The 68,396-nt window shown below is 34.6% G+C and overlaps 1 protein-coding gene across 1 annotated transcript; it reads right to left on the reverse strand.

The window, feature by feature from the left end:
* Positions 1 to 445: 445 nt before the first annotated feature.
* LOC149084221 (uncharacterized) lies at positions 446 to 32,819 on the reverse strand. Its single transcript, XM_089235459.1, has 2 exons — positions 32,617 to 32,819; positions 446 to 1,397 (listed from the first exon to the last, which is right to left on the reverse strand). Exons 1-2 carry the CDS (start codon positions 32,663 to 32,665, stop codon positions 685 to 687), a joined length of 762 nt encoding a protein of 253 aa, XP_089091585.1. The 5' UTR covers positions 32,666 to 32,819; the 3' UTR covers positions 446 to 684.
* Positions 32,820 to 68,396: the final 35,577 nt, after the last annotated feature.

The following is a 68,396-nucleotide window of genomic DNA, read 5'->3' on the forward strand; positions in this document are numbered from 1 at the left end:
TGTATAGATAGATTGTCTTTAATTTTTTCTTAATCTCCTTCTATTTTTCCCTATTTGCCCCTTCTTTCTTTTTCTAAGTGCGCTTACGTTAAGACAAGGTTACCAAATTTATCACCGATTCGTCAAATTTAGATCATCTAAATTTGTTGCCAAAAGCACCGACAAAGGAAACGTTTCGATATCTCTCTGAGATGGGAAGAGGGGTTTGTCCTGTCCTTCAATGTTCAATACCAAATGCTTGTACGTGAGGGGGGGGGGGAAAGCAATGAAGATCCAAACAGACGCATATACAACCATTGACACCTCACCGTGACGCCACAGACAAAGGTTGGCAACACCCTCTGGATCCACGACGCACACTTTGAGAACCAGTGGTGTGCATGATTATGTATAGCATGTGTGTTAAGAACTAATTAAATGAACAAGAAAAACGATGGCTGATTTTGGGCAAATTTCACTGTATTTTATTACGCAATGTTCTTACATCTTGGTTACACATCGTAGTTTGCGGATATTTCCGGGTGTCGCTTAAATTTTTCGATCAATATATTTCTTATCGTTATTGCAAATTTAAAAACATTATTTGAAAGACAAGATGATCACTAAGATCTACAGAAAATAATCAACGGCTGAAAGTTCTCCAAAATATCGGGTAGATTAAATAAATATCGATTAATCGATCAGTCAGTCTTTCGATATTTCGTTCGCTTGATGACCCATCGTCTTATCTGATCTGCCGACCCGTGGTATAAGAGCTCGACCAACTCTAGGGTACATGGCCCTCGTTTGAATACTAGAGTCAGCTCTGCCTACTCTGGGTATCAAGGCTCGCTTTTCGTAGTTCGATTCCTGAGTCCCATATTCATCTGCATGGACTTTCTTGCCGATCCTCGGGTTGAACATACCGCGCATCATCCTCGCCGGCATCATCAGGACATCCGTATCCGGTAGAGTGTAGTAAGGGATGTCCCTCGGAGGAGATGGGAATTGCAACTGCTGTTGCGTCCACATATTCTTGTCGTCACCGGCGGAACCCTTACCGCTCTGCCTTCCTTGTGATTGGTTATCCTCTTGGTCGACCGACCTCTTTCGTCGACCCACCCTGGGTTGGAACATTTTACTGGCACGCTTTAAGAACGGGTTCGTTGTCATGTCGTACGTATCGCTGAGCCAATCCTCTATGTCCGATAGGGAGTCGTCGTAGTCGCTGTCAAGAGATCGGCCGATCCGTGGAAACGGTATGAGACCCTGTCGTTTGCCATCCGTGCGACCAACTCTAGGAAATGGCACCAGGCCCCCAAGCCGCTTGTCTTCTACGAAATCCCATATGCTACTCCGGCCGATTCTAGGGAAAGGATACAGCTGCTGCCTTTTCTCTTCTTCGAATATTTCGTAAGCTGCAAAACACAAAAAAGAAGATTTATATTAAGATCCCGGATTATATACGTGCCAAAAATGTGGCAAAATATGCACTAAAACATTGAAATATGCTCTAAAAATAAAGATGTCTTCACTGAAAAATTAATACGCGAAAAAATGAAGACAAATCCATCTAATAATGATAGGGGATGTGAATTAAAAAGTGAAAAATATACGTAAAAATGAAAGTAAAATGTATTCGAAAGTGCCGAAAAATGAAAAAAAAAAATCCACAAAATTTAAATTATTCATCTAAAAATGTTGAAATATGCATAAAATAAGAAAAATGCGCTTTGAAATTTCTTCAATATACGGGAATATTGAAAAATATAAGTAAAATGAATAAATATACATTTAAAATTGCTGAAGTTTTTCCAAAAAGCGAAGATATGCAAAAAAATGAAGAAATAGAAACTGAATGAGAATCTCATTAAGTTATTTTGTTTTTAGCTAATAATTTCTAAAAGCAGCTGTACACTTGTCGTGGAAAAAGCCCATGCATATTCTAATGCACAAAATATTTTTTCTTCTCGTTACCATTTCTAACTTCAGACACTGCGTTTTACAGAAATGCTTCCATCTATTGAGTGATGTTGAAAAATCTTTGAATGTTTCTCTTTATTTTTATGTATCCCATATTACATTACTTATAACAGTTTTAAAAATATGAATTTTTAAAATTGAGGCATTCATGTATGCAAGCATTGTACAAATAAATCTGTTATATTTTAAAACAGATAAAATGATCAGAAAAAAAAAAAAAAAATCTCTTGAATATATACTCGTGAGCCATCTATACGTCATTTTAAGAACTTCATGTTGAAAAGGCTATTCAGGTCATCATAGGATGATATGTAGGTAATGGGAGCAATCTGAGGGTCGTTGGTTTATCACAGAAGACAAGCTTCAATTGAGGTCCCTGGGCCACCTATTTTAATATTAATGTATGTACACTGTAATCAAATGTTCGCACGCATTCCAATTTAATTTTTGTCCACCTTTTTGTTCACAGCAAAAAGCAATTACTGTTTGTTTTCATTCCTCATTTTTCTTCACGTTTCTGCATACCTTAAAGAATGAGTAACGATACTTTAATGGTCATTCTTCCAGAAACTTTGTCTCGCATTCCACACAAAATATTATCGGACTGTCTCTCGAAATTCTTCCCGAGATCGAGCATTTCTTTAATCATATTTTCTACTTAGCTACTGGGATTTCGAAATTATTTCCGACTAGGTGACAAAACCGATTCCATTTGACGAATTCTGTGTATAAAATCTCAATTGATGGGTTTCCAAAATGGAAGCGTTTCCAATTAATATCAAGAAATGCACATATAAATTATTCTCTTAGACGTCATCTCCAATTCTATTAAAATGTATTATTTAATGTGGAAAATTCAGAAAAGAAACATTAAAAACATTTATTGATATTCATGTTGGTATTTGCGAAATATTGAAGAAGTGGGCACGCGCGCGCGTTCTTGACTTGTGAATTGATGAATTGAGTAATGTAATTTACAGTATATAAGGTGTCCTGCAAATATTATATAATCTTTGTCACCAATCTGTTCGTGGTAGAGGTATTGTTCCAGTTCAAAAATGCTCAAAATATATTCAAAAATCATTCCGTACCAGTTTTGAGAGTGAAGATACAGTGTGCCTCAAAACGAAAATAAAAAAATCTCAATTTTTATATGGACACCCTGTCCTATGAAACCCAATTGGAAAATAGTCGCCCTGTATCTTCTGGGGCCAATAAAAAATTTTTCGCGTTCCCAAGTGCAATATTCGCAGAGATATTTGAATTCAGTAATCGGAGAAAAGTTTAGAAAGAATAACAAAATCTAACGGACAAGGTTTCTTTTCCCACTCATGTTGAAAATCAAGAAAACCCACTTCGGCTGGGACCACCACTGCGCCTTCAACGGGGTTCGAATCTGGAAACTCGCGATAAGAGTCCAGCTCTATACCAACACGCTCGGTTGTATATTCTTCTTGTGAAGGACTTTCAGTGCACAGTACTGGCGGATTCTGTTTTACCAATAACGTAATAACCATGGATGTAACAGTTGTGTAGGTTGGGCGTCGATTCTGCTTGGCTACTATAGAAATATATCGATTATCAAAAAAAAATCCAAACAAGTCAAACAGTGAAGCGGAGCCATCCACCCAGTCGACCAGGGATAACTTCTCTGATGATCGGAATGTTGCTATAGTAGCCAAGGGAAATCGACGAGTGACATCCACAGCTCTTAGATCCATGGTGTTAAGCGTCACTTTGTAAGACAATATCTATTAGCATTGTGCGTTTCAGACTTTACATGAACGGAATGTACACCCGAGTGCACCCTAGTTTGTGTTTCACTAACCACCCAATCCATAGGGCAAGATTATGCGGGTATCCCCTGGGGGGGGGGGGGGAAAGGGGGTGCGAAAGTGTGTGATAGCTGCTCCCAAGAACCGAATAATATAGGACAAAATTTCTCTCTCCTTAAAATACGGGATGATCCGATGCATCTGCACAATAAGTCGCTTCTTAAATAAGTGTTTTTAGCCACATCGAACTGGATCAACTGCCTTCACTGCATTTACAGGTAAAAGATGTCCACCACGGCTTCATTCGCAGCTGAAGATATCTTTTTGTACTTCATTTGCAGCTAAATGTCTGCCTCGGGTCATTCGCAGCTCAATTTGTCTGGCACTGTTCCATTTTCAGCTGAAGATGGCTGCCTCCGTTCCATTCGCAGCTGAAGGTATTCAATGCTTCTGCTTCATTTCAAGCTAAGGATGCCTGCTTTCACTTCATTCGCATCTGAAGATGTCTTCCGTTACTCAAGTGTCATCCAGAAGAGAAGGGGAAGGAAAGATAGGGGGGCACAACTGCCCCTCTCCCAAAAGCGGAATAATATAGAAAAATTTTCTGTCTCGTAAAATACGCGGCTTCCAAACGAACTTACACAGTTCTCGCCGCCCGTCACACTGACCTGGATTCGCACCTGGGTAAGATTAAAGTGGTGTCGTTATGTTATGTAAGCCGTCACATTCTTAACTTTTGGAAATCAATGTACTCTCTTTCATATATGCATATGGAGAATATACCCGCATATTCCATGTGCAGTATGCTAATGATTTATGTTCTTAACTTATGTATTTATGAATTTAAGTGAAAGCTTGTTAATTTTGAAAAACCACTGTGTACTCTCACTGATTTCAGACCTCTCTACAGAGGTTTATCTCGCTGATTTGCAACCACGGCTGTGGAGAAAACCTGAATATACACCATTGCGCATTCCTGCTGCTAGTGTAGTAACGGGCGATTTATTAGAGAAAAATAGGGGTAACGTTTATTACTTGGTTTACTCAATACAAATTCCATATAGCGCTACCGATCTCGGTTACGTTAGTTTCGTTTTCATGGAAACCTATAAAAAACCTACGCGTACATTCTGTAGTGTTTATTTTTATGAAAGTTTATAATTTATTGTGGAAGCTCTCGTTGTTGTTATCGTATATATTTTTCTCCTTTCGCACGTGCTTCGTGTAACGTAATATCCATACTGCTATTCAGCCCAAGAAAGAAAAGGGCGTTGAACATCCGAGATTTTCATCTTGGTTATGGCAAACATTTCTTCATTTGGCGCCCAATTTCCTTGCTTCTGGGATTAGAGGAGCTTAAGCGAAAAACCTGGTGCAAACCGTGTTTCCTGTGCAATCCTTGCTTTCTTTCCCACCCCCACTCTACCCGCTTATTTCCCTCAGCCATGTTTGCTTGCGGTCATCGATGCACCGCGTATGTTTACGGCGGACCATATATTTAATGTCATATTTTCTGCAGCATAACATTGCTATCGTAACGCTCGTAACTACTCATAGAGAACTCCTTGTGCCACTTTTTTCTCCTGTACTTTATACTCTACTATAGTATAAGCGAATACTTACAACTGCAATCATATTGCTCGTGAATAGGCATGATCATTCACACTAATGATTGAAAGAGTTAAGGAGGATTGGAGCACGTAAATTTTCTAATTTTCTAAAAAAACACACTTTTAGAATTTTCAGTTTTCAAATACTATGAAATTTTCTCCGCCTGTGTTCGAGTTTTTGTTCCATCTGCACTAGAGAAGCATTTTTAACATATTATAATATAAACTGCGGGCAGTATACTGGGTGTATGATTAAACCGTATTACCCGCATTTAATGCTGTTACCCCCCCCCCCCCAATTTCCCACCGTTTTTCAAATTCGAACATCTTTGCAAATATTGCACTTGGAAAGCGGATTTTTTTAGTTGGCATGAAGAGAGACAGAGCAACATCTTTGTAACTGGGCTTTTGTGCACAGTGTGTCCGTAGAAAATGTTAATTTTTCTTTCATTTTAATAACATACAAACCCTTGCAACATCAATGACATATCTGAGTACTGCACTTTATTTGAATACTTTTTCTAATTGGAAGCATGCCTCTAGGATCAACGGTTCATCAGTTATTGTACAAATTCACAACTTGGAAATGCCATAAAAGGGAAACTACTGAACAGAATGTTACAATAGTTTTTACAGTAGTAATCAAACATAGTAATGGTTTACAGGAGGTCGTGGGATTCAATTTTCCTCAAAAAAAAGTTCCAAAACAACACCACCAGGGGAATGGCGCTGTATGCAATATTGTTAAACGAAATAAGATATGAAGGCATCGGTTTTAAATGTTTTTAATCGTTTCTAAAACGTCTTACAAAGCATGTTCAATGAGGCGTCCACATTTTTCTGAAAGCAAGTTAAATCGCATTGGTCCGTTCTCAGCAGTAACCCTTAGCATATCAGGAGGAATGTAACGTGCATATCAGAGTATAATTTTTCGCCAAAACCCCACAAAACAGTTTCGTTTTAGAGACGATTAAAAACATGTTACCCCGATGTCTTCATGTCTTATTTTCTTTAACTGTATTGGATACAGCGCCATTCCCCGCTGGTGCTGAGTTTTTTTTTTTTTCTTTTTGCGTAAAATTGAATCCCATGATCTCATGTAAACTATTACCATGTTTGATAACATTTTGTCCAGTAGTTTCTATTTTATGACCATTTCAAAGTGGAACTTTAATTATAAAGGCCCTGGATACAATAATGTTTTTCACACATTAAATTTATGAAACGGTCAGAAAAGCGGAGATATCTATTGTAGAAATTAGGGAAAGTGACGTCATTAAGGGTGCGTGCTCCCTTAGGTTTCCTCTTTTCTCAGTTTTCGAATCTAGTGACCCTACACAACGTATCGCAGTTGTTTTTATGTTCTGCTTGTGCTGCCATTTAAATTTTAAAACAATTTCAAATTCTACAAAGAATGACGGTTGTCGTTAGACAAATCATCCAATGAAACAGACATCATGGAAAAAAATTATTACTAAAGAATTTTGAATATTATACATATACTAGTGTGCAAAAATTCCGAACATCACCGTTTACACGTTTCCCAGCTAGAAACTTCTTCGACAGACTTTCGCATATTCTGAGTTCCAGCATTTGGCAGATATTGCCTCCTATAATAGTATAGAGAGACTGGTTTCTCATACCAGAAGGATTTTCTGCACATGCCAAGACCAGCTAATCAAAGTGCTATAAGTTATTTGTATAATGCTGCAGACTCCATTTCAAAAATAAAAGCCCACTTAGGGTTGATTTGATCTGACATACTAGTTTTTCGTAGACTGCATATTATGGTGGTTTCTACCACTCGTCTATTGTTCTTGCATCTATGAATTTCGTATATACAGTACTTCGTGGTTTATTTACTATTGGAAATGAGAAGGTTCCGTTTTTGAAAAAAAATGATGATTCATCGTCGAAAGTTTTATTTTCCGTTTCCCACAGATGATGCCTAGGGATGCCTGGTGTATCTGGTGCAAATATAGTCTTATATATCCTCATATATTATATTCGGGCTAACCTTCTGACTGAAAAAAATTAAAAAATAATCCATCCTGTTTCGATTTTTATTTTTGTCCTATTCTTATTTTTCTACCTATGGGTGTTGAAAAAGTCCCTCCGCAGTGAATAGGCAAATTTTCAACATTATATTTCCATAACAAAAGTTCAAGCAATTACCATCTTCACTTGAAAATATGAATAACAGATGGCAGCATGAGCTTGAACAATGAACAAGCACGAATGTGATGATATAAATAAGTCGGAAGCACGCATAAATACACACACACACCACGTGTCTGAATGTAACGGATTCGTTAGGAATTCCACAGAGGAATGTGTACGAGCGAGTGTTCATCAAAACGCATCTAGAAGCGTGATCAAAATGCAATTTTGCTCCTCCGAATTTCGTCGAGGAATGAAAATACTCTTTCAAATTTTAGGTAGTTTTTTAGAGTTATTTCTTTGTTTTTCTCTAATAAATAAATAAATAACAAATAAAACTTTTTTTTTACAAAATAACTCTTTTGAATTTTGCAGAGGAATCAAATTACTCTTCAAAGTTATATTTTCGAATAACACTGGTATGGAATGAACATAATACGGTTAAGTAATAGTAGTATTTCGAGGTACTTCTATACATTAATTACGCATAAAAAAAATAACATCATAATTCTAATGCCGTAAAGCAAAAAATTATAATCGCATAAAAACAGAAACTATAGAGTTTCTGTTTCTGAGCTTCTAAGCAGGCCCTATCATCTATCATTTAATTTACACACACAACTAACTCCAGTAATCTATTTATAATTTGCCAAAAACATGGCTCCAAACTAATTTCTATTCGAAATATAATACACACGTATATTGCATATAAAAAGTACCGTTATACCTCACTATGAAAAAAGAAATTGGTTTTATTTCTGTCTACCGGCTTCATAAACAGAAATTTTCCACCTAGGGTTTTCTTTTTTTGCATTCTAGGCACATAAAAAAAAATGTTTTTTCATTTTCTTGAAAACACATCGTAACAATATTTACGTAAAAGGAAAGTGTGTTTGCATATGGAGATCGTAATTTAGAGGAAATTGGATTTTGTCCTTTATTACGTACTAATATCCCGCCTCTTTTCTTTAATGACGGAAAAGGCAGAAGAAAAAATTACTTTTCACACACACCCTGACAAACAAAACGAGATCAAAATTTTAAGATATTTTATTTTTGTCCCATACTTAAATTCGTTTATCTTTATTATACTGTTTTACGGTGTCGAAGAAAGTGGAGTTTAAGTTGTTTATGCATACGAATTATTTACTTTTACACAGATATGTCCCATTTTCCTTGAGACGAACGCGTTTTAATGCAGTGGTATAAGAATACCACTCTTAAAATTTGCACTTTTTTTTAAATATGTATCATAACTTGATAGTTTGGCCATATTTTTTCATATAGTTCTATGATATATAGGTGTATGTCTTTTGCATCTCTTTCATACCCAAGCACTCATTTTTTACAATTTTGATGTCTGCATTTTTGATACTCGAAAAATGCAATAAAAAAAGCAAATGTCAGTAAATCTTTGTTTTCAATTTTTTTTTGTTTTGTGAAGGAATATAACACTTTGTTCAAATTTTTTTCAGCTTAGATGATGTAATATAAAATAATCTTCTCATACGATTAGTTCCAAAATTGTATTGCTGAATTTTATGTAATAAATCACCCTGTTCCTGGAGGCATTTTCTCTTAGGAGCTATCTTGGAAATCCCCTAAAAGTTCAACTTTAAGTGCTGCCTCTGATGAAAGCCCTAAGTTTCATATGCACCATATTTCTAATTAGGAATTTGCACAATCCTTCAAGTCAGGGCTTAAATTCCAGAGATTAAAAGGAAAAAGAATTCTACAGTGAGAAAAAGCAACTCGCACATTTGTGCATGCAGAATCTGACAGGGTTAAAAAATATATCTTATAGAATTGGTGCGTGTAAATATTAGGAGTAACCAAGATTTATAAATGTCTAATTTCTTGAATATGTGTCTAATCTTTTTAATTTTTTCTTCGCATCGTAATTTAAGTCGACAAAAAATATGTTAATTTTTAAGGTATACAATGGACAAAACTATTTAAGTGTCTGATTTCATTCTTTATTTTAAAAAAATTTAGTAGTCCAATGTTTTTAATTTTTTCTTGACACTTTTTATCTTTATTTATTCCTATTATTTTCACTGAGAAGATAATAAAATGTGAATTAAAAAAACATTTTTTTATAATTATATAATTTATATGAGCATAATCGAAATAGTTATATTGATTTATATAATTTGTAAAATCCAAAGAAAAGAACCGAAGAATAATTGAAAATCAATGAATCAGAAATAATACAAGAAAAGACAAAAGGACAATGTAAGTCCAATACATAATATAAATATTACTACTTTTTCCATTTCTTTCATTAAATTCAATTAAAAATACCATGGTACATACGAATCATTTTCAGTGATATACTTCTTTTATTATATTCACTATATTCTAGTGATTTGCTGATCTCGAACTTATATATTTTATGTTATATTTGTTCGGCCTTACTATGTTTTACATAGCCTGCATTTCATCCACTCCCGTTTCACGTCTATTGATAGGCATCTATTCGTCACACCATAGCAAGTTAAAAATTTACATAAATTTTCAACATTTCTCAATCGTTCCAAATAATGACCTTCGATTGCACACTATAGCTACCAAAGGGTATCTGCAGAGCTAATAGAAATCACATGAATTTGGAATTCAACCGAACTGATATACATATCTTTATGTGTGTATCAGTTCCTATATCAACAAGATTGACAATGAATTGTGCCAATTCAATAGAAAATGAATAAAAGAAATGATTGAAGGATCACGGTCCATTTATTGAATGAATTTTATCAATAAAAATGAACAACGTTACAAAATCCTGATTGTATAGATACTTGCTTGCATGACATGCTGACCTAAATCCATATGAAATCATCGATTATTGAAACCCGAATGCGATTTTTATATTATTACGTTCAGGGCTGAATTTTCACATTAAAAACAGTCGTTTGAATACAATAAAACTGTCAATAAAAAATTGTCATGACAATTTATAAACTACAATCACCAAGGCTACATATAAACTTTTCTTCAAACATTTTCTACAAATTTAATAGCAATAGAGATGTCAGTTATTCTACATAAATTTCTTAATTCAGATGTACAATACTCTTGAAATTGTATACCATTGCAAGCTTACGTATCTTGAAACCAGATTGGGAAAATAATTACTTTAGTACTGTATTTTCAACTTATAAAATGGTCTTTTATTTTCCATATTATATGTTTTTTCCTGAATAATTAATTTAGCAGCTCTTGGTAATTAATTTTGTTTTGAATAACTCTTATATACAAACCGTATATTTTTTCCTCCAAAATCTTAATGAATTCTTATTTTCACACCAGATATACAAATACAAAGCCACAACAAGGAAAATGCCCAACGTGGTGGCTGAGAAAAAAGATGCCCATAACAAGGGATAATTGAAGGTTTTTTTTGGTAAAATTTGGTAACCTAATTTGGCAGATATTTTCGACATTATTGATGTTTTCAACAATTTCGGAAATTATAGACTATTAATTAATTATAGTTTCTATTAACATTAAATTACTAAACAACAAATTCTGTTATAAATTATTAATTACTATTTTTACAACAGATTATTGCAATTACAACAGATAAATTACAATTTTATAACAGTTCATCAAATATAGTTTTTATTACAAATTGGCAATTCTTTTGAAAATACAGTTTCCCGTTTATTAATAAGTATCATTCATTAGAGTGTATATGATTGTTTCATATTGTAATTACAATAGTATTTCGAAATGTCCATTTTTACGGGAATTTTTTTTTTCTTCTAAATAGTAGAATGTGAAATATCGATAAATTAAAGAATTATAAAATTAAAAAAAAAAACAATGTTGATTTTTCTCCCCAAAGAAATCAGCAGGAGAAATGTTTTGTATGTGAATTTGAACAGATCCCATATTCATTAGAAGGCTTTAGTTTAATTAGAAAAATATTTCCTTGGCGTCACACGCACACAAAATGAGAAAATTCTAGAAACAAGCTTTTATTCAATGAACAGGATAAATTTAACTGCTGTTGTGAAGAAACACTTTTTCTTCTTTCACGCAAATGTTCGGTTTTTATTTATGCGTAAGGACAGTGTTGAAAGTTACTTGAAAATAATTTAATAAAGGCTTATATGTACACATAAAAAACAAATTAACGCGTGGGTTTAATATACGAGATATTTTAAATGCGATTAGAATCTTAAATTTCTGTGTTTCTATTCCAGCTACTAAAATACATCTGAGTTAAATGTAATTCAACAAATTTTTATATGGAAATGTACAAAAATTATTATTTTTCCAATTTCATTAACTGCGCCGTATTTTCTACCGGTTGTCGTTTTTTTGTTATTTTGGTGGACTAGAACTTATCAAAAAAATGAATTAAAAATATCTACTAGTTATATTTTAAGATGTTAAGCATTTTATATATTGAAACCAGTTTCAAATAATAATTACATATAATTAGAAATGAATGAGTTGTATATATTTTTAAATGCATAAATTCATATTTTATATAGATGCATTTTTAAAAACGAAACGTAACGCTCAAAACTTTGTGATTCCTGGTTGTGCTGATGTATTTTATTGATAGCATATATTATATTGGCATTAATAATTTAATTATGATTTTTTTTCTATCATTGATATTTCATCGTTATTCCAATGTGTATTTCACCCCCTTTTTTACATGAAATTTATTCACGAAATACTTAAATAAACAAAATAAATATCGTTATTTTGAATATATAATGCATGTAGAAATGTATGTTTACGCGTACGCGTGAAATCAGCATGAGGTATGGTATTAACGTCCCTAGCTACGGTATATTACCATGAAGCAAAAGAGTTTACTACTCTATATTGCGAAAACGAATCAATGACAGTAATGAATATTTGCTAATGAGAAATATGAATACTCCAACTGGTGAAGGATTGACAAATCTGGTTTTCTCCAAGTCAAACTTTATTGTGAATGATTGAATTTCTATGGAAAAATGGTGCCATCGGGTAAAAGACCATGAAAAAATCACGGCCATCTTAACGAGTTCGGGGAGAAGGCTCTGGACCTGAACATTTCTAGAGCTCCTTTCAAACTTTATTGTCAAGAAGCATACCAAATGATTTGCTAGAAACATAATTATATGGAATATTGAAAAAAAGAGACAAAACTTTCAGGAAACCTTAACTACTTTACGATCAACGACGAAATATTGCGTCCAAAAGCCAGTGGAATAAATTCAAACACGTTCACTCTATTTTCTTTCGTCTCTCCTCATCTTCGAGAAGAGCTGTTGCAACCCTATAAGTTTTTTTCCTCTCGTTTTTTTGTATACCCTGCTAGTGATATTTTTCACATGTAATATATATCTTTCTTATAAAAGTAAAAGAGAACAGTCTGCGTGAGGGTGAAAATAGAAATCTAACTTTGTACCTACATTCTTATCAACTTATCATACTGTTTTAATCTTTTTTTCTTCCTTTCTCGTCTACTTTTTTTTCTTCTCCTTTTCCTTTCTTCTAACGTGGTTAGTTGAAGACAAGATTACCATATTTATTGCCGATTCGTCAAATAAAGAGCATCCGAATTTCTTGTCAATCGCTTGTAAGCGGAGAGGTAAAGGACAAAAAACAAGCTTTAATGATTAAGAATCTCTGTTTGACTCGCACCTTGCACTCATTATTCGAATCGTTAAAACGCCACTAATCATTAATATTTGACAAATTTATTATTGTACTGAATCGAAAGTTTTGGTCATTGCGACTCACGAATGGTTAAAAAAACATTCAAATGGCCAGAGCTTGAAACGATTGAGCACCCTTGAATATGAATGTACTGCCATTTGTGCAGTCAAACAGACAATAATCGGATGAACAGTTGAAGTGAATGTATTTTTGGAATGCTATGAAATCTGACACTACTGTGGTGAAATTTGTATCAACGACGAAATATCCTGGAACCGAAATCTTTTATGTTCTATTCGAAATGCAAGTACCACCACCATCACGATATCACTGTTGGCTAATAATAAATTATGTTTGCTTAAGAAATAGCTTCAAAAAATATGATACAGTCGGATCCTAATATAACGAACTCCGATTCAACGAATTCCTCGATTTAACGATTTTTTTCCGAATTTTAAGCGCAAACAAAGGTCAAACCCCTATTTGACGAATAAATACCATCGATACAACGAATTTCTTGCGAACTGTCCTGAATTTTACTTTTCTCTTATTTCTGGTCACTCAAAACCCTAATCGAAAAATATGACTTCCAAGATTTGGCCTTCAGCTCTTTAGGCACAAACCAAAGTGGAGAATCTGTTTCTATTTGAGTAAAGATGGCAATAAAATCATTTAGAAAGAAATAAAACCATGGTTTCAGTGGCCAAACATGCTGTCCGCATGTTTAGAGTCATCGATAAAGAAATAAAGTTACTATGCTTCAAAAGTTTGTGCTCTGTCTTGCATGCAAAGAATGATGGATCATCTGAAGAAAAAGCGTTTTTCGTTTAGCAAAAAATGAAAATTTCAACAGAATTTGATAAAAATGTGGACGTACCAAACTCTGGTATTAAAAATTTTCTTCACACGTCCCGAGTCCATTCTAACCTTCCTAGGGCGTTCGGGTCTTTTTTGACCCATTTCAATTTCATTTCGTGTAGATCTACTATATTTTTTGAAATTTTTAAAAAAATATTTTGTGACTTTGTTCCCTTTGTCATAGTGAATAATCAGCTATGTGTAATTTATTTTTTGAAATGGTAGTTTTTTTACAGTAAAAATAGTTACACATAAGTCGTTCGGGTAATTTTTGACCCGTGTAGAATTTTCAGTGCATAGGAAAATTATAACTGCAATTTCCAATATATTATTCAATTATTATAGTTATGACAACAAATTAATGCTCACTTTCTTTTCCGGTATGTATTGATGCGATAAATGACGATGATAGGTGGTGTACTGTTCTCAGCATTTGCTAGTTTCTGTTACCAGATTGGCGTCCCGCAATTATTTTCCCCTTTCCTAGAGTGTGGATGTTGTAGTTTTTACAATTTATTTCTTACGAGTTTTGTTACGGATCTCCAAACTCTGCGATATGGCTAATCATGGACCTGCTGGTAAAGAAATTGAGCAATTGTTGCTTGCATTGTCGGAAGAAGTTGTTGCAGAAATCGACGATCACGTCTCTGAAAATGAACTGTCATCATCGGATGATGACACAGATGACGAATTTGATCAGTCCAGAGGTCAGACGGCGACTCTACTTAGCAAAGATGGTAAAACTGTATGAAAATCAGAACCACAAGCCTCATGTGGAAGGCGTGGGGCAGAAAATGTTGGAATACGCCTCCAGGGCCTACGAGATACGCCACTTCTACTATTGATGACGAATACTCTGCATTTATGTTGTTTTTTTTCTCAAACAATAACTTTTCACGTCGCAAACTACACTTTTTCACGTCGCAAACTACACTTTTTCACGTCGCAAACTACACTTTTTCACGTCGTATGAACTTGAGCCGCTTCTTCGGAAGAAAAACCACACTGATTGGAACAATCAGAAATTAAAAGCCAACAATTCCTCCGCAATTGCTTGCAAAAGGGGCTCCAAAGTACACTTCAACATTTGTATTTACATAGGATACGGCTCTTGTATCGTACATTCGGAAAAGAGGCAAGTGCATAGTACTCCACAGTACGCTTCACCGTGATAGAAATGTAGCAGATACATAAACAAAGATACCTTAAATTATTTTGGATTATAACAGCACCAAAGAAGGAGTAGACACTTTAGAATAACTTGCCTCTCACTATTCCTGTCGCAGGAAGAAAAACAGATGGTCCATTGTAGTTTTCTCCAACATCCTAGACATTTCCGCGTATAATTCATACGTACTACTATTCATTAAGGTCAATCCAGAATGGAAAATGAACTCATTTCATAAAAGGAGAATCTTCATTTTGAAACTGAGCATGACTTTGGTTATCCAACATATTGAAGGAAACTTTTGACAAGAGCAAGGGCTGCCCGACAATCGGTGGTGAACATTCGAAACTCAGGACAACCCGAATCCCGATCTGAAGCATCTGGAAGTGTAGCAATTACTAGCAAAATGCCGCTTGTGCCCACAGACTGACCAAAACAGTGCTTCAAATGTGGACAGTTCATTTGTAAGAAACATTTCACCCAAGTGGGCAACAACTGTATATGAATGGAACAACTTAATGACTAAAGAATGAAAAATTTTTTCTATTAGTTCCTTTCATTGACTGTCAAACGCCCAAATGTAAGAAATATTTTATCACGATTTCGTGATTTTTCTTTTGATAATATTGTTCTATCCATTGAATGTAAATATAAATATATGCAATAAATATAGGGAAAATACATCCTGCATTGTATTGTATTTGAAAGTTTACAGTGTGATTTTCAGCAGTGAAAAAATTACTGCATTTTTATTTCACAAATATGTACTTCCTTATGGTTACGAAAACTTACCTGTAAGACAACGTTAAATGATATACAAATACAGAAAAGACATAAATGATAGCTAAATAAACAGTTACGGCAATAACATTGATAAAATGTGACCATAATTCAATAACATTGAAAATTGCACCGTGGGTCATTTTTGACCCGAATACCTTAGGTGTATGCTACGTTGCAACAACCTAAGAAGGTTAAGTTATATGTAAATTTTTTCAATTGGTGTCAGAAATGAGTTGTAACAGCAACCCCGCATCAAGTAGCTTTTTAAATTTTCCGTTTCGAGTGTGATTATGCTCCTGATAAATTTTACCCAGATTTAATAAAAATGTCGGTTTCTTCCGATTCGTTAAATCGGAGTTAGACTGTCCTTAAATAAAATGTAATGATGTAAAGCTATAGAAAATTTATCGGTCTATATATATGTAGCTACCATTAGAACATTGAATGTTTTTCATTACAAATTACTTTCCTGTATTAGGACACAATTTACATACAAAATTGAAACATAAATCTTTCTCACGAAACCAAACACAACATTTAGAAGATCGCATAAAATAAATGCTAATTTAATTACTTGGTGTGCGTATCGTGAGCTTAAAATCCCTGGAATTCAAGTCGGACTTCATGCAGTGGAATTCCCAGTGTTCTAAGAATCTAGTGACAAGAAACGTAAACCTATACTTGGCCGTTTCGTTAACTCCCCCCCCCCACCCCCACCATGTAAAATTTTGTTGCAGTATCTGTGGCTGTTTCGCCATGTCTCTGACAACACTACTAATCTAAATGCAAATTAATCGAATGTATTTTCTTCTTCTTCCTTAAAACAATTCTCTAAATCTGGTATTTGTTTATGCAAAACACTCAATCGTTATTAAAGTCTGAATCTTCTTCTTCAGTTTACTTGGAGAGCACTCTTGAATCTGAAAAGACCAGTTCTGCGCATAAAGCGAAAAGTTGATATCCGTATGAGCTAAATTTATAAGTGTGAGACTTAAAGGTTCTTTTCTAAATTATCAAGGGTGTGGTAGCCATAGCCACCTACTCGTTTCTAAAGAGCACTTATTCCCAAATTAGAATTAGTTCGTAAACCAATTAACGTCTCAAATGATCCATTTCTTTTTCATCCTAACCTTAGGACCAAATTCGGGCTTAAGGACCGGACAAAAAGGTAGCACACCCCCCCCCCCCAAGTCGATGATAAGACATTTATTTGATACATCTGAAAATCTTTACTGAGACAGAGGTGCTACTTGTGGAATAGAAATATCATCAAGATTACTCACGAAAACACAGTCAGCCCCGCTTAATCGAATAACAGATAAACTGCTATCACGCTTAAACTGACAAAATTCTTCGGCACAAAAAACTTTCCCGCCTAATATGATAAATTCCAACGACTTTTTTTCTCGCTTAATCACACGTCACCTGTTAATATAAATAATGTTTTTAATGAATGAAACATTTGAAATTAATGAAAAATATATTACTAAGTAAAGATGAAAACATTTGAGAATAGGTACTGGCCTCCACAAGTATAGTTGTCTAATACGTACTTGAATTAATTATCTTATTTTTGTTCTCTATTGAGCCAGTAAAGGGTGCTGACTTTCCTAATAAAAAGTAAAATTATTTGATATTGTGATCATTAGGGCTAGGATTTTTATGCTATAAAACTTCTAAAAAAATGTTCTATAAAATATACATTTATGCTCTTAAAAACTGTAAATGTATGTCCTATAACACGAAAAATACGTCCTAAAAATATTTCATTCCTATCTCAAATAACATAAGTTTTAGTAAAATAATATGATGATCAGAAGCAGTTTTTTTTTTCGCCAATACGCATCTAGACGCGTGATTCATGCATCAAAATTCAATTTTTTACCCCTGCAAATTTCGTACAGGAGTCTGAAAATACTCCTTCAAATTCCAAGTACGCGTATTTCCTTAATACAGTATTACTCCGCTTGCAATAAAGAAATATCCCTTATTTTAAAAAATTACAACTTAAAATTTTGAAGGGGAGTGAAATTACCCTTCAAAAATTTTCTTTCGGATAACACTGATAAGAAATGTTGATGCTGTGTAAACTTTTTGAACCATTACCTTTTGTATAAACAGAAATTCTTCGTTTTACTAACTGATCTCATCAAGTACATATTTACCTCAAAAATTCCCCTTTTAAGCAAGTTTTCCCCTAAAAATTCAGAAATAATGTGCTGCCATATATAGGTAAAAATGCCTAGCCAAGTAGTATATTTAGCTTTATGAAAGCACAAAATCAAAAATAAATAAATAAATAAACAAGTAATTATTTTTATTTGATAAAACTCTCAAAATTTCCCACAAACGCTAAAAAATCCCCCCCCCTCCCCATTTACCAATTTTAGCCAATTTTTCCCAGGAGTTCACCATCACCGACACTGGTTCAGTTGATTAATATATTTACAGCTACACACCACATGAATTACTTTTTTTTTAATATAAACTTATATAACTTATATTATAGCCACACTCTTCAAAGATAAAGATATATATTAATATTATTCTGACTTTTTTTTTCGAGAAGAATCAATGATGATAAAACAATTTTATCAATTAATTCTAGAATTATCCTAGGACACCAAAATATTTTTCTGAAGAAAAGCTGACTACAAGAAATTGTATCAGGGAATCTACACTGTTTCATACGAAAGTTAACAACATTGGCAACAGGATTCTAAGTCAAGATATATAATTATTACATCGACGCTACCGCCGTGGAAACTAATTGAGCGGTGCGCAAAATAACCAAAGGCATGAGAATATTTCATTTTTATGAATAAATTCATAAATATGTACCGAATAAAACCGAAGGCCTTAATGAAACGGAGACTTTAATGGTCCAGACGAAATTGTGAAGTTAGTACGATGCATGGCGGGTGAAAGCAAGAATTTAATTTCGTGTTTTACGTTTAATAACCGCAAACACTTGAGCAACTGAAGCAGCATATTCTCTCATACACGGGGTGAGCGAATATGTATTTGTTAGTAAACACACCCTCTGCGCTGAGTTCTAAGATCTAGTATTAGCTGTATTAGCTTTAATTTCGAGATGTCACCGGGGATCAATGACTAACAAGTTCGGAATTTATTAGCACAATTTGGAAAGTCCAAAGCAGCGACGAGTTCTCCGCATCTCATTGCAATATTAAACAACTCGGAAGCGTGAGGGTAAATTGACTATATGTAAATAAGAAGCTCCGTATTTAAGAACAAAGTCTGATGATGTTTACTTGAAAGAACATTTTACCACATCTTCTTTGAGATTCGTGGAGCCACGTATAAAACCACAATCGTTCCAGAATTTTCTTCTAATTCTAGTGTTTGAATTAAGAATTCCATTTCATTCATGAAAAATGTATAGCGTTACAAAGAGATTAACTAATTTCAAATTAATATATGCTTGTTATTTAAATTGTAGCAGCGATGTTACACGCGGCGGAAACAACTTTCACTAATGTCTACTTTGTCACGAATGTGTTGTGTGACTAATCAATTTCTTTTATAAAATTACGCTTAATGCTCTTATATTCAAGCTCATTTTTGTAATAAATACAAATGAAAAACTGAATGAGAAATTTAATAAAAATTTGATGTCAGATATTTACAGTGTTATGGTTTATCAAATAATCAGTTTCAATTATGAAGTCATATTTCTTTAGAAGCGTCATTAATATTCAAATTTTCATACATATATATATATATATATATATATGTATGTATTAGGTTTTCCGCCAAAAATTCTGTGATAATATTAATTATGTAGAATTTTAGAAATATATCAAAGTAATCGATGATATAATTTTTTAAACCTTAGTAATATGTTTTAGCTATTAATAATGAATCAATTTTTTTAGTTATAAATCATAAATTACTATTAATTATAGATCAAATGATTAATTATGATGTCAAAATTATTTATAAATAGCAATACAATGAGTCTAAAATGTGAAACTACCATCAAATGCAATGCTTAAATCCACTTTGTTATGCAGTATATTTGGCAATGAAATAGTACATAGAAGCTTTTAGAATCGTCATGAAAATTTTAATGCAGAGTGTGCCTCATAAATATGTAAATAGTTTAAAAGACATAAAAGTTGAAGTAACTGGCATATATGCAGTTTTCGGAAAAGTTATTCTCACGAGGGTGGGGGAGGACTTCGGTAAAGAGAAGTAAATTTATTGCTTCAAATAGTTGTCGATTGAGGACCAGTGACACCTATTCGGCAGGAGTGATTAGACCTGAACCTTTCTTCACACTCCGGAACGTTTGAAAATCTTCAGCTGACAATTCGTGGAAGAGGGAAAAACAACTTCACGAATAGTTATCCACCAATAGTTAACATCTCAATATCTCAATGAAACCTTATGGAGTGGCACAAACAGGAAAATTCATAAATGAGCTGTTAATCGTGCGTGCTACATTTTATAGGATTCTGAGATTTGCATATTTCTAGTGATTTATTTCGCGCTTTCTTTTGACAAATATTTGTACTAGTTTTTTCTGCACGAAAAAAAAATCCCCCCCCTCCCCATGAGAATAACTTTTTCGCAAACAGCACTCAAATATGTCAAATTCTTCAATTTTTATAAATTTTTAAACTATTTATGAATTTATGGGACACCCTATATCCGTATTTTTGCGTTTTGCTAAAGTATGTCTATCTTTAAACAAAATAAAAATGTGAAATAAAAAAAAATTACTGACCTGATTTTCCACAATAAAAATTATCCATAGAACATTCATTCAAGAATGTTAGTGAGATACAAAAATCCGGCAGAGGGGAGAGCCGATTAAATGTCAAATTACATATAATTTTAACGATAAATGATATGATTGCTTAAACTAAAGAAAAGTAAAAGAGATTATCTTGAAAAATTAAATAAAAATTGCCGTCGGGCAGGAGAGAATGGTTCAGAAATTTTCTTGAGCGTGTTAGAGATATAATTAGTAAAGATAGTTATTGATGTGTTCATATCAAAGAAAAAAGAAGGACACTCGTTACGAGATAAATTAACCGAATGAGTGCTTTCAATTATTTTCTTCTATCAAGCATATAAGTTAATTTTCATAAGTCTTCAAAATTAAATCAAACCCTGAAAATTCCACGACAACTCACATAGTGGAGCGTTCTTAAGAGAGAGAGCGAGATGAGCTGTTTACTTATACTACAAAATCGCGAAAAACGATACGATGAAATTACGGTTCCACACAACGTGGGTTATAGAGTTTCCGGCAATTTGCCTTGAGATTCGCATCATGTAAACACATTCTTCATGCTGTTGATCACTCATATAACGTGTATTTATAGCAGATGAAAGCACTCCGTACTAACGTTTCACGACCTGCAAAATTATTTTGAATTATAAACTACTGTAGTATCAGGTAAGAAAACTAACGTTTGATTGGCCTCTTTCCATCGTAGTGAAGAAATAATAAGTAAACAAATAGTTTAGCCTAAATCCTTTGGACGGAACCTATACCATGTGTCTGTCGTATCAGAAGTTAGTGAAGTGTGCTAATCATTTAAATCAAGGGTTCTTAACATTTCTCAGCCGCGACCCGAATGAATAACAGAACTAGCTTCGCGACCCATGGGACTGTTCGTTTTTCGAAATTAGTACAGAATTAATTAAATATCAGATATTAAGTATCTTTCCATAATAACCTAATATCAGCACCAAAAGCAAGTAGAATATAATATTATGTAGGCCTATGTATGCATATAGTACGAAATGAATTCAAAAAGGAAATTAACCCAATGCTGAGAGAGAAAATCAACAGAAAGGAAAAAAATTGTAAATTGAAACTATATAATTATCATAATATGTGTTTTTATGTTTTCGGAGTTTTCAAAATTTTTGGCGATTTCCTTTTTTATTGTTTGTTTGTTTCTTGCCTAATCATAGCAAGGTGGATTTAATGCATTTTTGGCTCCTTTAGCATGAAACCACTGTGATACGGCTTTCTCGACACCATCGAAATTAATGATGATGCACAATATATTTGGCTTCTCAGCAAAAAACCACTGTGAATATAGAAGTTAGTAAATGGAGTTTAATAGTAGCTAATATAGAAATTAGTCGGCTCGCGTCGAAATTGGATTTTCTTTTCCGTTTTTTCTGATCAAGAGCTTCCGTTCTTTCACAAATCTTCAATTTCATCCACATTTTTTGTAATGTTTGATACCAGAGCTTAAGAAATGCCATACTCTTTGGCAATTTCATTCTCACTTATTATTATTATTGCTTCAAAAACATTCAATCTGTCTCACAAACAGAAATTGTTTCTTTTTTCGCGTATTTTTTTTATTCTTCCACTTTTAAGACATTGCGTGAAACCATGTCGTTTGTGCAGATTTTTCGACTTTTTCTTTCATTTGAAAAGTCAGCGTCGTCTACGGACTAAAAGAAGAACAAAAAATAGAATAAAATAATTCAATGCACTGAAGATAACTTTGATGTTAAAGGGCACCATTTCTAGATTTTTCATAAATTTCAACTGTTCATATATTTTACTTGATTTCTGAATGCTTTATTCAATAAAAATATGATGTGCATAGAGGTTGATATGCATTTAGAGTTTTCGCGTGAATTCCAATATTCGATTAAGTGAGGAAAAGTTTTAGAAATCACATTAAAGGGGAACTTTAACATTGTCTCTATGGTGGGAGAAATTTTGGTTCCAGAGGATTTTGCAGTATTTTTTCAGCGGTTTATCAAGTTATCCGTTACCCGATTAAGCGAGACCGACTGCATTTCAATTTTCAATACACAATGAAAAAATGGTAAAATAATTTTTTTGTTTGCACTTTTCTTTCTAAATAATAATCATTATCTATGACATGAAAACGCTTCAACACCCCTTTATTTGCCATCTGAACAAAATTGAATTTCATTAGATAAATATTCAGTTATCAAATGAGATACAAAACAATCTACACCTTAATGAGATGTGACGTACTGACTAATATATAAAGAGAGAGCGGTTTTTCGCAACACATCAGCAGGCATATTAAAGTAATTAATTACTATCAAGTATCAAATTTTTGTTTATTTTAAAGCGAGAAATTTATGATGTGACTAATAATTTTCCTTAAAACTTTTTTCTGCGACATATTAAGAATATGCACACATCAAAACAATTTCCTGATGGAAATTCTTAATTAATAAATATTAATTGAATTAAACACTATTGGAAAACACTACGGGAAATATTAATTTTTTTTTCAAAATGAAAACAAATTCAAGACAAAAATTATCATTTAATATAAAATTCTAGAATATTTTGAAATAAAGGTCCACTTGGAGTAAAAAATAATAATAAAACATGAATGAAAATGCGCAGACAGCAATAAATTTCTTTCGTTTCATTTGGTATGACACAGAACAAAAAATGAATGTTAAATTCATTTTCAACACGCTATGCGTATATTAACCGAGTTTTTACCATTGCCAGGCTGATATACTCGTGACAACGGACAATTAATTAGGAGTTAATTGATATTGATGGAAGCATATGTGACAAACATGTGACACATTTCCATCAGAAACTATCCGTTCATAAGCATATTGACTAGTAATCAGGAGAATTGTGTCTTTTTGGGAATTTTAACGTTTTATATCTACATTTACGAGTAATACGTTTAGGACAAGCAGGCAGTCATTTCTCTATTAATTAACAATTGCTTTCAGCGAGATCAAGGCTATCACGAACGATTCGAAGGACAAATAATACTAACAACATTTGGCAATGGTGATTTACTTTGACAATCAATTGTGTTTTAAGCACCCATTGTTTCTTTTGACTGAAATATTAGAGAAACCATGATGAAGACGAGAGTTCAATGTTCGGTACTTCTTACCAACTAGCAAAGGCATCAGATGGCGATTTTACAATACAATTCCAGCCCTTGTGATATTTATAAAAATATACAAAGGCAAAGGCCAGAAGAAGAAAATTACCCATTAAATAACCCATTGGCTGAAATAACGAGAAATGCGGAAATGTCCTTAACAAATACTAGTAAGAATTTCACTTATTACCTAAATATAAATATAGTTATCCCAGTGATAATAGATCCTCAAATACCTTTCAAATTATTTTAATTCTATTGTTTCAAGATGCCTATAGATCGGAGGGTTCTCAATCTTCTGTGTTCCACGGACTCTGCTCTAATAAGACGAGGGCGCGGTAGCCCATGTCGATAAGATACTCGCATAAATTACCAGAGCATGTTTAGATGTGTCGCTAGTTCGATTCCCGGTTCGTCCTTGTCAGAAACATTCCTGACGCGGGGGAAGAGGGGAGTACAACAGAAACGGCGGCAGGGCCACAGAAGCAGATTGTGACCTCAGGGAGTCTCACACTAAGGGGCTATTACACCAACCGTTCGGAATCGACAATAAACTGTAGGTCCCGGCTAATTATTTCCCATGCACAGCAAATGATCGGGGAGTGACAAAAATTGAATAAGACGAAGGCTAGAGGTATCTTATTGACCGTTGTCAATAAGATAAAAGCCACCAACACCTCAAAATAATAATATGCATCACATGGGAATGTAATGCCGATGATTTAATTGTTTACTCGTCCAAGCTCACAGACACCATGGAACCTCCTCAAGAAGTTTTTTTGAAGATATTCTGTTTCTCTGCTTTGCGGAGCCGCGTTTAAGCGTTGATTAGGAAAAGGGACGCCACGGGTGGAAAACGTTTGAGAACTCCCTGGGTTAGACCGTAGACAATTTTATACAACAGTCTCAAGTCATTGATCGGCCTGTGCCATTCCACAGAATGTTGCCCAAGAGTTGCAATTGTTCAGTATACGAAAGGTTCCGGAGACTAGGCGAGCACTTCGTAGAAACGCTTTTGGGTTGTTGTTTTTTTTTCAATTTATTCGATGTCACCAATCAACAAGACTATATACCGACAAACCAGTCACGGCCCAGGCTCTGTCCCTCCAGGGATATAAGCCTTTTACCCTTGCGGGTTGGGTCGCGCTGTGGAGAAGCCTATATACCGGCACCAGTGCTTTAGGCCAGGCATCACACAACTGTTGCTGGGATGCTTCAGGGTGCTTGCGAGCACCCTGAAGCATCCCAGGTGCTCATTCCTGATTTCAAGCTCGCGAGCATCTGATCAACGTCCCAACTAAACGCCTTGTACAAAAGATTAAAAGCATATTTATTCAAATTTTGTGATAACATCATATTGTTTCAAAAGCATACGTATATCTAATTTGCCGTAAGTGTGCTGTTCTTTTGATGATGGAGCATAAAAAACTTGCGTGCGGCCATGACGGTGCCAGTTTTACCCATCCTTGCAGGGGACTGCCCCATATGTAAATAGAGTTATTATTATTATTTTGATGATGGATAAGGTAATGCTCGTGACTAAAAAACGGGCGAATGTCTGCTTCAGGACAAGAGTTCTTTTAAACCGGAGTCAGACACACTCCTTGGAGTCAATGGAAGGAACTCAAGAAGTTCATGAAGCTTGGATGAAAAAATATTTAACTCATTGTTTTTACAATTCTGCATTGCGATACACTGAATATTATTTTGTTAAGTTGGGGATCCACGGACTTTATGTTATTGGCACACAAAGGATCTATGAAACACAAAAGGTGAAAAATCAGGTCTTTTGAATTGGCCTGTAATAAGTCTCCTGATTCTAATCTTATCAAGTTTCTGCTGTCATACTCAGAAGAAAAACCTAGTAACTAAATACACAAAGGGTAATTATCACATCGATCATTTGAAAATATCGGCCTGTGTTTCCCAATGCCTGTCAAATGAATTTGCTAAAAAAGTACAACCAATTGGCTGAAAATGTACAATCACTAAAAAAGCATAAATCTTATTCTAATTATAAATTACAGATTTCTGCAGATTCGATAATCTACAGAATATACTTATTAAGTATTTCTATATTATTATGTGCCTATACAGGATGTCATGTAAGTCCTAGTTCGGCTTTTATCTCATCCACCGTTCGTAGTACAGGAATGATTTCAATTTAAATAATGCTCAAAATCTGTTTAAAAATCACCCTTTACCAGTTTTAACAATATAATGTGTCACGAAGTAAAATATTTAAATTTTTATATGGACACCCTGTCTTACAAAAAAAACGAATTAAAAAGTTGTTGGTTTGTCTTTTCTGAGGCCAACAAAAAATTCACGTTACTAAGTCAAATATTCGCTGAGGAATTTGGATTCATAAATCACAAAAGAAATTGCGAAACAACAGTATATAAACTACGGACAACGATTCTTCTCATTATTTTTATACTGTTCTTTTACAATTTTTTTCTGTTTTTAATTCGAATATCTTAGCGAATATTGCACTTAGAAACGTGATTTTTTTTTGTTGGACTCAGAAGGGACAGGGCAACAACTTTCTAACTGATTATTTTAGGACAGGGTGTCCGTATAAATTTTTTTGTTATCCGTGTGGATTATCTATTTTGTGACCCATTGTATCGTCAAAACTAGTGCAGGTTGATTTTTTAACACATATTATGAGCATTATTTAAATTAAAACCATTCCTCTACGACGAACGGTTGATTAGATAGAGGCCGAATTAGGACTTGCAGGACACGTTGTCATATTATTTAGAAATTTCACGGGAATTCAATTTACTTCATGCATATCGTTTACCATCGATATGCTGAAGACAAAAGGTCTAAGAAGATCGAAACTCAAATCACAGGCTTCTATTCTAAAATTGGGTTTTACGGCTAAAGCATATTTCATGAAACACGCTAGGAAGCTTATCGGATTTATGTAATTCTATGAAGCTATGACGCTCAGTTTTAAGGGCAATTGTTGATATTAAAGGATTATAATTAAATACATTGGCGAGGAGTTTTATTAGAGCTCGACACATCAATCTATTAATTATTTTCCTACTCACTTGTTTTATATATACCGTAAACCGAGGTAACTTTAGGACGAGAATTGCACATTTTTCAATATGGTATATGCACATTGTCTGCTGATAACATAATTTCTGAAGGGAAATATAGCTACAATCAACAGAGCTTCCTTACCATACCCGATTGTTTATAAAATAAATAGGGAGAGACATAATATTCTGTTGTCCTAAAGTTACACCATAATCCTGGGTAACTTTAGGACAAGACCTCTTTTCTACTATGAAGGCCATATTAGTATTATTGTTTAATTGTTACCCCGATACTAGCCTGTAGAAATTCTGCAGAAGGTGTTTTACAATGAATCATATTATTTTGAAAATGGCTATTTCTCTCTTAGTTTTGTTTCTTAAAAACTTTTTTTTAAGTTTTCACTCAGTAACGTTCTTTTAAAGTATAAGAAGAGAGAGAGAGAGAACTAGAAGTTTTATTTTTATACACCTTTCAACAATTAAGTGAACAAACTAAATTATCCTGAATAAAAAATAAAAATAAAATATAATAAAATATTATATATATATAAAGTATCAATATATAAAATATATTATAAAAACAAAAATAAAAAGTTAAGCTTTAAACAACATTTTTTTCTGAAATAACACGTGATGGGAAGTTGTAAAAATCTGCACAACGTTTGTAAAATACACACAACGTTTTATTGAAACAAAAACTTTTGTTTCAATAAAACCCGATAGGTGAAAACTATACGAATAATAATTAATTAAGATTAAATTAATCCTATTTCTTCTCATGTCGACTAGAAACAAATCATCTTTATTGTGTTTTATTATTATTTTTTTTTTTGGGGTACGGAAATTTCTTGTAATTAACTTCGGATTCAAAGGTCACAACAAACAAAAATAAATTGTTCTAACATTACCAAAATTTAGACAGCAATATAATAATGTTTTCCCAACAAATGTAATATGTTTAAATTTTATTACGTAAAAGATTACTTAACATACAGAAACAATTCAAACAGAAAATTAATAATCATGAAATTATAAATTGAATAATTAATTACCTACTTTTTTGTTTTCATTTCACGTACAATTTTGACTAATCAAAGTTTTAAGAGGTTTCGCAAAGTTATGATAATTACTTAATCACTGAATAGGGGAGACACAAGGCGTCAACATTCGGAAGCATCACTCAGAATATATTCCAGCATCTCATCGCATTTTGCTAATTGTTTTGTTGTTGTGAACAATTCTTGATGAAGAATGTGATGATAGCACGTAAACAAAGCCCGCCACATAATTTCAAATATGAAAATAATGCTTGTCCTAAAGTTACCCCGGTTTATATTATGCAGCCGGTGATTTTCTTCAGATTGGGTTTTGAAGGAAATCAGAAAGACGGTCACCATGTGGAATCAGGTGGTTTTTAGGTTCTTGAAAACCCTTAGGGAATCACAAGAAATTAATCCCAGCTGGTACTTTCCATCAACAGAACGAGTATACAGTGCTTTAGCCCCAATAAACCCGGGATCTTCGAGAAGGGATGCGATCAAGATAATACCATTTCTTTCTGATTGTCTCCTATTACCTTTGAGGCAAATTACTCCCTTTTCACCTCCAAAGCAGTGTTTGAATTATGCTGCTGAACCCTAACAGTACGCGTACGTATCATTAAATCAGTAGACGAGAACAAAAATTCTCATTTTTTCGTGCCTACGTTGCATTCCTGCCTTAGTGTGGATGCCAACAACTTCAAAGAACATCTATATTTTTTTAATATAAAAATGAAACCTTTCATAAAATTCTTATTCTAAACTACGAAAACCATTAATTTACTCTAAAGGCTATTTTTATATATTTTTTAATTATTATGTAGACATTTTTTTCACGATTATGTAGGCTTTTTCTTTTTATTATGTAGATGGTATTTTATTTTAGTATTTTAAGATTTATCGAGCGAAAAAATACATTTCGCAACTGAAGAATTCCAATTTCGATTACGATTACAAAAATATTTTATCAATGTATTACATAATTAAATCATTTATACTAAAGCATTTATCAAGTTACTCGAAGATGAGGGGGAAATAAAATTTACATGTGTATCCTGAATGAAACATGTTATAACCAATACCAGCCATTACTGTACAGACATTAGAATTGCTATTTCTGGTTAGCAATTCTAACTAAAAAGTTAATGTTCATTTTGATTTTTTAATTACTTATTGAATTATGTGTTATAAGATACTAGTCTCAAGTACTAAAGCAGCGGTTCTCAGCCGGTGCTCCTCGGAGCTCTTGGGGCTCCGTATGCACTTCCCAGGGGCTCCGCAGCGACTCGATGAAAATAAAATAAATCTGTAAATTTGATAGATAAATGAAAAAAAAAAGGTCTACACAGGGGTCCGCCATAAAAATTATACACAAAAAGGGCTCCTCTAGTCAAACAGGGATTCGAGGTAGAAATTATATACTTAAAAGGGCTCCACAAGTCAAAAAAGGTTGAGAACCGCTGCACCTCTAACATTCTTTAATAGATGTTTAGAGCTGTCGCGAGTTACCCGGTTCGTTTTTGTTAGAAAAGTTTCCTAACGCAGGGGTGCAACAGAAAAGGCGACATGACCGCAGAAAAAATTGCTACGACAGGGAGACCCGCATCGAGGGGTTACAGCACCAACCTGCCTATGAGTATAAAAAAGCCTGCAGTTCGGAATCGGCAATAAATTGTAGATCCCGGTCTGATCAGCCTTCGTGTGCAGAAAATGACGATGGTGCGACAAAAATGATCAAAATGATCAAATGTACTCCTTTCACGTTTAAACGATATTTGGCTTCGGACGCAATTGGTTCCTATAGGCTATTTATTGTTAACATAATTCATTTGTTTTTGACGCAAAACCTCTAATTTGAGGTTTTGCGGCGTTTTCACTCCCACACGAACTCCGGATCTTTTGAAAGAACGTCATTTATATGTATCAAACGTGCACAATCTTTGTATGCAAAGAAACCGCGTTTGCAGCAACAGATCTTCTTGTATATTGTCACCGCAGAAGGCATAAATTTTAGGGCGATCGCTGACGTATACAAAAATAGCCCATGAACTGGCCGATGGTCATTTACAATGGACATTTAAATTATTCGTTCATTGCTTGTTTCTGAGAAAACGCCTCGAACCCCAAAGAAACGGGTTTCAATTGTTTTGCCGGCTATCAATTTTTTTCTTCCAAATGTTTTCAGTGTTATTCCCAGATGGTAAGGAAGTCCATGGTAAGCATTTAGAAGGTACAGATCTGCCAATAAGAGACATACAAGATTCATCAAAAGACTGGTAATTTGTGGAGATGATGATTACAAGGGAGAAAAAATTCATCTCGGCCCCCACGGGAACTCGAACCCCGTTCTCTCGTTTTCTGGACGAGTGCTCTACCAAATAAGTTATGGAAACAGATAGAATATTTCAACCTTGGAGAGTATATATATATATATATATATACATGTGTGTTGAAAGCCTCCGCACATGGACGGCGGCAACAATCAAATAATAGCTCGTGGATGGCATAGGCCGCACATGGCCACATGTATATAGAAGTGTCCTCTATAAAAATATACATATGTGGTCATCTGGTGGCCTATGCCATTCACAGCTATTAGCTGATTTTTGCCGACATCCATGCATGGAGCCTTCCAACATATATATACGCTCCAAGGTGGAAATATTCTGTTTCCATAGCTTAGTTGGTAGAGCACTCGTCCGGCTTACGAGAGACCGCGGTTTGAGACATCGTGGGAGGCAGGGACAGAGATTAATTTTCTTCTTTGTAATCATCATCTTCACAAGGAACCAGTCTTTCGATGAATCTTGTATTAACAAGTGGAGAGGACATTTCTATAATGAGAGCCATATTCAGTACACATAAACAGTAAGTTCTTTCGATTGTATTTCCTGTAGAATTTTTTCTTGCGGTGCTTTGCTTGCTGGTTGTGTCAAATCCATCGTTCGTAACGTGGAGAAAACAAAAAGCGCTTTCTTTAAAAAAAAAAGGACGAAGTTTTGGAAGAATTCGACAAGAATTTCAGAAGAATGGCGAAAGTTGATCCAGCAAAACAGTTTAATCATTGACAGAGTCAAAATTTAAAACTATTATAAAGCAGAGAAACAAAATCAAAGACCAAAAGCTGCTGGTTACAAATCATATAGCGCCAAAAAGTCCAAGATAGGAAATTTTCCCAGTCGAGAAGTTTCTGTTACAATTTTTTACCCAATGTCGTATTCCAAAGTTAATGTTCTGCTAAATTTTGTTTCTTTAAGTGATTTGAAATGCGCGCAATTTAGCATTTTTTCTCTCAAATATGATTGAAATGACTTTTTTTTAATAACAGAATTGGAGATACAATTACATATAAACACGTTGAATTTCATAATATTTTTTGTGTGCGTGTGGGAGAGAACACATTTTTTAAAGAAATATCCCAGTTATCCGACTTACATAATTATACGACTTTTTGACTCGGCCTAATATGAACGTCGTATAAACGAGCTTCCACTATAGTATTATTTTGTTCAATACAGATGAACCATAGAATATTAAAAAATACATTTTTCGTTTACTTTAATAATTATATTTATGCATTTGTATTTTCTTTTTAATTCACTTTTCGTACGCACTAAAATAAACTAGATAATTTTATTTCTATCAATTATAAAATTTATTGTCTATAACTCTGTAAATAATAAAGTTATTATCATAATCATTGGTAACAGATTTTAAACATAGAAATTGGTAATTTTTCATCCTACCATGTAATTTTTCGGAGATTTCTCAAATTATTTGGTTGCTCTCAAAATGTACCATGGAATACAGAATTTGTAAAGAAATGTTTGAAGATTTATGTTAAAATATTTTTATGGTCATGTGTCGTTTGAGTTGAAACTACCATAGCAGTGTTATTTTAAACGTGAAAAACTATTGAATATTCGTAGATTTTGAATTATTTCTTAAATTTTTATAAAAATATTTAAAATTGAACTATTAAGTTTATTTAGATTTTAATACGATATGAAAATTAATATAACGAAGCATGTGATTTACTTATAAATTAGTTAATCATGAAATCATTTATGGTTGTTTGCTAACATTTTTAAGATTTTCGAAGAAAATCTCGAAATTTAATAATAAGATTGAAACCTATACCCTGAAAATTATGTATTGGAACTTATAATAGTGTAAATCATGTCTTGAAAAAATTATCACATTATAAATTATATTTTGAGAATTATCACACTGTAAATGATATGCGAATTATCACACTGTAAATGATATGCGAATTATTGCACTGTAAATTACATCATGCAAATTACCGCATTGAAAATAATATCTTGAAAATTATGGCACTGGGAGTTATTTCTTGGAAATTATCACATTCTGAATTACATCATGAAAATTATCTCGTTATAAACCATATCCTTTGAAATTTTATTTTTAAGATATTAAATGATATTTTTGAAAATTATATCATGAAAGTCACCATGTTTTAAATTATATCTTGAAAACTGTCTCATTGAAAATTGTAGCTTGAAAATGATCACCCTGTTAATCATACCTTGAAATTTATTCTTCCGATCAAAATAAAATTTACGGAAAATATAAGGAAAGCATAAACTAATAAGAAATAAATAAAACTTACCTATGCATTGTCCTAAGAGTACTGCTATGAACGCTACAAGTAAACCCATCAGTAAATAAACTCAGGGGAATAATTTTACTAAATATAAATCATGAAATCAGAACCTTTCCTATTTTTTTATTACTTTTTTCTATACGTTTTTTTCGCGTCGTGTTTTTCAGCCAGTGTCCGACCCTATCTTTGAATCGTGGGGCACCGTTCCTGGGTCCAGAAGCCGCTTTCTCCCATATTTATATGGGGGGCTTCTCAACTACGAAACTACCGCCTTATTGATTTCTGACGAGGCGTGTCAACGTCACTCGGTCCTCGACCAATAACCGTGGCCCCCGCAGAATAAAAATCTTCCCTGAAACTCGAATATATGTCGTTTTATGGAAGGTTTCGGTTCCTGAAATTAAGCCCCATGCGCTGAAATTGAGCTTAAACAATAGACGAGTGAGTGAATGGCAGGGGGTAAAATCCTTCTTTTTTTTTTTAATAACACAGTGTGGGTAGTTCGAGACTATCTTTATTTTTTTTTATTCCGAAAAGTAATCCCCCCTGAAAGTGTCACTATTAAAAAACATCTAAACTTTATTAAAGATTTTAAATTTATTAACATGTTTAGCTTTACACTTTGATTACACAACACATATTTAGGGCACATTCACACTCACGGTAGTCCGGAAGTTCCCATTAAAACTTATAATCACACTTTCCACGAAAATTAGAGGCGTAATGGATACTTTCTAAATAGAAAACAGAGCAAGTATTCAAGGGATATTCAAATAATCAAGCGGGAAAATAAATCTATGTCCTGAACAGTATTTTTTAATACACTTCTTTTACTTTAAACCTTTACTTTAAATTTTTTTAGGAAAGTCCCTCCTGAAAAGAAATCATTAATTTAGTAATGTGTAGGTCTTGGAAATGAAAACAGATTAAAACAAAACGATCTTGCACGAAAAAAATCTTAGATAAGAGACCAGGGGTTGTCAATAAGGGTCGATGAACCTCTTGGGGGATCCCCAAAGAGATTTTAGAGGGAGCGTGAGCTTGGACGGGAAAACATTTATCCTATTATTCGCAAATCATTATGTGCTGAATATTATTCTGTAAAGGGCACGTGACCTTTTCATTTTATTCCCTAAGGGCGCCTCTGGCCCAAGTAGAACAGAAAATTTGTCCACTCCTGTAGACAATAACTGGAAGCGTTAATTATTTTTCACAGCATAAGAGCAAAGAATATCGTAAAAAAAATAATGTAACACTTCTCTGGCTTCTTGGCTGTGTTGAGAATGTTTTTCATTTATTCTTGGATTTATTATTTATTTTGCAATTGGCTAGTTATGTGTATTAAAACACAAATTTTGTTTTCATAATATTCGGTGTTCCTTACTTGTAACTTACATCTGCAAGGTGTATTCCATACGAACACAGAGTAAAGGCATAAAAAATCAAGGAGAAATAGCTTAAATAACAACAAAAATAGCAAAAAAATAATTTATTCTACCTAAAATTATCTTCCCTCAGGTGAAATGCAATAGTCCCATCATTTAAATAGTCTTTTCAAAAAGCAAGTAGATTTTTTTTTTAAAAAAAATCCGCACAACTGAAGCTTCGACCAGTCCACGATGCTTTCTCGATATGTGTTGTAAGCAACTTTTCAAAACTGAAACATAAGTGAATGCAATATTTAAATCATCTCACAACCCTCTCATAGTCCATATCTTGCACCTTGCTATTTATAGCTGTTTGCGAAGTTAAAGGAGAAGTCCCGAGAGAGAATTATCAGCAATTTCAACTTCGTCGTGTTCACTTAGACAGCTTCCAGAAGAAGACATGCTTTGAAAAGTGGATTGGACGATGAGACTATTACAGATCACCTGAGCATCTGAGAGAAGGTACTTTGAAAACAATTTTTTATAAATACAAAAGCATTTTGCTGTACATATATATACATTTTCATTATTTTATTATAAGTCCATATGGAACGCACTTTATATATACTGCACAGTGAACATTGAAGGACAGGAACGCACCCCGCTTAACATCTCAGAGAGAGACATCGAAGTACTCCCGAAGCAGGGGTGTATCCGGTAATTTATTGATTTATGTGAAAATAACGATCAACGATATCCCATGTATACAATAAGGAATCTGGAATAAAAACTCTCATCAAAACACCGTTCATACAGAAAATGTCTCATTTTCATAAGTGAAACGTTCACTTATTATGCTTCACTTTAAAATTGATGGTTTTTTTACTCCATTCATCGCACTTTTACATATAATTTTTTTAGAAAAGTACGTTTTATAGATATTTTCAATTTTGTAGACATATTTGTTTCCGCACTTGTAGTGTCAAATAGAGAAGTTCCATGTTTCCAAGAGAAATATTTGGAGAGATATCTCACGTTTTTTTGAAACATTTAGCTTGCTGTAAGAAAGCATCTTAGTGATAAAAAAAAATTTGTACGTACCATATTTTTCACTCTATTTGTACATTCCGTTCATAACTGTGTGTATTTGTGACTTCAAGTGGATTTATTACTAAAAATGCATTTACATCTAAAAAAAAAGTGATCTCTAGTTAACATTGTTTATCTCATAACTGTTCCTCGGAAGTAAAAATTATATGATATATATATATATATATATATATGTATATATATATGTATTTATTTATTTAGTTATATTATTTCGATCAAAAATGTGTGTGACTAAAGTGATGGAAACAGCAAATTTTAAAATTGGCAATTAGCTCATAAAGATGAGAGTTTTTCTAATTAACTCATAAAAAATAAAAATTCAGAACAAAATAATTTTAAATGGAATTCCTAGAAAGGGGTTCATATAAAAAATAAACTTCGTATTCTAATAAACATGTAAAATAATTGATAAATGATCTACAATTCATTTAAATACTTGTCCCAATGGGAACTACAGGAATTACTGCATTTCTCTGCTTAAAAATCTCCAGATTATAGTTACCATCGGCATTTCATAATGTGGATTATACGCCAATGTGTTTTAATCAGAAGATTTAATTTTCCGAGATTTTGGAATAGACATAATTATTATATGGTTTTTTTTTTTTTTTTTTGAAGAAAAAACTTTTTTAGATTTATAATCTCGTATAGATATGAGTAGAAAAAGAAACTGAAATTTTTTCTAAAAAAAACGTGACCAAAAACTCTTTTAAATCTTCAAGTTATTTTTATTAATCAATTGAATTTGATACGCGGATTATACGCAGTTTCTGATTATACTAAGACATTTTCCCCCATAGTGGCAAGCCACAAGGTTGAAAAGTTGAGAAAAGGCTTTATGAAGATTTCACTCTGTATGATATATGTTTAAAAATAAGCAATAAAACATTTTTTGGATGAAGATTCGAAGAAACTGGGAATAACTAAATTGTAAAAATACAAATTAATGCAAATTAAAGAATATCAGATAATATATCCGGGGTGTTGTCTCAATTCTCCTTTTTGTATTTTACTGGCGAAATTTTGATTTTAGACGCATGTATTTCCAATTAGAAGAAAAAGTATCCAAACAACTTGTAACAGCCCGCTGTGATCAGAAACACAAATAGAAAGTTGTTTCTCTGGATCTCCTGAGAAAATAACAAAATTTCCACGTTTCTAAATGCAATATTCGCCGAGATATTTGAAATCGGAGGGAAGTTGGGAAAGAACAGCATAAATCAGCGAAAGTGACTTTGTTTATTAGTAATTGCTGTTTTTTGCCATTTTTTTACTGCGGTTTTTGAATTCAAATATCTCTGCAAATATTGCACTTGAAATTATTTTTGTTTGCCTCAGGAGAGACAGGGTAACAATTTCATAACTAGGTTTTCGAGGACAGGGTGTCCGCAAAAAGTTTTTGTTCTTTGGTTTAATAACTACATGCCCTTGCAACACGTATCATGTATCTGAGTTCCATGCGTTATTTCGATAATTTTTCTAATTGGAGGTGTGCTATAGGATCAAGTATTCGCTAGTAAAATGCGACAAAGGAATAAGTGCTCAACCTATATATTTTTGTTTAATATATGCATTAGAATGGACCTTAGCTATAGCCGATTTTTCAAACATTAAAATTTTGCTACTCTTATCCTTTAACCCTGTTCCAATAAAGAACAAATAACCGATCTCTGTAAAATTTTAGCTCAATCGGACAACTGGTAGGTGACCCCTCTAACGCCTGAAAGTTGGCACATAGTAAACAGTGAATGCTTCCGTTCAAAAGCGGTATGCTCTTCTCTGTCTCGACCATTTCTTTAATTTAGAAATTTATCAGGACACATCTAGACAACTCAAAACAATTGTTGAAATAATTTTCAATCCAATTTCCGAAATAAATTTATCCCAATCAGTAAAACACCTGAAAAAACATGAAAAGTTTGAGAAATATTAAGTTTTCTTTAATAACGCACGCAACTTTATAGGAGAAACACATGTTTTTCACAGCAATAATTTGTATAGAATCGAAACATAATGTGAACGAATAAACAATGAACATTATTTTTTTCTAAAAATGAATTTAGTAGCAGTTGAGTATTTCTTACGGTCTCTAGCAACAATTTATTTCACAGAGAAAAAAATTTTTGTTTGGGAAATTAGATTCATAATGTTTATAAACAATTACTGCGGTTGCCTCTGGATGGGTCTTCATTAATTTCTCTAGGAAGAGAAAATATGGTCGAGATAGAAAAGAATATACCGCTGCTGAACGCGGAATTAACATTGCTTACTATATAATATACTATACTTTTTATACTCTAACTTTAAGGCTTGAGTTAAAACTGCATAGATGGGTTTTTTTTTCTCTTTGTTGATTGAAACAAAATATCGGGGTGGCAGCTAAACTTTTGAAAAGTTGAAAATTAAGGGTCACCTTATATGTATTGAGTCATACTACTTCAGAACAAATCATTTCTCCTGTTTGGAAAATATGCAAATGTCCACGCTTCATATGTGCCTGTTAAGAAACTTTTGCGTATTAGTGTAAATGTTTTGCGAGCTAATTTCGCTAAATTAAATGGTTCGTCGGAGAAATTGGTATGTAGAAATTTTGCGGGATATAAATCTATAGGAAAATCGAAGGCTGGAAAAATTTTCAAAATAAACGATCTTGAAGAAATACGATTTCCTCGGCATAGTAAGTAATTAAATATCGATTATCGCGTATATCCTACACTACAAAATTTGAATTTTCGCTGTGAACGAGCCAAGAATGCACTAATTACGTCCAATTTGAAAGCATTTAGATCTATTCGTGTGTGAAGTGGATGGCTGAAATATACTGTTTGTATTGAGAGCTAAACCGCAATTTCGGGGAGAGAAAATTCACCTGACAGCCTCCCCATTGAATCAACAAGTAAGAATATAGAATTATCGTAATAAAATAGTCAATAATCGAATTCCCGTTTGGAAGTTCACACTTTGAAAATTTTTGAGATGTTGTATTTCTATGTATAAAGAAACGTTCCCTGATGTACCCCCATGTTTTCGGATTTTTGGAATGAGGTTGATAAGGCCATGGTTAAAGTGTTTCCCCATCCAGATAACGAAAAGTTGTGACCAGCTAACACTAGACCTTATACTGTAATATCAATATTAAGTCCACAAAATGTTGAAGTAGACCGAACCAAACTGCACGAAGGAATATTGAAGTTATACATGCGAATAAATTAAAACCGTATTATTGTGATGTTCAGAATGAAAACGATGATAACATTATTGAAAAGTCATGTTATTTTAGTGAATTACCATTTTTTGATAATGAACAAACTCTAAAATTAGAACAAATTCAATCTGATTTATCTCCAATCGCTCCAGAATTTATACCGTCAAATTCTTCGAGCAGTTTATGGATTGACCACAAATCAGTTGAAAATCAACATATCCATGCTGTTGGTAATTCAGAATGTTCATTTTCAGATATTGGTAACGCTTGCATAAAATTATTAATATTTTGTATTCGGAAAATTCCATTTCATTTCTTATTATATATATATATTGATATTGTGATTTCTTGCTATTTCATATGTGTGCGTAATGCTGTATGTAAAATTTATGGTTTTCTGTCATATAGAGAATGTTGCAATCATCGAGAAAATGTCTTCAATTATTAATATTGATGTGAAATCATGTTTGGTCAATTTTACCGAATATGCTGACATGCTCTCAAGACAGTCATGACAGAGGATTTGTACGTAACCAAAAGCACATTCCAAGAATCCGAAAATATGGGGGGTACATCAGGGAACGTTTCTTTATATGTAGAAATGCAACACGTTTATATAAAACGGGGTTGGGATTAGAAATGAATGTAATTTCATTTTTTGAATGTGCAAATTTCGAATTATGTATATATTTATGGTAATTTATATTCTTACAATTCATTTCATTCGGTAAGTTTTGATTCAGCCGAATAACTAAAGTCGTATAAACATTCTCTTGAAGATTTTTTGCATAATGACGGTAAATATTGTTTCGAAATTTAATTGATTTGCCGTTGCTTGTTGGTGTGAAGAACCGAGCATTGAGCTCTCGTCATCTTCGCTTCTCTACTTAGGTAGAGATATTGATCAGCCATCGGTAATAAAAAAAATCATGCTGGTATAGACTCTAAAGCCACCAACGAAATTTCGTCACAATTACTGTAGATGAAATTTCGACTTAATTAATCGATTAATTTATCTATTTAAATAATACTTATATACAGTATTAACCAATCAAACTTTTCCTTAAATTAACTAGTATTTGTTTAATCATTCAGGTGCAAGTAAATTACCATAGAAGCAACTGTTAGGTTTGCGAGTTCGATCTTAAGGAAAAAAGTTCAATGTTCTTCTTTGTCTACCAGCGAACTACTGCTAGATGGCGCTGTCGCAATATTCCCAAGCGAAGTCCCCTCCATGCTCCAGAGGAGTACGAATTACTATTACTTCTAGAGACGAAGATTTTCGCCTCAACTTCGATCGAAAGAAAATAGGCTTGGCGATAGATATGACTGGTGTGTGGTAAAGTAGTAGTTTTTGTGCATATGAAAAACATGACCATGTTTTTCATATGCACAGGGTGCCCCAGAATTCTACCGCTAAAATAAGAGAGGTAATGGTACACTTCAGGATAAAAAAAAAATTGTCATTGAACCTTTTCTGTCTCACTGTGTATAACATATCCCTTGTCACTATTCATGGAGCTAGAAAAGTTGACATATTTTGGTGACTTCTGAATGTGGGTAGGTTCGTATCCCTCGAATTAATGGATAGCGACATTGGAATTGCATCGAAAATATCATCTTCCTTGACGCATACTGCTACTCAACCGTCATGCAGCTCGTAGAAATTTGTCTAGGGAATTGATACTGAATTGGGAACATTCTGCGCGTATGTGTGTCTAAAGCGCCAAGAATACCAAGGCGGACTAATCGTCCTCCATCTTAGAACGACAAACGCAGTTTTCTGTTTAAAGTGAGGTTTAATGGTTGAAAAAAAACCCAGTTGTATATACAAAACAACTATTAGCTGTCGCGATAATACTGGCGTCACACTTTGCACAAATTTGGGGCGGGATGAGAAATCCAGGGGTTGAACTCGTGTGTGGCCCTAATGTTGTCAGAGCTATGTTTGCTTCTCGTTATCACTGGTGCTGTCATCTGTTTTCCATATTTTAAACTGAAAATTTCAAACTATTGAATTTTCATGTTTGTGAGTATCGTGTTCAAGGTCGACCTGCTCACTGCGGAGATATTTTTTCCAATTGAAGACCAACTCGTATTCGAACCTCGGAGTTCGAGAAAACCGCAAACAATCAACTTCCGCAGATCATGACTGTATCACAAACGGGATTCGAACCTGGATCCTCGCAATGAAAGTCTATCACGATGTTCATACTACCGCACAGTGACCCTTGACATGTAAACTCCTCTAATTTTGGCGGTAGAATTCTCGTACACCCTGTATAACAGATCGATTCGATGAATGCTTAATTTGTAATCATTTCGACTTTATCAGTTCATAATTATTGTCAAACCCGATAATTCTATGTCCGATTTGTGCCAAGTTCAGAACCTACATACCTTTCATACCACTCCGTAATCGGTTAACGAAGAAATATTCCAATTTCAGTAATGGGAGAAACACAAATTGCGCTTTATTTACAATGTAACACAATTCAATAACAGAAATCATACTTCTGGACAAAATATTCTTGCATAAATATGAATTTAGACAGGTATTTCTATTCTCATAACTTCTTGTTTTTTCCTGGAAAAATTCGGGGAAAAGATCCAGGGAAAATTAAATGGGAAAAAAATATAAGAATTTCGTGACGTATATATATAAAAAGTCCATTCGAGAATTCCACGCCTCTTCTGACCATAAACGTGAACCTAACAATGACAGATATCAATAACTGCGAGACCTTAGCCCCTTGGGAGATATTTATATCTTGACTGTTCGCCATTCGCTCGTATTTTCTAGTCATGCTTTTACTCACAGTTTTAACTTCAGATCTCCCTACAGAGACCACTCTCTTCTTCAATTTGTTTCCGAGATAAAAAGAAAAAAAAAAGAGTATAAATGCGAAAACAATGTCGGGAGTAACTCGGTATTTACGAGTGGTTCGGATCTAGTAAACAAAATAACTAAGCTGAAATATTTTTCCTGTCAAAATCCCGGTAAACGCGGATTTTCAGTTGAGAAATGGGATTTCGGAGTAATATGGATTTTTTCCCCCTTTCTTTTATGAATCCCTATGATGTTTGATATTAGTTAATCCAGGCACTACAAATTTTCCATTTATTCGGATATACTTACCGACCTAACGGAGAAATATTCACTTTCAAAGGGACTTTTAGACTCTTATTTTTGAAATAAATGCTTACTTTTTCGCATTTTTTAAAATATTTACCATTTGAAAATGTTTTTTCTTAAAGCTGACTTCAATTTTAAAGGGTCTTAATTCAAGACACACACGCACTTTGGGAACTGTAAGTAAGTAATATGGGTCTAGTATGTATTGTATAATTTTGAATGCTTGTCAAACAATATCTTAGGTAGAAAAGGTGCTCTATCTTTTTTCAGAGTGTGGGCTACACTATCAGTGGGAAAACGTGCCGTGGGTCACTAACTGATCTGGAAATGCGATACAGGCTACTTAAGTTCTATGGAACAGAGCCGCAAGTCACTCAAATGATCTGGAAATGTGCCACGGGTCGATTATATGATCTCGACACGTGCGCGGGCCACTTTAGTGATTTAGAAATGACACGGGTCTCTTGAGTGATTTGAAACTCTGCCGGTGAATGCCAAAGTGATCTGAAACTGTGCTGCTAAATGACAAAGTGATCTGAAACTGTGCTGCTAAATGCCAAAGTGATCTGGAACTGTGCTGTTAAATGCCAAACTGTTTTGAGAATTTGGGGACTGGTCACTTAGTTAATCTGGAACTGTGCCGCATGTCACTCAAATGATTTAGAAATGTGCCAGAGACCGCTTAAGTGATCTGGAAATATGCCGCGGTTATTAAAGTGAAACTATGTCGCGGATTACTAAAACGATTTGCAAGTGTTCCACAGGACTCTTAAGGGCTCAGGAAAAGACCCACGGGTCACTCAATTGAATTGGGAATGTGCCACTCAAGTGAATTGGGAATGCGCCACTCAAGTGAATTGGGAATGTGCCACTCAAGTGAATTGGGAATGCGCCACTCAAGTGAATTGGGAATGTGCCACTCAAATGAATGAATTGGGAATGTGCGACTAAAATGATGTGGAAATCTGCAGCGGTGTATTTGAGTGAACTGCATCACGTATTGCTAAAGTGATCTAGAGATGTGCTAAGGGATACTTAGGTGGTCTGAAAATATATCACAGGCACCTTTTAGTTACTGTGCTGCGAATCAACCAAATTATCTCTAAATATAATGAATGCCACTTAAGTGAACTGGGAATTTGCCACGGGCCACTTGAGTGACCTGGAAATACATCTTTGGTGACTAAAGTGATCTATAATGGTGCCGCAAAGACCTAATCTCCCAACAGAGACTCTCCTTCAATTTATTTCCGGGGGGGAAAAAATAGAAAACACACAGATGAAACACAAATGAGAGAAAACACGCAGTTCGTGAGAAACTCAGTATTTATGAGAGGTTTTGATCTAGCAAACAAAATAACTGAGCTGAAATATTTTTCCTGATAAACGCAAATTTTTAATTCGGAAATGAAATTTTAGAATGGTATGGATTTTTTTTTTCCTTTTTTAAATTCCTATGGTGTATGATATTAGTTGATCCAGATAAATTTTTCATTTATTCTAATATACTTTTCGACCAAATGAAGAAATATTCACTTCAAAAGAGTTCTTTTAGAATCTTATTTTTGAAGTGTGTGAATACTTATTTTCAAGCATTTTAAAATATTATTCTTTGAAAATTATTATTTTTTTATAAAGCTGACTTTAGTTTTGAATTCTTGATCCGAGAAAATATAGTACAGTCAAACCTCGTTAGTGCGTCACCCGGTTAACACGTCACTCCGCTTACCGGGTCACTTTTTTGGAAGTCCCAATTGTCCTCAGGTAGGAATTTGCACAGCTATGGTTAACGAGTCACTCCGCTTACTAAGTAATATTTTTGCTCTCCCAAGAGTGTTAACGAGGTTTGACTGTATTTTGAACTTTTTTAAACACACAACAGCGATTTATCAATACAGTTCTTTAAGTAGTCATTTCGATGCTTTTTCAAATAAATCGCGTATAGAAATCGTAGTAATAAATTTTGAAGTTCCTGAAAGGCACCAATATTCATGTCCAGGGGTTGAAGTTCATGAAGAGTTTGGGACACTTCATTAGTTTAGAGATGTGGCCCGTGACATTGTTACAGATCACTTGAGTGACCCGCGGCACAGGTCCAGAACCCTTATCGAATCGCGGCACAGTTCCAGAACACTTAAGTGGAAGTGCGACGCATTTCGAATTCACTTAAGTGGCTCATGACACCTTTTCAAACCGATGAAGTAGCCCGCAAGGGTGCTCAAACTTCTGATACAAGATTTATTTGAAAAAGCTTAAGTAATGTGCCGCGGGTGACTTCAAAGAACTAGAAATGTGCCGCAGTTCGTTCAAGTGACCTGAAACTTCCGTGTGGTTACTTGGGTGTCCTAGAAATGTGCCACAGACCGCTTAAACGATCTGGGACTGCGCCGAGGGCCACTCAAATGAGTTGGAAATGTAGCGTGGGTCACTTAAGTGATGTAGAAATGTGCCACAGGTCACTTGAGAGATCTGAAAATGTGCCGCGAGCAGCTTACGTACAGGTAACTGTGCCGCGCATTACTCAAGCGGTTTGTAAATATACAGCTGATCAGCTGGGAATTTGCCGCGGACTACACTTTATTCATGTGGAACTACACCATGGATAACTTGAGTGACCTATAAATGTGACGCTTGGTGCACTTTTAGCAAATTAGATTTGAGATCGCAGGCAACATTAGATGAATGTGACGCTTAGTGCACTTTTAGAAAATTAGGTTTGAGATCACGGGTAACATTAGATGACTCCCAGAGCCACATTTGGCCAGCAAGGCATGTGTTGACAATGTTCTGTTAGGATCTAGTAAACGAAACAACTGAATTGAAATACTTAAAAACTTACTAGTAGAAATCCTAGTAAACGCGGATTTTTCAGAGTGATATGATTTTTTATTTTATTTTATGGTTTCCTACGATGTATGACATTATGTTCAGTGCGATATTTATTCAATCCAGCCTCTTATACAAAATTTCCATTTATTCTAATATAACTTTTCCAACGTGATGGAAAAATATCCACTTCCAAAAAGTCTTTTGGAATATAATTATTTTTAAGTGAATGCTTATTCTCACTTATTTTAAAAGATTATTTCTTGAAAATATTTTTTTTTTCGCGAAGCTAACCTCAATTTTAAATTTTTAATTCAAGATGGTATTTGAAATTTTAAGAGCAGTTGTTTGTTAATACGACTCCTAGAACTCCATTATAAACATTGCAATGCTTTTTCGAAAAAATCCTGTGTAGTTTAAAGGCTTCCTCTTGAATGATGCTTAGAGGAAGTGATATTTAAGTGTTACCTCCAAATGTTCCTCCGACAAAAAGAAATAACCCGCCAAGAAGAAATTGGATTTGAATAAAACATGACGTATGTAATTGTCATGTTAAAATGTATAAATGGTATTACGTATAATATCAGAACGTAATGGTCATTTATTGCGGAGTACTGCACAACTTCACAAAAGACACTAGAACTTTGTTGGGGCAACTCTTATGCGAATACAGGAAAATATATGATCTGGCATTGATGCATACAGGGTCTGTATGTGGTTCTGAGGCAGACTTGTCAGTGCTTGTTGTGATTAGGCTTCTAATTCCTGCACTTCTGGTTCATCGTCCCAGCTAGTCCCCTTACGTGCTCGATTGGCGACTAGTCAGGTGATTAAGCCGACCTAGAAAGGGTCTTTTAACTTCACGTAGGCGTTCTTGAAAACACCTTGCTGTATGCAATCGAGCATACCATACTGAAAAACGCCTGCCTTGCCTTGAAGAGTGAACATTTGGCTCCCAAATTTCCTGGATAAGTTGGAGTTTCCCATATCATGATGACTAGAGATGACCGGCTGTCATTAATTGGCGAACACGACCATAATTGGATGCCAAACATAATCTGAATAAATTGCTGAAAATTATACGGCACCAACCCACAGCTGCCCAGATTCGTCGCTCCCGATACCATTGTAAACGGCAGCGGTGGTGTCTGGCTGCCAATAGCACAAATTGAATTTGTACGGTGGGAACTAATCTCCCTCTGTTTACTTTCTGGTAACGGTCTGATGCGAGACCAGGTTCACAGAAGAAGACGGTATATGCGATAGGATTGCCGTTGACGCTGCTTGGGTTTGATTTCAGATGAAGCGATCCTCTCTTCTTTGGGTGACCTAGGGCGTCTAGATTTTTTACGCGTGTGTGTATCTTCACACATTCACTGCTCTCACTGTCGTCCAGTATCAACTGAAGTTTTCTGTGGTTCCCAACTTCGAGGTGCAAATGCGAGCCGATCTCCCATTGAAAAATTCTCGCCACAGAGAGCAACAAACCTTCAACGGCACGGTACAATTATTCAATCATTGCACTTCACTCGTAGTTAGAAAAATTTATGGCAGGTCGGAGCACTACACATAACAAGCATTGCACAGTAACAAACTTCAGATTAGGTTCGTACACGGACATTCCAATATGTACCAATTTGTCAGAAATTCTGTATATGAGGTGCATGTGTGGCTACTAGTAATGGTATCTTATACAGCCGCTGTATGGTCGTGTCTGCATCGTGCTGGACTATTGTCCTGAGAATCTAGGTTCGAACCTAATCGGTGGTCGGCTGAAGTTTGTTTTCCAGCTTCAAGGCACGAATGCGAACCGGTTTCCCATTTGAAAAAGTCTCTCCGCAGAGAGCAGACGATACTGACATAACATGAAAATTCAAGAATTTCCATCTTTACTTCGGGAAATGGGAAAAAGATGGCAACACGAATGCGAAACAAGTGCAACTCGACAACATAAATACGTTGGGAGCACTCAGAACACACTTTCCAGCTTGTGCTGATTCGTTGAAAATTCCCCAGAATAATGTATACTAGGTGCACGTAAGGTAAAGTAGTAGTAGTAGTCGTAGTAATATCTCCCACAGCTTCGTCAGAACGGTCTAGTTGAGGGCAAAACGTCAATTTGTCCATCTGATTGGCACAATCCAATGATGCGTCCTCGTGAAAGTCCTGTATTTTCGTAAGAGGCCCTTATATGCATCTCTGATGCATCTTCAGCAATCAGCAATAGTTTATCAAACCAAAAACTAATATTTTTATCATTTTATTTTATTGCGAAGTATAAGTTCGCAAAAGCAGTCTCTAAGGCGGCTTAGAAGAAGAATTTTCGTAACGATTTGACTATTCTTTCTTTGTGCATTATTTTTATTTCTGTTATTTTCTTTTGACGGGGGGATATATGCGTAAAGTACGATATTATAATCATACTCGTACATTCAGTATCTTTAATAACAAGTACCGCATTCATCCGCAATTCAAAAAAAAACCATGCAAATACCACTTGTGTGTTAGATAGAAACGGGATTTACGGTTACAAAAATTATCTTTCATAAATTTTTCCTATTCGAATCATCACGCTCATGACCACAGGTCATAGATATTTAGTGACTTGCTAGAGTCAAGAATGATGAGGAACCGAACACCATCGGTTCCCCAACACCCATACGCGTGTGATTTTCGATTCCATCTTTGAGAGAGTGTACTAAAAGAAGATTCTCGAGATCCTTTGACCAATAACGAGCTGACCGGATGCGTGAGGAATCTTTCATAAGAGCAGCTGGCCGTTACACACATCCGCACTTTCTCTATCGACGATCCTTTGGCCTAATCCCATTCCCAGTTGTCGCACCTAATAAACTATCATCTTCGAGCGCCTCGTTCAACTATGAGAGAAAAGGAACACAAACGAACGAGAAAAACACAAAAATCGGTTCGTGCTGTACCGTGTGTTTCCGCTAAATCTAATATTTCCAAAACTGCCAACACTGACAATTTGTTACGTGCTGGTTTGTTTCTCATCTCTTTCTCTCACCCCCCCCCACAGCCTCGCTTTTGTTTTTCCTTTATACCTGCTGGACATGGCACATTTATGCTTTATATCTATACATATATGTTTTCGCCTTAGGTACATCTGCTTGAACATATATTAGCTTTGTGTATCTTGTCTTTTCCCTTACAAACACATTGGTCTGGATATGAAGAAACGGCGCTCCTTGAAATGTGTTACAATGGTCGTATTTATTTCATGGATTTATATATTTGCTTTTAAGAGATAGATATTTTCGGAGACACGTAAGACAGACCAGACGTTGATTTATCAGAGAATTCTATTAATTTTCTTTATCTTATGCAGCACTTCTACGTGATATTCTGTAATTTTTTGTTTATGTAACCGGCGCGTATGTACAAAGCCACTCTTCCCCCCCCCTCCTTCAGCGCCGTCCTACATACCCAGTACGCACGATTAAATCACCGTAAGCCACCGTCATACATACATACATACCCAGTACCTTCCCCAAAACTTCCGAATCTAATAATTTTTCTCGGTCAGAAATTGCATTTAAATTCAATCAATTTACTGTATTTTATAAAAGCATGTTTTATCTCCACAATATAAAATTATCGGTATTTTTAAGTCTTTATATTTTTTAATACTAATTATAATATTTTATTGTGAGTGATGGACGTTCGCTAATTCACATGTGGGGATCCCAGATATTAGTGAAAAGAACAAGTTTTAACCCATTTAGCTAAAATGACCTGCATAATTATTATTCTAAAGAACATGCCTGATTATACAGGGCATTTTAGCCCGTTCAGCTAAAATGCCCTGTGTAATCGAGTTACTAGTTCTTTGTTGCAGTCACGAAGCTGAGTTATAAATCCCATTTTTGGCAGCGGTAGAAGAGGAAAAAAAATTTTTACCAAAGAAAATAGCACATACACTTTTAGATACTACAAGTTATACTATACAGTATTATCGAGATATCCCGTATAGTATGACTTGAACCTGGAGTTTTGTTTCGGTTATGCTCGATAACATAATTTCAGTACGTAACTATTGTGTTGGATAACATGAAATTGGGATTACCGCAACCACCTGCCTATAAACCACGTAGTTTCTACGTTAGAAATATCGCAATTTTATGAATGTTGGTTATATATAGACCCACTTTTTTGAGAAAGATAGATTAGGATTAAAGCTGGATCAATGTATTTTTAAAAATAATCAACTCAAGAATAACCTTTTTTAAAGACAAAATATAGACGTTATTTTACAACCCTGAAAAATTTCAAATTAATTCAATGATTTGTTTAAAAGTTAAAATTTTTTTACTAAACATCTACAAAAGAACCGGTGATTTAATTTAAATCTCCTCCGGGCTTGAGATGTTAGGGGTGTGTGATAGGTGCGGCCGCACCGGGTGTCCCCACTCCATGTAATAGAAATGAAACAATAAATAAATTATACGAGAACGTGGGCTATATACTGCTACACGTGTCTGACTTTTATATATCATCTAAAATTTTCTGCGGTAATTAAAAGGTAAAGGCATGTGTATTTGATGCCCAGGGCTTCAAATTCCTCTTTTGTTCATCCAAAATCATGGAAGAGAGGAAGAAGACAGAAGCAGATGGTTGCCCAGGGAGACTAAATGCCTTTTTGTTTCTAGTCGTGACCCAGAGCCTCGAATGAAACAGGAGGACAATAAGTTATTGAATGTATTCACCAATTCTGAAATTATTTCTTTCATAAAGAATTTTATGTAAGAAATTAATTCTCCTCGTGAATTCAGAATTCATGAGATTCTGAATTTTCATCAGTTTTTGAATTAGTTCTTCCATCCGGTCTTAATTCTCTCATTAGATTTTCTTTCATTTATTCATTTATTTCTTTCATTAGTTTAAGGGGGCTTTTTTTCGTTCGGAATTTTTACGATTTCAAATTCTCATTAATCTTAGCGTTAATTTCCATTTTTAGTGTTTTTTTGTTTTTTTTTCTGTATGGATATTTTTGAGCATTCTTGCATATTCTGTGATAATGTGTACAAGTTTTAAACGCTGGTTCGCCCCCTCTCAAACATTTTCAGAGCTCCGAAATTGACAAGGTGCTCTTGAGCCCACCATTATTTTTGCACTTCATTTGGTAAGAGAGGACCTGGTTTCCTTGCTGATAGGATTTGCAGATTATAACCTTATAACTACATCGATGGCTGTTTATAATCTGCAGATGCAAATTCCTCTAGTTTGAAAAGATAAAGCCAGCTCAGAAGAAAAAGCTCTCAAGCCAGAGAAATAGGACGGATAAGATATTCGCAGCATCTAACATCCATTTCTCCACCATTTTGCTAACTTAATTTTTAACCAGTTCACGTACAGGGTTTTGGCAAGAAATTTGGAGTACTTCTATCTAATGAATCTGTGATAAACATAGTAACGTTCTTCTAACTTAACCGCACATTAGCAAAAAAGAAGGGGGGGGGGCAAAAATATATATAAAAGAAAAAAATGTAATAGATAATATAGATAAGAGTCCTCTTTTAACCTTCACCCTACGTGTTCTCTTTTGCCCTTACGTGTTTATAGTAGAAAGATAAATTATAAAGAAAGGAGGCCAAAAAAAAAAAAAAAAATTATATATATATATATATATATATATATATATTTTTTTTTTTTTGTTTTTTTTTTGTTATATTATATTATATCGTTGATAGAAGGGTTACTATAAGGCTTCGTGATGGTGAAGAAATGCGAAAGAAAGCACAGAGCACTTGTTTGAACTTATTCCACTAGCACGTGGATGCAATATTACGCCCGTGATCGTGAAGAGTAAAATGATCTGCTGATTCTGATATTGAAGAGATTGGATATAGCTTCGCTTAGCGTCTTGATAGGGATTTGCATGACTACTAGCGAGATCTTGAGGAATGTAATAGGTTGTTGATCACACGTTTTGTGTTTTAAATGTTATTCAGAGTATCATACTGTATATTTTTCCAAGCTATCTTTTGCCTTTAAAAAAGTTATCCTTTAGTTGATTATTTCGTTGTTTTGTCTTTCTCAAAAAAGTGGGTGTATAACCAACGTTCATAACATTACGATATTTCTAACGTAGAAACCACGTGGTTTATAGGCAGGCGATTGCGGTAATCACAATTTCATGTTATCCAACACAATAGTTACGTACTGAAATTATGTTATCGAGTATAACCGAAACAAAGCCCCAGGCTACGCCAGTGTTTTGATTTGGCCAGGTGTAGTGATATAGCAAGCTAATATAAACATGTATCTGCGTTGTGACAGATTGACCTATTCATCGACGACGGCTTAGGATTTGCCTTATATGCGTAGAACTCATCATTGTAGAATACGACTAAATATATAATTATTATGATCACCATATCTGCGAATTATCATTACACAAGCTGATCTTGTAGGAAATGACATTATATTGAACATCGATACGCCTAGAGACATAATTTTACTATTCATTGGTGTTGATTCGTACGCATATACAAATCTATGCATGTATTAAGCGTGTTAATACTGAGAATTGAAGTATATTATGATTCTGTTATGGTAGAGAATGTGTCCATATTCATTCATCACAGTTTTGCAACTTATTTTCAACTTGGAGAGAAAAGGGAAAAAGAACAGTATAAATTAACGGACAATGCGCCTTTTTTCCTAATTTATATGTATATATTTATTTATACATATATATTGTTCTTTCTCCTTTTCTCTGTGATTTTTGTATTCGAATATCTCAGCGAATATTGCATTCAGAAACTTGGCCTCAGGGAAGATCAAACGACAACTTTCTAATTGGAAGTTAGAGAACATGGGGACTGTATAAAAATTGAAATTTTGTAACTTTTTTTAAAATTTATTTATTAAATTTGAACGGCATTTAAAATGATGTTGTTGTTTGAAATTGAAATTGTTTTTAAAACCAAAAGTTCAGGAACGATCCATTGGACAACGATAAGAGTGGACGCCCTGTATATAGGGTGCATAGCTAACAACACGAACAACCGCAATTTACTGGCGGACGGTTGATACCTAAAGGCAGAGAAAACCTGGCATTCCATATTTCCCGAATGAACTATACAGGGTGCATAGGGAACAGGGCGTATGGTGTTTTACTGGGGAACTGTTGATTCTGGAGGCATACTTCCAATTAGATAAAGGATCTAAATAATGTGTAGAAATCAGATACGTAATTCATGTTGTAGAGGGCTGCATAGTTATAAAAATGTAAAAATTAACTTTTTATACCAACACGAGCTGTCCTCAAAAACCCGATTAGAAAGTTTTTCCCTGTCTTTCTTGAGGATATAAAAAAATCCCCACGTTTGTAAATGCAATATCCACTGAAATATTTGAGTTCGAAAATCTCAGGGAAAGTTGGGCAAAAACGAACAAACTAACGCACAACGCCTTTTTCCCTCATTTACATGTTGTTCTTTCCCAATTTCTGTCCGATTTTTAAATCCAAATATTCCAACGAATATAGAAACGTGGAATGTTTTTGTTAGCCATAGGAGAGACATGGCAACAACTTTCCAATATAGTTTTTTAGCACAGTATGTATATATATATACATGTATATAATTATATATATATATATATATATATATATTATTTATTATTATTATATTTATTATTTTATATATATATATATATATTTATTTATTTATTTAAAAACATTTACAACAACTTGCAATAGGATGACGTATTTGAGGTTATTTTTGATACTTTTGCTAACTTGATGTTATCCTCTAGGATCAACCAGCAGTTTGCGGTTCGAGGAGTTAGTTATCCAGCCTGAATATGAGAATCGTATTTCATAATTTTCAAATATAAAACAATCTATAAATAACATTGGATTTTAACCAGAGGAGTCCCTTAGCTATACTTTTTTTTCTGTTTATAATACTCGTCTCCGATCCCAAATCTAAGAAAATAATCTTATAAGAGAGGAAAAAGAGATTCTTTTCACGTATCTCATTAAAATCCTGAAACGGAGTATTCTTAACATAGACGTTTGAAAAACCATCTCCGATACAAACTTCTGTTCGTACAGAACAATAAATGCCATGAAAAAAAAAAACGAAAGAAATTAAGTACTGAAAACTGAATAGTCTTGTTGAATTTATAACGCGGCTCCGTATTTTTATTCCTCAATTTACAGATGTTGAAATATTCAGAGAAACGTATAAATACGACTTCGAATCGCAAATTCTAGCTATTATAGCTCTCGTATTTTTTTCTGAGCGTTTCAGTTCGTGCTGACAAATTATTCTCCTACGTAAGCATATAAATATTTATCTCTTTTCGCCAAGATGGAAAAAAAGAAAGTAGGGATATTTTAAGACATGTTTCTTAGTTTCTTGAAATGCATTTACATTTCTCTGTATGATCTAGTCTTTCAAAATCATTCATCGTGAATAATTAAGGTTTGAATCGGTAAATTAGTGAATGAAAGAACTTTGTATTACACATATTCAATTTCAAGCTTGATATTGAAGTTATTATTTGTTTCAAAATGCCGTTTAGAAAAATCTTTTGAAAACATTAATGAATTCTTCTCTTGAAGGTAGATTTTATATTTAGTTTCTGTCTTCACTTTTGAGACAACACAAGAAATTTTGCCAGCTTAAGAGACTCTGTTAGACTTAGTTCTGATAACTGCGCTCACCATGATTCCTGTGGCCCCTATGAACTTATTTTCATAGTGATGGCTATTTCTTTAACAAAAGACTGAATCGATCTAAGCCGTCGATATTATGCTTCCTAGTTCTTCTGTGGATGTTCTTGGAAATAACCTCTGGAATGATATGATCGGGAAAACGTCCCATGCATTGCAATGTGAAATTTTGCTAGATCATAAATCTGTCCAAACTTGTCTTTCCCTGCTGGGATGAATCCTTCAATTGCATATGCTGAAATCTGATATTACATATTCCAAATCATTCTTTTATTCGGAAACAGGTAAGTATTCTGAAAATGTCATGCATATGCAGATGAATCTTTTCTTCAAACCATTCTGCCACTTCAACTATTCAGAAGCTGTTGTGAAACTTCTCATAGTAAATGGTCAATAGATCACTTTGCTGAACATTAGGATGCTCTTGCTAAATTAGGAATTCTTGGTATAACGGTCGAACTCGGTTATTCCGATACCGATATCGGTCATAACACCAAAGATAGAAATCTCGGACGATTCCCATAGAGCATAATGATAAGAACCTCGCTGGTTGGATCGTAAAGGGGGTTAGAAACCCTTTTACGGTCACGGGCGAAATATTTCGTTCAAATGCCAGTGGAGTAACTTCATTCCAGTTCTCTGTGCTTTCTTTCCTCTCTCCTCATCATTGCGAAACTTTATTGTAACCCTATGAACCGAAATCGTTTTTCTCTTCCCGTTTATTCAATACTTCTGTTGGTGAGTTTTTCCCCACATATAATGCATGCATCTCTTTACTATACATATTTGTGTGTGTGTGTGTGTGAGCGAAAGGGAGCACGTAGGGTGAGGGTGAAAAAAAGAAATCTGCTGTGCACTGTCTTATCTGCTTATCTCTATTATATATGTTTATCCTTTGCTATTTATTTTTTCTTTCATTTCTCATATTTTTTCTTTTCCTTTTTTCTTCCTTTCTCTAACGTGCGCAGTGCATTACCATATTTATTGCCGATTTGTGGAAAGAGGGATCATCCAAATTTGGTGCCAAAAGCTTGCACATGAAGTGGTTTATTTCGAATATATACAATGACTGATTTTATATTCTTTTTAATTCTACTTTTTCAGTATTTTTTAAGGCTACAACGGTAAAAATATTCAATCATCACATTTCACTCACAATTTGAAATATAGATGGCAACACTGAAAAAATCCAACACGGCAATAGATACGCATTTAGACTGTTAGGTATACGATTACACAATTTCGACACAACCCCCTCGGCAGTTAATTGTCCATGGTGATAGGACAAGAGTTGTGCTCGATCTGAAAGAATGTGTTTTTCCAAGGTATTTTTTTAGAATTTAATTTGAACCATCCTTTTAAATGTTGTGCGTATTTTTTTTTGATAACTATAAAAACAGTATTCGTAGTCGCTAGTGTGATTGTGGATCACTATTCAGTTGTCCTCTAGGTCACCTAGGTCGATAAGATACCCGCACGAAGTACGAAATGAATGTTTAGACTTGTCAAAAATTCGATACTGATTCATCCTTGTCAGAATTTTTCATTACGTGGAGATACCACAGAAACGGAGCCAAAATGACCACAAAAATATTACTACCGCAGGGTTATACTAATGGTTATACCAAATTTCTTGGCGAGTAAAAAAAAAGAGCCAAAATGTCAGCCGCTGCGTTTTAGAATCGGCAATAAATTTTACATCCCTGTATAATTAGCCCTCAAAGTGTAAAGAAACAGTGGCGCGATGAGAAGATCAAATTTTAATTATCCGGTTCCCATCTCTTCTGATGGGATCATCAGCAATGTTCCTAGAAATCCGTTTATTCCTTCCGCTATTCTTCTTTAGTACCCATAGCCAGCTGCAAGTATTTGTCCAGATATCGCAAAACTCTATATGAATCCATGCATTTGTTATGATTTTAAAATTTGTCTGGGATTTCAAGGTAGAAAAACGTTTTTGTTGTGTTATCATCAATCCAAATTTCAAAAGTGGTGTGTTCTGTGTCTTTAACGTCGAAGACGTCCCCTGGTGAAAGAGATGCAATCTTTGTTTATTTCTGCATTATCTATGAAACCATAAAACCTACTGAATAGTGAAATGACTACTTCATAATAACATCTGCTTACACGGTATTTTGTGAAAACCCAACCTCGGTTTTAACAACACTTCTGTTGTAATAGTAGTATTTTTCGTGATGCTTTGAATATCATAACAACCGAATTCAAAAAATTTCATTAAATTGAAATCTATGATACTCCAAGTAACAAATACATTTATTCCAATGACCGTGAAAAGAACTTAAAACTCTTACAAAATAAGAACCAATCCTCTTATGACTTCTAAATTTACATAAGATCCAATTATATAAATAATAAGACTATCCATACCCTTGATCAATCTCATTATCGAAATTCGCCAAGGTCGTGGGATTTGTTTTTAAATACTGTCAAGTTAATCAAAAGGGATGAATTACTGAAAAGTTAATCATTAATTATACTTTGGATCAGAGGTGCATAACCTTTTCAGTACGCATTTCTACCGCTCGCGGGCCAAAAACTGATATGTATATATACGGTGACCATATGACCCGTATATTTTACGGCATATTTTCGTAATTTTTCTAGCGTCCTTAACTGTTTTACAAATTGGTCTATTTGTTCCGATTAATTATATTAATTAATTATTTAATTTCCGACGAAGTTCAGTTAAATTTTTCTTTTTTACTGTAATCAAGCATTGTGTTTATTTTTCCATGACTTATAATTATATTGGATAATTACGACCCTAAGTGTCATAACAAATTATATTCAGTAATTTATTCTTCCCACGCCTTATTCCATCTTACATATTTATCACGTACTTTTTTACCTGTGAATGTTTAACTCGCTCTTCTTACATGCTTTTGGCAACGAATTCGGATAATCTCTATTTGACAAATCTGTAATAAATATCATAGTCTTGTCCAAACCTAACCACACGTTAGAAAAAAAGGAAGAAAAAGGAGAAAAAAAAGTAGAGAAGGAAAGGAAGAAACTAGATATGAAAATAGATGAATAGGTGAAAGGGGGGGGGGGGGCTGTATAATGCAAGGGGTTGAAACTTTTTGAAGTGTGACCCCCCTCTTGACAAGAACTTTATCCGTAAGCCTGAGCAAATAAGACGACACGGGTAAGCCCTCCCCCTCTCCCACATAATTTGACCATGTACTATTTTCCGGGACATTCTTTTTTCTATTTTTTTTCAATGTGACTGTATACGTGAATAAAATGAAATTATTTTTCGATATTCAGTTAGCAGAACTATTGCATTACAAGATCTCAAACTACCCTCATGTTTTTCAGCTTTCAATCCTGCGGAGAGTACCATCAACAGAGCTACAAGTAGAGATAGGATACATATCTGACTCTACGTAATGGTGCAGAGTGGGTATCCAAAATCAGGATAACCATTACTATTTGCAGAGTCCAGTGTAAGAATATTTTCCGGTTCCTTTTGGAAAAATAGTTGATTTGTTATATTATTTGAATATTCATTACATTTCCATGGTTGTGGCACAGACAGACAGACATGACCGCTGACCGCCCAGAGAGAGACCATCTTGGGATGGTGTGCGCTCTTTCCGTACTTTATTATATAAAATTATTTTTTTAACTACAGGAGTGCATAGTATATACTCTATTATAGTGGGTATCGAAGGCAGATGGCAGCACGAACATGAAACAAGCGCAACTCGACGACATAAATACGTTAGGGCCACACATACACTCAGAACACACATTCCGGCATGTGCCGATTTATTAGAAATTCCGTAGAGCAGCGGTTCTCAACCTTTTTATACTCGCGGAGCACTTTTCAGTACATAATTTTTATATCGGAGCCCTGTTTGACTCGAGGAACCCCTTTTGTATATAATTTTTATGGTGGAACCCCGTAGGCCCCTCTTTTTTTTTCATTTATCTGTCAAATTTACGTATTTATTTTATTTTCCTTGAGTCGCCACGGAGCCTCTGAAAAGTGCACATGGAGCACCGGTTGAGAACCGCTGCCGTAGAGGAATGTGTACGAGGTGCGTGTACGGTTAATTATTAGCAATATTATAGTCGGTACCCGGTACAACGCTACAATATAATTTTAACCCCTCCCTCTACTCGATATTTTAAGCCCTTCCAATATTTTCAATGACTTCATCAAAAGAGCTTCATAAACAGATACATTAGCGTTATTAAAAGTTCATAATGTATCAAATGTAGACGTATCCCATATACATCCACATACTACTCATGTTTCTATGTCTTTTATTTTTTTTTTAATTCGGAGATTTTGTCTGAATCCACTGTAAAAATGTTAACTTGATCTTTCGTTTTCATTTTGGAGAATCTCTTGCGATCGCCTGGGGGACACGACCCACACTTTGGAAACCACTGGTATATAATAGATAAGCGAGTAGGTGATGCAGTAGAGATTTCTCTGTTCACTCTCACCTTACGTATTTTCTTTCGCTCTTACTTGTATATAGTGTAAAGATCCATTATAAGTGGGAAAAAAATCACTAACAGCTATGTAGAAATGTAGGAAGGAAGACGTCCTCATTTACTCGTTGGATAAGAGCGCCCTCTAGTGATATGTACGGAGCTGTCAGTCACTGGATGCCCCAGAGAGGTAGTAGACGTGCACATATACGTGGGAGAGACCAGACGAAACCTCCCACGCTGACGCTATAGTTGTTCATATTTTGTTTTATTTCATGTCTCCTATTTAACCAAGTACGTCAGAATAAATCGTTGGACCATCCAATTAAATGCGATTATGTCATGGATGAGTGATCCTTCCCCACAGGAATAACGAAGGTAAAAAAGACAACTTCTTTTCATGAGTTCACAACAAATCATAGCGATGATGAGGGGAGAGAGGAAAGAAAACGAAGAACTGGATTGAATTTATTGGACTGGAGTTTGGACGAAATATTTCGTCGTGGTCATCAAGTGGTTAATCCATTTCAGCATGCATTAATGGCTCGACACAAGAGTGGGTAATGACAGGGCTCTAGTCCGGTCGCAAGAAATTATCCCTGACAGTTTTTGTTTTTTCACGCTATATATTCACAATAGAGGGCAGCTAAAGACTTAGAGACCTGCAGTGAGATGTGGGGGACCATGCACGCAATAGTCTTCTATTATCTGTCATTGACAATTTTTCAGCACTGGCAACCTTACTTAACTTTGACAATTTTTTTTTTGCTATAGTTGGCAACCTTAGTTGCCTTTGAAAAGTTTTTTTTACGTCAACGTAATAAAACAATACGTCAATGTTTGAAGGTATACAAAAAAAAAATCAGCTGCATTTATCATTAGTCCAAATTTCAAGGGTGTGGTGTCGTCACCTGATGAAAAGAGATTTGCGGTCTCGGTAGCTCAGGTTAATAAGATACTCGTCTGAAGTACCAAAGGATATTTAGAAGTGTCGCAAGTTCGATACCCGGTTCGTGTTTGTCAGAAAATTTCCTGACACAGGGGTACAACAGAAACGACGACATGACCACAAAAACAGATTGTTACCGCGGGAAGTCTCACATCAGGGAACTAACGCACCGACTTCTCGATGAGTATAAAAAAAGGCTGCCTTTCGGATTCGGCAATAAATTCTAGGTCCCGGTCTAATTAGTTCTCATGTGCAGAAAATGGATTTGGTGCGACAAAAATGATCAAATGAAAAGAGATTTACCCTCTTTGTTTAATTTCTACATCATTCATGAAACCATAAAACCACTGAATGGCGAAATAACTGCCACTTCATGAAAACATCAGCTTATACGGTATTTTGAGAAACCCAACCTCGGTTTTTACGACAACTCTATTGTAAAAACAGTATTTTTCGTGGCGCTTTGAATTTTCATCACTAACGAGACTGACTGCATTTCAAAAATTTCAGTGTTGAATTTTTATGTGAACTTTATTTAAATAATTTGTCTAATCCAAATACAAATACAAATACAAATACAACGCCACAACAGGCAAACTGCCCAACGAGGTGGCTGACTTAAGAACATCATGGATCCCCGAGCCCCTACCTACTACTACTGCTACACCACACATGCACCCCTCCCTCCGCGGAACCCCCCAACGAATCGGTACATTCGTTGAGTGTGTATCGTTGTGTGTGTGTTGAGTGTGTGACATGTTCAAAGAGTGTGTATCTAAATTCATTCGTTTGAAATTTGAGGAGATCATGACTTAAGTATCACACACGTTTAGTCCAATGACCGTGACAAAATTTTTCTTACAAAAAAGTATAACTCTTACAATATGAGAATTAATCCTCTTATGACTCCTAAATTTACATAAGATCCCATTATATGAATAATAAGATTATGCGTAGATAATATTTCTTATTATCAAAATTCGTGAAGTTTGTTGGCATGATATTCAAATAAAATGTGGGAAAAGCTAATCAGTAATTACAATATATTATATCTCGATAGAAAGATGGTCTTTTTTAGAAACTGACTTTTTTCAGATATTGTGTCTATCAAATTTATTTGAAAAGTAATATTCCTGGAAAGCTTCAGAAAAACCGCAACTCTTGGTGTCATACAGTTAGTTCATGTGTAAGTAAAACTATTCAAATTTCACAAATTAGAAGTACATAATAAATTTAACGCCATGAAAATGTACGGTTTTATCTTATGATAATACATTCATTTCTTTTATTATAAGTGACATTATTCTCTCATTAACATGACATTATCTTTTCAGTAACGAAAGAAATGTTTTTCATATTTTTTTGCCCCATGTGGAGATATTAATATAAACTGTCATTGACTTTGATATGAGACGTCCAAAGAGTAATTTTTTTACAGATGTTTTTATATCTTGTTGATAATTTTTACTCTTCCAGATGAACGTTTTCTTTTCTGACGTGTTTGTTTTCACAACCCCTTATAAATATTAAGACGTTTTCCAGCATTGGAAAAACTCACATAACAAAAAGATTAAATGGAATAGAAAAACAAAGGGATGGATGGTCATATGGGAATACTGGAGTTGAGGCTGAAAACAAGTGAGAAATGCGAGCAAAATGGCTAAAAGCGCAGAATAAATAACTCTCCAGAGGCAAAGGTTTCGTAGTTATTGATGTTTGTCATTGTTATAGTCTACGTGAAACTTACAGTGAAGTAGAAGCGTGAAATGTTTTACATCATGTTTTTCACAACGTTTTCCTCGTCAACTTCATATTCTTAGGATGTATCTTTTTTTTCCTTTCCTTAATAAGAAATGAAGGGGAAACAACATTGCCTAAATTTTTGAAGAATATTTTTATAAAAGTATTTATGACTTAAAATATAATATTTATAAATATTTATGACTTTAAAAATATTATGACTTAATGCCAAGATTTTAGACAATTTTGAATCAAGTTAGTGTTTACGAACTGTAAAATTTTCATTTCGCGGACGTTAGTTTCATTTCAAACTAATTGTTATTCATCTCGGCACATGAAAACATGTTTTTATACACGATTTGTTTCATTTACTACACGTAATTAATGCAAAAAATTTCATTTAAATAAATGAATCATAATTATTAAAATGAATGCAAAAAGAAATATGTAAAGGAAAAAATTGGTAACTTGATGAAAATTCAGAATATATTGTTTTATATTTAAGGTATGAAAAATCGAGCTAGTTGTTTCATTCTCATGCAAGTATCTTTGCGTTATTCTTGTCTGTCCACTATTCCACGGCTTAGTTCGACCCGGATTTATAATGTACAGAACAGAACGGATCGAGCACGACCAGGTTCTGTGGCTTACGCGATTATAGCTTATTGTCTCAGAGGGCGTGATCGTGCTGGAGAAAATTCTGAGTTACATGAAGAAAAACATAATAATCGGTGTCCTATCATGGGATATAAATGACTCCTAGGCATGTATGTGCATTCATATGCAATTACAATGTCTGAGGTCAGACATATACAGTCAAACCTCGTTAGTGCGTCACCCGGTTAACACGTCACTCCGCTTACCGGATCACTTTTTGGAAGTCTCAATTATCCTCAACCAGGAATTGGCACAGCTATGGCTAAATCCGTTTAACGAGTCACTCCGCTTATCAAGTCATATTTTTGCTCTCCCAAGAGTGACTCATTAACGAGGTTTGACTGTATAATGAAGAGAATCAGATTATAAATGAAATCAGTGGCTACTATATTATAGGGCACCTAGAGAACCTTTAAGCAATATTTACGAGCTCCTCTTGAGCTTTCTATCTAAACTAATGTAAAAATGTTTTGTTTGGTTCGAAATGCTTTCGAATTTTTTTGGATAACTTGAAGCTAGAGGGACAAAATAATGATTTGCGTGTGAACAAATTTAGTTCGGGAAAAGTTCTAGAAGAAGTAAGACTTTGCCTTTTTCTCGACCAAGTTGTTAAATAACAAATTTTCAAAGGGAAATAAAAGTTTAAAAACTCGCTTTTACTCTACATTTTCTATGATAATTTAATTCCCATTTCATGGCCGCTCTCACTGAAGGGCGAGTTTCTAAAATAATAGTGGGAGCCAGAGGCGTCTTAATAATTTAAGGGCCCCCCCTTAGCGTTGATTTCAAAAATTGTGTGGGAGACACGAACCGAAAATTCAGAAAATAGAAGAAATAGTTCCACCATCAATGAGAATTCATAATAAATGAAAAACGATTTCAAAATTGAAAAAAAATTCAGAATAAATGAAACAAATAATTTTTCAGAATTAATGAAACAAATAATTTCAGATAAATGAAAGAAATAATTTCAGAATAAATAAAAGAAATAATTTCAGAATAAATAAAAGAAATAATTTCAGAATAAATGAAAGAAATATTCCAGAATTGATGAAAATTCAGAATTTATGAAAGAAATACTTTCATTCTTTCTAATGAATGCAGATAAAACTGCAGAATCCAGAATTAATGAAAACTCAGAAATCCAGAATTTAAGAAAGAAATTATTATTGTTCCCGTAAGTGAGCCCCCCCCCCCCGAAATACGGGCCCGGGAACGACCACACACCCCCAACTACCGCTCCTGCCCATTTTAAAATTGTTTAGTTGGAGCGCATCGGAATGTGTACCATTTAACACCGATTATGTCATTTAACCTATAGATCGTGTGCCAGTATCTGAATCTCGCTATCGTCATGAAGAGAGTGTGGGGAAGTATCGGGAAATTCAGATCGTAGAGAGTACGTTAACGAAAGTACATACATTTCCTTGATAAACGAAATTTGCGAAACAGTTTTGTAAATTATGATAATGAACAATATATATTTCCGTAAATCAGGATCTGAACACGGTCAAGCAATTCTGCAGTAATGCTGATTCCAGAAAAGTGGAATAATACAGCAGCTAACATCAATTGTATATTATAATTATGTAATTATTAAAATTTGGGAAATAGTTCCCTGACTCATGATAAAATTTTAGTAACTAATATTAATTATTAAGTTGCAATTTTTAGTCATTTTACGGATTAGATAAATCGAATATTTGATAATTCGAACTTCTGATAATTCGATCTTTTTTCCTGTTAATTTGGAATTCGAATTAACCAAGTTTTACTTTATATTTCACGCAGTTTTGGAACTTTCATAACTATAAACCATTGTGATGTTCGAAAGTAAATTCGATGATATTACATGCCTTGACCATTAAATGATAGCCATATTGTTCCGGATAATTTCTCCAACAAGTCTTTGAAATGAGCGTAGGATGATACAAAAAGCAGTACGTCGCAGATGTATTGCAAAGAACAACTATTTACATGCATTTACAAGCAGCTATTCAACGGAACGTGATCTAAAAATACGAGCGCGATCAGACCTTGTCTTTCGAATAAAATTTTAGCTCCATATAGCTCTATACAATTTAATGTACAAAACCTGCAAGTGCGGATGCGCAGCCCTCACTTAGGTTTCGACACATGCGGACGCCATCCGGACCCGCGCTAACACTTTCAAGTTGCGGGCACATTCCGCATCGTCTGAAAGGCTCCGTTTATGTACCAACAGTTAAATTATTATTTAGTTTATTATTTTTTGTGTATTTGCCTTATTCGTTGGTGTCTTCTAAATAGTTAAAACTTCTTCCGGACCCAAGTGCTTATCCGCATCCGCTCCATGTGAAGAAGCCCTAAGGGTTGAAGATTTCAGAAAGATACATTTTTTTGAAGCTCTCAATGCTAAAAATATATAATTATATATTGAACATTGAAGGACCGGACATACACCGATTCCCATCTCAAAGAGGTATTGAAGCTTTCCCAGGGGATAGGTGTATAAGGAAATTATACCGAAAATGGCCACTACGAATAACGAATAAACATAAAACAATGCTGAAACAGGAATTTACGGCAAAAAAAAAAAAAAATCTTTGAAAAAAAAAGGAATTTTTACCGAAAAAAAGTTTGAAAATTAGCAAAAAAATGGCATTTATGGTAATTTGCCTGAACTTGCGGGCACTAATTATCACAATAAATTTGAAATGTTAATTGAGTATCTTTCCTTCCATATAACTTGAAATGCAACTTTCGGAAACTTTTATTGATGCCCGCTCACAACTTTCCCGACACAATTTCTCTTTTTTAAGCATTGCATAGATGTTAGGATAAGCTCCTATATATTCGGTGGGAGAGAAAAGGGATGTGTGCGATTACCACACAAAAGATTGCAAAGCAGTTGCACATAAAAGATTCCGTCACTCCCTTTGAGGGATCTAATCCCAGCTCAATTTTAAAAGATGTATGTCCTGACGCTTGAACTTGCCGTAAATGATCCCGGTGTTTCAAATAGCCGTTTACAAAGCCTTGTGCAAAAACAATAAAGCAGGACTGTTATGTATGAGGCCTGAAAATCGAAAAAGAAATCAGTTTTTAACGGCTTGATGTTTTTTTAAGATCATTTTATATCCCGCAAGTCCAATATAACTCTAAGAAATTCCACGGTAAAATTCTTCTTTGCTTAAGAGAAGTTTTCCGTTGTTTAAAAAAAAAAACGTACACAGTGTCCAAACAAAGAGCCTCAGAGAAAGTCGAATCAAAGTTTTTCTGTTGGGCTTACGAGCCAATGAAATAGTCATTCGAGACTGTCAGTTCAGACATACTTAATGACAACTCTTATCTGATACCGATCGGAATATTGAGGACTATTGGCTGGGCCATTCTTTTCCCATCAATAGAAATTTTCCTTCATGAGGAGGATGACAAAGCGAGATACTTCAATTTGAAGCTATGAAATTTTGATCGGAAAAACAATAGAGATCATTCGGATATTTGGATTGGCTGCTACTTAGTCTAATTAAGACACTTGAAACTTGATTATTTTGCGTGTGTTTTATGTGTTGGGCAAATGTATATATAATGTCAAAGTTGTCTGTGTTTCGCGTTCAAAAAGCGCTGCCCCCCGTCTTCCGTATCAGGTGGTGGATGTCTGTAGTTTCATGCAAATTCAAGTGTCGTGTTGGAAATCTCCCTGGAGAGGCTGTTTCAAGTGAGAGGAATTTGAATAAAGTATCTTTGTTGCAAAAAACCAGAGATTTTTCCTGAAGTCTAAACCTTTTAATGAATGTTTTGCCCTGAACGGGCAAAACTAAGCTTGGTCCCTGTGTTCACGTTTATTTCATATGTGTATCATAAATTACTGATAAGTGCATCAATGTATTTTACCGTAATAAGTAACATACTAAAAAAAACTCAAAAAAAGGTTTCTGTTTTTTATGTAATCTATACATTGTTAATATTGTATAAGTTTAATTAATACTTTAATAAATGTTATATTACTTTAAAATTGCACGATTTTCACAATATTGCACATTGAAACTGACGGCAGTTCGCTCAAGTCGTCACTCCGCTAAGGCTGTCTCAATTTTTCGATAACGTGAATGACAACTTAACGAGCTTTTACTGTATTCAGTATACAGCTGTCCATCCCTTTACGCGATTAATTGGTTCCGCAAAATTGTAGCGTGAGACGACTGTCTTCACTACTCCTGATTGATTCTAGTGAATGCAGATGTTTTCTTTCCTAAAGAGCCTGATAGGGGATGATAACTCTTTTTAATGAAACAGTCGAGATTTGATATTGACAAGTCACATTTTCCGTCTCGTTATAATAACTTTAATAGCAAAGCCAGAGAATTCCGCATATTTCTTTAGCAATTATAAAAATTCTAGTTTCACTGCAATCACTTTTTTCAATTAAATTTCTCATAGATTTGCCAATGTCTTACCAAATATCGTTCATTTGTGAGGTCCAGTGAGTTGTATCTGATAGAATTCTCTCATATTTTTGTCAGCTACATCATAAAAGCCAACGTATTTCGTCCTCAAAGGATTTAACTATGTTTATCTTAAAATTTTCACTCTCTCTCGTATTTCACTTTCATATCTTCAAATATCTTAATTTTCAAACTTATTTCGAGGATTAAAGTTAAACTCCAAGTCGAATTTTGCAGGTTCCTAAAATCAACTTTTAAAATTCACGTTTACGTGAAGTTGCGCTCCACGCGAAACTGCACAACGTGAGGGAGAACTGTATATCTATTAAATACGATGAGTTAATTGTTTTCTCCTCCAAGCTCATTAGCCTCCTGATATCTTTCAAAAGAGCCCCAAAATGGGGTACATGTGCCCTGTTTAAGAACTACTATGTTAGATGAAACTGACTGAAACGAATACAGCACTGAATCAAAACTAGTCAAACTCGGCTAAAAGGACACCACTGCCATAATGTAAATAACTGGATACAACGACCACTGCGATAACGTAAATAATTGGATGCAACGACACCACTGCTAAAATGTAAATAATTGGATGCAACGACATATTTATCGTCGGCTTTGCTTCGTTTCTAAAACGTTATTTCCAAGAATAACCTGGAATTATAGATTTCATCACATTGAGCGAAGTTTGTCTGTTCTTTTCACAACTTGCAATTGAAAAAGTATTTATTGCGTACAAATGGTTGATGTTCCAACATTGACATGACCTGTATGACTGCATAAATCTTGCCCCTATTTTATTCATAATCTATAAAAGAATCGGGGATGAAGGTAATTTGTGAAATTTATATACACTGGTGAAATAAATTAAGTGAATTTGCATATTTTATCGAATTTCATGAAAAGAACTGAACTGAATGTAAAACCATTGCTTCTAGACAAAAATGCAAATCTTGTACGTCAAATACGTAAGCGTACACGTGTGTGTAGGCGGAGCCAGTAGAAAAACAGGCTTCATAAGCGCGCGTAACTTAAGACGCGTTTCGTTCGATAGCACACCTCGGCGAATTTCTTGGTGTTATTTTGCAGCAATCGGTTAATTTCAAATTGTAACAGTAAAAAGGAGTAACCACCAACGTTTAGATGATGGAATGAGGTGGTGAATTGAGGGGAGGCTAGAAGCAGGCCAATCTCAAGTCCAGATTTGTAGAGAGTTCAATTTAACGCACAGCGTCGTGTGTAACTTATGGAAACAGTTCCAGGATACCGGATCAAGGGTGACTGTTTCCAAAAGACTTCATGAAAGAGGGTTGTTTGCAAGAAGACCTGCTGTTTGCGTCCCACTCACTTCTACGGACAGGAGAATCCGTTTATAATGGTGCAGACAGCATAGAGATTGGAGTGTGAATCAATGGGCGACCGTTCTCTTCACTGAGGAGTCCCGGTTCAGCCTAAGCACCGATTCTCGCCGTACGTTCATATGGAGAGAACCAGGGACCCGCTACCTACCCTCCAATGTCCGCGAAATCGACCATTATGGCGGAGGAGGTTTAATGGTCTGGGCAGGCATCATGTTGGATGGCCGCACACCTCTCCATGTGTTTGAAAGAGGCACTGTGACTGGTGTGAGGTATAGGGATGAGGTCTTGGAGCCCTATATTCGCCTTTTCAGGGGTGCAGTTGGCCCTGAGTTCATTTTAATGGACGATAACGCGAGGCCTTCTGCTCGACGATTTTCTAGAGAGTGAGTATATTCGCCGGATGGATTGGCCAGCCAGATCTCCAGACCTTAACCATATAGAGCATGTCTGGGACGCTCTGGGGAGGGCAATTGCAACTCGCAACTACCCTCTCCGGGAACCATCCAGGGAATGAAAACAGCGTTGCTGAACGAGTGGGACCAATTGCCACAGGAAATGATAAACTGCCTTATTTCAAGTATGAAATCACGCTGCGAGACCTGTATATCTGTAAGAGAGGACCATACCCCCCCCCCCATTAACCTGGGGTTCACCTATGGGTTTCATTAACCCATCTATTAACCCATTTTTTTGTTTATTGTGCAACCTTCCGACTTCAACGAGTGTTACGCACGATCATACGTGTGTATTACAATTATTGAATGGTTATTTGTTTTGTATTGTATCAATGTATGTACATATCAAATTTCATTAAAATTGGTACAGTAGTTCCAGAGATAATCGACCAAGTCTGCAAAATTCTCTTAATTTCTTACACCAGTGTAAATTGTGTTTCAAAATGAATATATATAGAACTATAATAATATATTCATTTAACACATTTGCCGTGTTTTTATTTCTTCCCGTGAAATATACATTTTAATAAACTAGTGTATCACCGTATTTCTCGACAAAGGTTTAAGCAATATTTGACAATTTCGGGCTATCGGTAACATTTGTAGTGAGAACCCCGTATATTTATCATACCCATTTTCTCGTACTTTTGTCGGCCTTTAAGGTCACTCTGATCTTGATGTAAAAGGAATGTACTTGATATCGTCTAATTATATATACATATATTTCTTTGTAAATTCAAGTTTTAAATCGTCAAGATCGGTTATAACGGCGAAATTTCGTGGAATCTTTGATGTCGCCATTACCGAGTTTTACTGTGTTATTGTCGGCCTTGACCGGCGACTCGCTGAGTGCTTAAGAGAGACTTCTCATTCTGAAGTCTGATGATATTTTTAATACAATTTTTTTTTCCGAATGAATATTAAAAAAAAAAAATCATTAAAAATGATGATACAAAAAGAAATTATATAACACACGACCGAAAATATTTGGAAATGATTTAAATACAATTATTCTAATGCATGAAAGAAAAACCATTTGTGAAATCTCGATCCGAGAAATCTGTATCTTTTCTTTCCTCCTACAAGATGATGGGCGATTTGCCTAAAAGCAATTCAATGTCCCGATACGAAATCGGATGCACCAAACCTCTCTCTCTCTCTAATCCTTTTAATTCAGCTCTAGAAATCTCTTTATAATCCCTCAAACCGTATTCTTTGCTCGTTCCAAAACACTCTCAGTGAGAAAACAAAGCTACAAAAAAGTCAAACGCGATTAATTCGGATTTAAATCCACACATCTGCAAATTGTACCGTTACATTAAGGTCTCAACCCAATGGAATTTGATTCAGCTGCTTCAGTAACGTTCTTGTAA

This window comes from Pholcus phalangioides, unplaced genomic scaffold (assembly GCF_987345545.1).
Source record: "Pholcus phalangioides strain wild (caught in Gottingen) unplaced genomic scaffold, Ppha-v1.0 ptg000008l_1, whole genome shotgun sequence".
Taxonomy (NCBI): domain Eukaryota; kingdom Metazoa; phylum Arthropoda; class Arachnida; order Araneae; family Pholcidae; genus Pholcus; species Pholcus phalangioides.

Bases quoted from the DNA above. Each gene is read 5' to 3' on its own strand.
- LOC149084221 (XM_089235459.1), bottom strand. From the start codon at position 32,665: ATGGGTTTACTTGTAGCGTTCATAGCAGTACTCTTAGGACAATGCATA. The intron at 1,398-32,616 runs GTAAGTTTTATT...TGTGTTTTGCAG, and splicing joins ACTCTTAGGACAATGCATAG to CTTACGAAATATTCGAAGAA.